Source organism: Amborella trichopoda, chromosome 10 (genome assembly GCF_054954075.1).
Source record: "Amborella trichopoda isolate Santa Cruz 75 chromosome 10, AtrichopodaSantaCruz75HAP2 v2.0, whole genome shotgun sequence".
Classification (NCBI taxonomy): domain Eukaryota; kingdom Viridiplantae; phylum Streptophyta; class Magnoliopsida; order Amborellales; family Amborellaceae; genus Amborella; species Amborella trichopoda.
Window position 1 is genome coordinate 7220085 of NC_142345.1, and position 72089 is coordinate 7292173.

The following is a 72089-nucleotide window of genomic DNA, read 5'->3' on the forward strand; positions in this document are numbered from 1 at the left end:
TCTTATGAGACTTGAAGAGTATCATACTCCTTTAATGGTAGTTAGTCACAGGTAGGTCAGTCACTATTAAAATCAAGTAGACATTTACTATGACACTAGACAAACCAGTTTTAATAGTGTAATTCAGGGCCACACCCCTGTTAGCATGAGTATGTAGAGTGCAAAAAACTGACAAAGACAGTACATACATATCAAATTTTACAAGGGCACGCTTTTATTTAGTGCCCAACCATTGGCCCTTATGTGCACTTTTGTGCACTTATATTTTTAACATATTTTTTGTGCCTTGGCAAGTTGCCTTAGAACTCACCCCAACTTGGCCCATGAGAAACAAGACACATGGAAGAATAGTAGCAGTGGTTTAAAAAATGGATCAGTACCCCGGATCAAGCACCCCAAAAACTCATATGGATCGGAGAATCGGCATTTCCGATCTGGAATCAGACGAATCGGTCGGATTTTGCCTTAAAAATTCTCACAAAAAAATTCTAAAAAATCATTATAAATATTATTTTTTAGGAATCCAATAAGAAATGGGGGTACTACACTAAGAACGTTCTTTTTTTTATAAGATTAAAATTAATATTATCCTATATAAAGTGAAATTAGTATCAAATCAAACATTTATTAATTCTCTTTACTCATCCACAATTATTACAACCTAACTAACAATAATATTATACATTAAGATTGAATTACAGGTTTGTACTTTATAATAATTTTACTATTCAAATGATAATAAATTTGAAATTTGTCTTGTAATACCATCTAATTTTAAAATCTAATTTACAACTATAACAAAAGATATTAAATTATATAATTTATAACAAAAATATAATAATAAATAACATATAAGATTTGGTTATCAATGTAATTAGTATAATTATTAATTATAATATTAAACTAAATGTGATTCAAAAAACAAGCTGGCTCTTGTATGTATATTTTGAATTGCTTGTATATTTTTTTTATAATAAATGTAATTTATTATAAAAGGCTCGCTCTATTAAATAAAAAAATTTTATAATAAACGTAATTATTAAAATATTTATTTTATTAATTTAATAAAAAAAAAATTATAATAAACTGAATTCCATAAGAGCTAATAGTTATAAGCAATGGTTTAAAAACCGGATCGGTGACCCGGATCGGGCTTTTCAAAAACCGATCCGGATCGGCGAATCGGCGATCCAGATCGGAATCGGGTGAATCGGTCAGAATAAAGCTTCAAACAAATCCGAAAAAATTATTAAAATTCATTATAAATATTGGTTTTTAGGAATTCAATAAAAAATGAGGGTACTCCATTAAGAATTTTCATGTTTTTGAATGAATATGCGAATATTGATATGTTCTTTCCCTGCATGAACCGCCATTCAGCATTTAATTTACAGTATTTCGTGCTCATCCCTACACTGTTGCTGTTGGGACTCGATATGTGAATAATATGGCGAGGATAGGGTGGCCTCAGAATCATCATCTCTCTCGTTTTCTCTTTGAATAATATGGATTAAAAAAAAAAAAAAAAAAACAAATTTTCAAAAAAATCGATCATGGATTAAAAAAAAATCACAAATTTTCAAAAAATTCTATCATGGATTACAAAAAAAAATTCGATCATGGATTAAACAAAAAAAATCACAAATTTTCAAAAATTCAATCATGGATTACATAAAATTCGATCATGGATTACATAAAATTCGATCATGGATTACATAAAATTCGATCATGGATTACATAAAATTCGATCATGGATTACAAAAAAAAACAAACAAAAAAAACAAAAAATTCAATCGTGGATTACAAAAAAAGAAAAAAATAGTTCGATCATGGATTACAAAAAATTCAATCATGGATTACAAAAAACTCTATCATGGGTTACAAAAAAAGCAAAAAAACAAAAAATTCAATCATGGATTAAAAAAAAACAAACAAACATTTCGATCATGGATTACAAAAAAAAAACAAACATTTCGATCATATATTACAAAACATTCGATCATGGATTACAAAAAATTCTATCATGGGTTACAAAAAAAAAAAAAAAAACAAAAAAATCGATCATGGATTACAAGAAAAGAAAACAAACATTTCGATCATGGATTACAAAAAATTCTATTATGGGTTACAAAAAACCAAAAAATTCGATCATGGATTACAAAAAAATCTATCATGGATTACCAAAAAAAAAATAAAAATAAATAAAAATAAAAATAAAAAAATTCCGTACGGAATCGCCGATTCACTGTTCGGACTCGCCGATTCGGTACAGTGAATCGGCGATTCACTGTACAGAATCGTCCGGTTCTCTCTAGAACCGGACGATTTCCGATTTTTGGGCGATCCGGTTCCTTTTTCACTATTTCCGAGTCGAACCGGGCGAGTCCGGTTCGACTCGGCGTTTTTTAAAACGCTGGTTATAAGCGTATGCTTTTATTGCTAGTAACAGTTTGCACGCTAATAGGTTTGTTCTCAAACTGTTACAGTAGGAATTGTCTCACATTCGAAAACTTCACGGGGATTTTACATCTATAAAAGACCTGAGGACCAACATATTACTTGATGACAAATGAATGGGACATGGGGCCGCGTGATTGTATGTGTGGTGACATCAGCTCAGTATGGTAAAAGTTCCCTTATTTTTTTAAAAAAATCCCAATTACCCTTGCAAAAAATTGAAAGCAAATGTACTATTCAGACACAGTGACGTGTCCAGTTTTCATATTGGGTAGAAATGTCGAGTCATGATGTCATGCTGAGTCATTATGTACATTAACTCGGGCAGTTCACTGTAGAGAATCGCTGGTTCTTCTTTAGAATCAGGCGATACAATATTATTTACTGGAATGTACACGGGATGACCGATTCCCATGTCGACTCGCTCGAGTCCATGCTGACTCGGCGATTTTAAAATCACTGAATAGTAGTAGTAGATAAGGAAGTATATTTTAACATGAAAGGTTATCTATGAAAACACTACATATGAAAAGATAGTAATAGTGGAAAGAGAGACAGAGAGATCTTAATATTGCTTAAAGTGAGAATTGCATGTAATATTTCGACCATATACCACCATATGTGTTGAAAATTCTAAAGGCCGTGAGACATGAACAATTAAAATAGACCTGTTGATAAGAAATAGGAGAGAATGGCATGATGGCTTTAGCATTTTAAATAATATGCTTATAGATCCTCAACCATAGATTATACACCTGAAGCAACCATGCTTGACATCAGAGGGTTAAGGGTCTACAAGCAATTTGTTTGAAATTGAACCGTTACCAAAGTATACAAACCAATAAGAAAATTCTAATGAGCTGGGACTGCATAATATTAATGTTTATTATTTTTTAAAGGGGTACAATAAATTAAAAAAATATGGAAATAAAAAATGGAGTCCAGTGCTCCATATTTACTCATTTACTCAGATTGATTCCAGTGACATGTTACATATCTTCATACAAAGTACACAACACATGTGTATGTCAAGATAGCATTACCTCAACGTATTTTAATTTACCCAAAAAGGATAAACTCATTATATTTCAAATGGGCCGCCTCAAAGAGTACTAACCACTTTACAATAAAAAGAAGAGCAATGGAAGAATAATACAAGGTGTCATGTATATCATAGCCAACACATTCTGATTTTCTAAACCAAGAAATGCGACTTTCTAACCAAATTCTTTTATTTGCAAAGCTTGACCCACATATAAAAAATTTAGCAAACTAATATCAATGAACAATTGAAGAAGATAGTTTATAAATAACTCATTGATAATTGATGAATAGGGATTACAAATTACACAATTGTGGATTAGTGGCTAAAATTCAACCACATTTTGGGACGTTATTATAAGATTATTTTGCCTTTAACTGCTACTATGTTTCACTGCCACTTCCTTCTGCATAGATGATATCATTTCCCGAATGATTTCTGACTGGCCTTCTAGGCTGTCTGAGGAACTTTCACTGCTTGACATGTGCTGGGTAACCTGCTCGCCACCCTCGAAACTGTAACTGGTAGAATCTAAGCCACCCTCAGAACTGTCCCTGGTAGAATCTAAGCCACCCTCGAAACTTTCACTGGTAGAATCAGACACCACTATTGCTAGTTTCTTTGGAGGTCCTCCAATAGGTATAGATGATCGGATACATCTAGGCATTCTCCTCTTCACTAGCACTACAGTAACAATGATGACAATAAGAACCAAAGAGATGCTTCCTCCCAAGCTGAACCCAACCACCATGCTTGGAGATGGCTTGTGCTCTTCCTTTGTTCTAATACATGCTTGGCGAATGATGCTGATCGTTTGTTGTGAAGGCGGGAGGGGAGGAGTAAGACGAAGTAGGGGGGGAAAAGGAGGACCAGGGGTGAGGGGGACAAGGTGGGGGAAGAATACGACGGGGAGGAAGGGGTGGGGAAAGGAACGCGGGGATCGAAAGTAGAAAAGCGCCATCGATTGATTACATGAAGGGTTATGGGACCACCAAAAAATTCGGGAGAATTATTCTACCAAAAAATCCCTTTACTTCTTCATTCTCTCTGTTAAGCCAAAATAGAAGAGTTAGAATGCGAACAGTGGGGATGAATAAAATCGGTTTAAGTAAAGGAAAAACATATTTTTGAAACAAAGAGAAATAAAACAAATGTCAAAAAAATAAAGAAGAATAGAGCCCATCTCTTTCTCTTAGTATAAGATATTGTACGGTTTTAAAAAAATCTCAACATTTAAATTCCGGAGAAATATTCTACCAAAAAATCCCTTTTTATCTAGGAGAATTCTTGTAAAATGAAAGAAACAATGAAAAAAAATATTCATATTATTTCAAGAACGATCACTTTCTTTTCAATAACAAATAGAAGTTAGCTAAGGAATCAGCATGATTACTTGATGAAGAAACTTAGGAAAAAAAGAAAAAGAGAAAAAAATTATTGAGTCAATAAAGCAACCACTAGTTGTTAAAGAAATTATAAAATAAATACAATGCCATGAAAGAAAATGAAAAGCATATGAGTTCAAGAAAAAAATTAATACCACCCAATTTGGACAAATTTCTCTCTCTATTGATAAAATAACATTTATAAATGAGAACCCAAATCTACCTTCACTCTTTAATATTTTCTCTCTTTCCCTTGCTCTTTAATATTTCTCTCAAATATTTGATTTTGAACCCCACAACCAGATTCAGTCTCTCTTCAGTATTTCTCTCTATACTGCTATATAACATTCCCAAATCTAATCCCACCTCAACATTCTCTTCCCCTTCTTATGATCAACCCAAATCTTTCTTTCTCTCTCAAGACTAAATCATATCAACAAATTAAAACCCACTTTCTCTCTAACATCTCCCTCACTATTAGATGGAGGGCTTATAATGGATCAAATACTTAGTCAGTTGTTACAATCGAAGATCCAACTCAAGAAATGAATCAAAACCTGCTTCCTAGATCACCATGCATGAAATATCCCTCAAACTTATCACAAAAACAAATTTAACTTTGAACAAGAAGAATCACTGTCACCCATTAACAAATAGAAGTTAACTAAAGAATCAGAATGTCTAGTTGATGCAGAAACTTAGCAACAACAAAAAAAAAAAAAGAAAAAAATACAAGAAAATCAATATGAGTGAATGTACCTTCAAGTAATGGATAGCTAGATAGAAGGGCTTTGCAGGTAAGAAAATTGGGAATTCAAATCTTGGTTTTAGAAGGAGAGAGAGGAATAATCAAATCAATTGGGTAAGGTTTGATGCCCATGTATTTATATATAAAGTTCGGTAGTTCTATGAGGACTAGGAATCATTGATGAAAGATAAAATCCAGATAAATCGTTGGAAGATAATCACTTTCTTGGAATACGTAAATATAGAATAAGCATAATCGTATATTATCACATAACCCGCCATTATAGAATAATTTGCATGAAAACCGGTTAACTAAATGAATAAGTAATATTCATTTTACGCGCAAGTAGGAATATAAATTTCACGGCAATATATTCTCTCATATCAACTCAACGAAGTTTTAGCAAATTGAAAGCTCTAGAGAGAGAAAAGGAGAAGAAAGGTGAAGCTCCTGGAGAGAGAAAAGGAAGAGAGTTGTGAGAGAGAAAAGTGCTGTGAGGAAAGCAATGGAGATATAGAGAGAGAAAGGCTGTGTGTGTTAATACTGGCAACAAAATTCAGAGATGGTAAAATTCTAAAACTTGGTTTTAGAGAGAGAGAGGAATCATCACCAAGAAGATAATGAATTGGGTAAGATGTAATGCCCTTACATTTATTTTTAAATGTCCGTAGATCCTTTATGTAGTAAGTCATAACTAAAAATGAGTGTTGACTTTTGAATTCTAATAATCTCTCCATAATATTCACATTTTATAGAGATTATCTTGATGTAAGGTACCCTTTCTTGGTATCTTTTATTATCTTTTACCCGGGATACTGATCTTCGATTACGGGCCCATATTTCCTGTTTGGAGGCTTCGGAAATGGAAATGATAATCTTTTGAATGATAAACTTTTATACATAGTTGTTATGATTTTGTGTTATCTATTAGATAGTAAGTTCACATACAGGGAAATAGATTACTAGGAAATATGATATTTACACTGGGTACATTTATTATTGAGGAAATGAAAATAGATTACAAAATATTTCCCCAAATATCGTCAAATCTATCAATGCAGGGAGGTCTGGAAAATCTTTCACAGGCTGACCGGTAATCTACTGCATGCTTCTAGAAAACCACTTTCCCTTTCTCCTATATAGATGTTCTTCTCCTCACAAGCTCCCCTTTTCCCTCTCAACGTGGTAAGCCTACCACATTCTTTAGCTTCATTTTTTCATATTTAATGTCATTTCTAAATCATGGTATCAATTTCTCTCTTTCCATCATTTTTCTTGAATCCACTCTCTCTCCTCTTCCTTGCTTCGTCAATCTTTCTCTCTTCATCAAGCACTGCGTTCATGGAAACCAAATGTTTTATATTTGTCTTTCTGATATAGTCAGTCGTCTTTACTAAGCCTCTTTTATCTGTCCCTCTTTGAGCCTCCGTTCACTGTGCGCTCTCTTTACAAGCGAGCCGTGCGGGTAAATTGTAAATATTTTATTTTATATTTTTTTTAAAAAAAGAGATTTTTTTGGGATTAGGGTTTAGATCGAGACAAAAAATTGATAAATTATATTTTATTTAAATTATGATGATTATTTTTTGGGAAAAAAAAAACGATTTTTTTGAATTAAGATTTAGATACAGATAAAGTAGTGACAAATTAGTTACACATTGGCCTCTTCCAATACCTCGATTTAATTTTTAAAATACTTTACCATCTCAAAATAATTTTTTTAAAAAATACATGACCATTTACTATTTTAAGTATAAATTAACGATATGTAAAGGATGTGATTAAAATAGTTCACTCAATGTTTATGGCCATTATCAATTCACACTATTAAGTTTTTATTCTTTGAGGCATGACACGCATGGTATAGTCATGCTATCTATACACATGAATTTCAATATTTAATACGAATGTCCACAAAGTAACCATTTATCTTTTGTGAATGGAGGTCACAATCATTCTCAAATATTAGATGTCAAATTGGATGGCTTGAGGTGAGTCATGGAGTGAATTTTTTAAAACAATTTGTATTTATTCAATGACAATAGTACAACTGCACATTTTGAAATTTAAAGGACAAGAATGATTGTGCGTACAAAACTCTTTGTAGACAATTCCATATGAAATCGCTATGTCGAATAAGAGCAAATTTAAAGTGCAATATAGATAATTCCATATTAAATTGTGTCAGGTAAGACCAATATATTTCCCAGGTTGCATCTAAATACTACCCAAACAGTATAAAATCCATTTGCATGTAATGTATTACGTAGTAATGTATGCATCTAAATACTACCCAAACAGTAACCATCTGTTTGCATATAATGTATTACGCAGTAATGTATTATGCTAGTAATATATTTCACAGACAATATATTTCCAGGTATCAAAACGACCCATTAAGGTTATTATATTTCAATCGAAAAATAGATATATAATTTTCACAAAATATTTAAAGAAGCAAAAAGTTTATATAAGGTTACAACCTTAAAATGTAGGTTTACATATGTACCTTAAAAATACGTTGGAAAATATTTTCTTAATGTTGAAAAACACTCTAATTGATCATCTCGACAACGAGATGTATGAATATGAGGAAAACAAGATTTTAAATCCCCGGAAAAGTGCATCTTGCAACACATTGTCTAGACCGTCTATTTTCAAGATATTTCATATGTTTATAAATATACTTTATTTTAACCATTTTTAGATTTTAAAATTTTATAATTAGATATGAAAATAGATTTTGAGATAATCATAAGAATTTCTTACACCAAAATTACATGTTTTGATAAAATTTAGAGGTGCGCCTTAATTGGATTGTTTAAAGTTGCAACCTTATAGAAACGACACCCTTTAAAGAAAGACAATCGAGTAATTGAGTACCTAAGAATAATATTGGAAGAAGTTTCTATAGGGCCTAGGCTTTACGAAAACGAAATATAGCCTCACCTCAATTCCTCATTCCGATAAGCTTTTATGGCATAAAAAGTCTTTATGATGTATCTAAAATAAATGTCTAACACCAACAATAAATTTTGAAATTAAAAAAATGCTATAGATCTTGCGGATCTGTGAACAGTTATTTTTAAAGAAAATTAGATGGTTTCGATAATTTGTTGCAATATATCTTGTTTTGGAATTTCAAAACTCAATTTTTTTCCTAACCACGATGTTCAGGCCGAGATGATCGATTGGAAGGTTTTCCAAGGCTTGAATTACAATTTTTGATGAATTTTGTTTATTTTGATAGGGCTGCATTCTTACCGAACCAAGACTACCGTGATGAAATTGATCCAAGCTGATTCCCAGTATGGATCAGCGGGTCTAAATTTAATTGTTAAGATAGGACCATTCTACAAAGGAAAAAGTTTATATCGAGCCAAGGCTCTAAGCAATCAAATTGGAGCGCACCTCAAAAATTTCACTAGAAGAGGTTGTTTTGATGCCCAAATGCCCTCAAATTGATCATCTCGGCATCAAGACACATGGACATGAGAAAAAAATGGATTTAAAATTTTTGAAATAGGGCATCTTGTTACAAATATTCGGACCGTCAATTTTCATGATTTTCAAGTTTTCGTAGATCTACTCGATCTACACTATTTCTAAAGCTTTAAATTTTACAATTAAAGATTAAAATATATCTTAAGGCTTTCACAAAAAATTTCAGTATTGAAACCACATTTCTCGTTACTATTTGAAGGTGCTTTACTTTGATTGTTTGGGGCCTTGGCTCTATACAAACCACAACCTTCTATGAATGCCCTAGAAAAACTTTTCTTCAAAGATACATTTTGATTAATAGATGGGATAAGTTAGGTCTGGGTCCAATCGACCAACACACGACTAGGTTCTAGTTGTGTAGTCATGTCTAGTTCTACCTTTTTTTGGGTGTGGTTTGTAAAAGGTTGCAACCTTAAACAATCCAATTAAGGCACACTTATAAATTTTATCATAATGTAATTTTAGTATCAAAAGTTCTTAGGATGACCCTCGAATCTATTTTTATCTCTAATTATAAACTTTTGAACTCTAAAAATAGTTCAAATCAAGTAGATCCATAAACACATAAAAATATTAAAAATGAACGGTCCCAATAATGTGTTGTAAGATACATTATTTGGCAGACTCAAAATCTCTTTTTCTTTTCATATTCATACATCTCGATGTCGAGATGATCAGTTAGAGCAACACCCAAACAAGCCTTTATGATGGATTTTTTTTATGTATAACTTTAATTCTACATTTTAAAGTTGAAACCTTATATAAACTTTTTCCATCAAATAAATCTACTAAATTTCTTTATTAAAAGTTCAATATTCCAGCTCGACCTGATGAGAACCTTAGGGAGTCACTGCTTTCAACATTTCATTGAGTAACCCAAAAACTAAAAAAAAGAGAAAACAATCATAAACACCAAGGATATAAAAATTTAGTCTCAAATTTCGCCCCCACCCCAGAAGAAAAAGAAAAAAGAAAAAAAGCACAATAAAGAGTGGTAGATAAAACTATCTATACTTTCAAGTATAAATTGTAAAAATACTTTTTTTTTTGGAATTACTCACTATGCTTAGATAGTTAGTTCAAATTGACCCTCTTTTTCATTTCTAAACAGATCCAAGATTTCAAAATATATCTCACCGCATAGAGATCCCATATATTATATCTTCTAACTCTATAGACCAACTTTATCCATCCTAACCCAAACAAAAGTTCGCAAGGCATACTTTTTTATATTCCTTTCTAAACCCACTTCCCTCTCTTCCCATGTTTCTCTAGAAACCTCTCTCATTTTTATTTTTTTTAATGTTGAGAAAAATTTTATGAAAAAAGATATATTTTTTTAATATTTAAAGACAGGAAAAAAGTATAGGGAGAAACACGGGAAGAGAGAGAGAGAGAAGGGGCTTACAAAAGAATAAGAAAACAAGGTCTTTTGAATTTTTATGTGAGCTAAAAATATGGGGTAAAGTTGGCCCAAGGTTTAGGTGATATAAGACAAGAGATTTATATGTCGCCAGATATGTTTTGAAACCTTGGGTCTGAAAAGATGTTATATGGATATATTTTCCCTTTATTTTTTTATAGAATTCATTTCATTTGAACTTCCGAACACATTTTTTTTATTTTGAGGTTTTATGATTAGAAATTTTAAAATATAAAATTAAATCAGAAAAGCAAGGTATTTTATAATAAGGATGGTATACTATGAGACTATTTATTGTTTGAAAAATTACGTAAATACCTATTTAAGGTTATGTCATTACTAAAATACCTAATACTTTTTGTTTATAAATCCATTCAACGTAATAATTTGGCCATTTGTCAATCAAAACTAGGGCACCGAATAAAATATTTCAAAAACAAAATATCCCAAAAAAAAAAGTTTAAAATAACCTGCAATTTGGTTGTCTAAAGGTCAGTATTTAACTTAGCCGCCCTCTTGTTCGCAAATATTTTGTGTAAGAGAGATTTTCACATACACATAGTACTTCTAAAATGGGATATTATACTATGTGGTTTTTATCTTTCTTATAAAGTCATCATAATTATTCCTAGTTATTAGATGTCAAATTGCATGGCTTGTTGCGGTGTATCACAAAGTTTGAGAAATTTGTTTTTGAACTTTGAGTCTTCTCAATGACATGCTTACAATCACCCGATTGGAAATATAAAGGATAACGATAATTAGACCTCGTTGCGCTAAAAAGTAAATAGTCACTTTTCATACTTTTTCCCAAATATCCTCAAATTGATCATCTCAACATCAAGATGCATGGACATGAGAAAAAAAAAATGGATTTCAAGTTTTGGAAACAGTGCATCTTCTAACGCATTTTTGGACCATCAATTTTCAAGTTTTCATAGATCTGCTCGATGCAAATTATTTTTGAAGTATTAAACTTCATAATTATAGATGAAACTATATTATAAATCTGTCACAAAGATTTTCAATATTGTAACCACATTTATCAATACTATTTGAATGTATGCATTTACTTTGATTGTTTAGAGCCTCGAATCTATACAAACCGCACCCTTTTTTATATACTTTGCTTTTTATTTTTAATTTTTTAAATCCAATCAACATTCTTATAATTTAGCCATTTGTCAAACAAAAAACTAGGGCCTATGTAATAGGATGATTTTAGGGAAATATCTCCTTATCCCCTATTTTTAACTTTCATATCTCATAAGACCCAAGAATTGAAAATATTACTTGTAAGCAAAAGGTCTCCATCTTTTATATCTTACAACCCCCTGGACCCCTTTGATCATAAATTTTTGACCCAAACAAATACTAGAATGACACCCTATTCAAACCCCATCTCTCTCTCTAAAACTCTATCTCTCTCTTCGCTTCTCGGTGAGTTTACCAGCCAAGGGGTTTAGCTTCAGCTCGAACACCAGCACACCTTCTTATGTGTGTGAGAGATATGGAGTTTGGGTTTTAGAAAGATATGGAGTATTACAGAGAGAGATAGATCTAGTCATTTCATACGCTGTCGAGGTCAATAATACATGGTCAAAAAGGTTTTGGGGATTGTTTGGAAGATAGAAAAGATGGAATCCTTTTGCTTATAAATAATATTTTCAATTTTTGGGTGTGATGAGATATAGAAGTTAAAAATAGGGGATAAGAGGATATTTTCTTATGATTTTAACCGTATCTCGTGTTTGGATATCGAATTGTAAATGAGAATAAAAATGATAGAGAGCGAGAAGAGAGGAAGTTGGATAGTGGTCATAATGAAAAATCAAGAATTTGAATTTAAACAAAAGTCTAGATGGAAGCTACAATTAATATTCACATTCTACAATATTTATGTTGTACTTGGGTACGGTTTCTTGGCCTATTTTATTTATTTTTTGGGAACCTATATAATGAGACCATTACCTTTTGTACAATATGATCATATTTAATCTCGACCATTGGATGTGAAATTGGGTGACTGTATTTATTTCATGGGAAATTTATGTATGGACTGGTTTATAATAACGAAATGACCCAAAAATAGGCGATTATTACTCAAAAGGATGGAATCCCGATTTTGTTTTTTTGCCAAGTTTGCCTCAGTCAGATTTTTAAAACCTCGGATCATTTTGTAGCCCTGACAATTTTGTTTTTTTATCCAAGTTTACCCCCGGTCTGAGTTTTCAAAGCTCGAAACGCTTGGTAACCCCAACATTTTTCAACCTCTGCTAAATTTGCCCTGCATTATTTGCTAAAAAAATTCAACAGAAGGCAATTCAAAAATCAGACCGCCTTTTGTTCTATTTTTTTTAAGTAGAACAAGCAGTCCGATGGTTCAAACATCATACCATATTATGCTCAATGTTTTCTACTAAACAATATGGTCCGAAGTTCGAACCATGAGACCACGTGGTTGCTTCAATGATATATTTGTGGAGTAAAAAAAAAAAAGAAGAGTAGAGCCTATCTCTTTCCCTTATAATTTTAGAACTTCCTTATTCCCTTATGCTTAAGAAAAAAAAGTTCCATCCAAAATGATGGAACTTAAAATAGGAACTTGGTTCCTCAAACCCTATTATGCGTCCCTCCTTATATTTATATTTATATTGTTAATTTATATTTGGATTTGAATTATACTATATTATATTATATATTATATAATATAATAAAATAATTTGTTATATTATATATAATATAAATATATATTAATAAAATAAATATAAAATACACTCTATATGTTGTGTTTTATATATATATATATATTCATATCATAGATGTTTTATATCTTAGTGTATAATATATATTTTACATTTTATTGTATAATATATAAGATATGTTATATTATAGGATATTATATATATAATAAATATAGATTAATAGAATAAATATAAAATATAATATGTTATATTCTATATTATATATTTGCATTTAAATTATTAATATATTTGTATTGTATATATATTATATAATAAAATTCACTACGCTATATATTATATCATATTTTATATAATATATATTATATTACATCAATTTTTTATATTATACATTGATGTAATATAATATACTTTATTACATATAATATATACATTTATGTAATGTAATATATTTTATTGCATATTATATATTATAGTGTAAAATAAATATGAAATACACTATTGTATATATTATATTAGGTTAAGTATTATATATAAATATATATTTATACATTGTTTTTTGTTATAGTTGTCAATTATATATTAAAATTAGATGATATTATACAAAAAAATTAAAATTTATTTTTATTTGTATAGTAAAATGATGATAAAATAATCAAATACAAATCAGTAATTCTAATTTCAATGTATAATATTGTATTTAGTTAGATTTTAATAAATGTTTGATGATAACCTTAATATAGTACTCTTATTTCTTAGTGGATTCCTAAACAAGAACATATATAATGATTTTTAATAATTTTTTTGAATCTTTTTAAAGGCCGAATCCGACCGATTCGGCTGATTCTTTATCCAAAATGCTCATTCACTGATCCGGATGGGTTTTTTGGGTGCCTCATCTGGGGCACCGGTCTGTTTTTTAAACTACTGAAAACCAATGTGTGAAAAGAGAGGTATGGAGGTGAGAACCATATGGAGGATGTTATAAAGTTATTTTCCTAGATATTTAATGATGAAAAAAACGGGAGTTGTTTTAATGTCATTTGAAGATGGACGTGGTTAGCATGCGGTGCACATGTAGAAATGTAGGCCCTTTAATAAATTTATTATTGAAATATACTTTGATCCTAATTTTTAGAGAACATACACTCTTTAACATGGAGATCCTGAATGTGGAAAAATAAATAAATTTTAAAAATTTGAAATAACAATTATAGTAAGGAACATTTGGACTGATAGTTTCAATTGTTTTTAGATGAACCACCTATATACCTTTGGACCGCATATTATACAAATGCGGTCCAGCCCACACGAAACAATTGTTCTTTGAAGATCTAACCATTGTTATATCTTTGACCGTTAAAATTTTATGACAACTTCCTTTATGTAGGATAAATTATTAAGGGTATTTTCTACATCTTTGTACAATAGATATTGCGGTCACAATCATCTCCACTCATTAGATGTCAAATTGGATGGCTTGGAGTGAGTCACAAAGTCCGAGAATATATTTTTTTTTTGGAACTTTTTGTCTATTCAATATAGAGGTGGCAATGGACCGGGATCTGAAGTAGGTCCGGGTATGAGTCAAAATATTGGACCCGAAGGGTTGGGTACAGGTCCATGTGGACTTGACCCAGACCCGCCCCAAATAGTGTTATTATTTAAATGATATTAAATTTAAAATAGTTTAATAATATTTAATAAAATTTAAGTAATATTTAAATAAATATAAGTATATAAATTTGAAGTTATAATTAAATAATGAAAAAGTATAGAATGAGACCATTTATCTTTAGTACAATAATGAAAAGGTATATAATGAGATCATTTATTTTTTGTACAAGGTGGTCACAATTAATCTTGACCATCAGATGTGAAATTACATGGTTGTATTTCATCCATTGACCAAACTCAAACTTTAAAAGAATTTTTCTCGAACTTTGTAACACACCCAAGCTATTAAATTTCGCATATGATGGTTGTAAATAATTGCAACTTCCTTGTATCAAATGTAAATGGTTTTTTTGTATACGATCCCTTAAATAATACATGCATATATTTAACATATTATTTGATTTTTTTATTTTTTATTTCTTTTTGGGGTCGGGTCCAATCGAGTCTGAGTTCAAGTCCCATAAAAGTTTTTGAGTTCGGACCCAGACTGGACGTGACCCGTTCACCACCCCTAATTCAATGACACTCTTACAATCACCCATTTTGAAATTGAAGGAACACAAATGATTGTGACCTTCTTGTACAAAAGATAAATGATCTCCTTATAGACAATCCCGTAATTAAACTGCTCTCTCTCTCTCACCGTTTTTCTCTTTTTGAAATGATTGTCTGTTGCTAGAATTTGTGGAAATTGCTTGGATGAATTATTTACGAACAGTTAAAATGAAATTGCTATAGAACTTGTAAATTATATCGATTTAAAGAGGGTTGTGCAAAACAAATTCTTGGAGTGCCTAGTTTCAAAAGAAAAACATGAAGAGAAACATCAAATAAAACATTCATCTATGATCACAGCTGAAATGTAATATCTAGAGTCAGTGATGGGCTTCTAAGATTTCACCCTGACTCATGTCCATGGCACAATATTTTTAATATTGTAACCACATTTATCGACACTATTTGAATGTATGCATTTACTTTGATTGTTTAGAGCCTCGAATCTATACAAACCGCACCCTTTTTTATGTACTTAGCTTTTTATTTTTAATTTTTTAAATCCAATCAACATTCTTATAATTTACCCATTTGTCAATCATAAAACTAGGGCACTCAATAAAAATATTTTGTTTTTTATTTTTTGTTTGTTTATAAATCCAATCAACATCCATTTATCAAAACTAGGACTTTCAATAAAAATATTAAAAAAAAAAAAAGACAAAACTAATCATTTTCTATTTTTAAAAAACTAAAATCAGGCTGATTTCTGTTTTTGAAAAATCAAAAAAAATTAAATTTTCGATTTAAAAAATTTAAAATTTTAGATTCTTAAAAACCGAAAAAAGAACAAGGAACGACCACTATAGGCGGATGTGGGCCCTGTTTTGGAGGCGGCACCGGCCGTGCCATTTGGCCCAAATTATCAGTTCTTTGGCTTCTAAAATTGCAGGCATCTGAAAGCTACTTTCAAGAGAGAGAAAGAAAGGAAGGCGTATCTCTTTACCCATTCATGATTACATGGCTTCAAGGCATCTTCTCTCTCCTCTCTTTCTTTCTCCACTAACACATGGGGATTGTGGATTCCATTTGAAAATATAAAAAGAAAGAATGGAGACCATTCAAAAGTTAAATGGCGAACCCCAATTAAAAATAATAATAAAACCAAGAGCTGAATAAAGGGGTAGTTTTTGCGCAAAACTTTTTTGTTTTTTAAAAACCGGAAAATAAAAATTTGGTTTTTGAAAAATCGAAAATTGAAATTTTCTGTTCTTGAAATTCCCATAGTTCAAAATTTTCAGTCTTTCAAAAACTGCAATTGGCCCGATTTCGGTTTTTTAAAAACCAAAAATAGATAATTTCATCTTTTTTAAAAATAAAATTGTTATGAATTCCAAGAAACGGACATATCAGTAATAACATTTAAGTATTTGGTATCTTAGTAATAACGGAAACGAAAACAGATATTTAAGTAATTTTTCCTTTATTTTTTCTACAAGAAAGTCACAATTTGAATTTTTAAACTAAGTCAAAACACAAGTTAAATGTCTCTCTCTAAAATGGGAAAGCTTTCCATGTAACCCCCCTCACACATATATAGTATATGTGACTCCTAATCCCAGCCTTTAGATCTGACTAGATGGCTGAGATGGCTTGAGTTACAATGTCACAAGTTGGCTCTTAACCGTCAAATCTTCATCGGACGGCTCATAGTTTTTTGTTTTTGTTTTTATTCCATATATCATTTGGAAGCAAAATCTGGGGAATGCATAAATCTAACATAGGTGTATATAATAAAAATAATAAACAAATATATTTAGTGGTAAACAATTACTCGAATTCCCGACTCAGGGGCATTTTGGTCATTTATACTTATGAGAAATATTTTTTTTTAATTTTTTCTAGGTTCACTGTAAATTTATGATTCAAATATTATCGAGAAATGTGGTTTCAATAATAAAATCTTTACAATAGCCTTAAAATATATTTTCATCTTTAATTATAAAATTTAATGCTTCAAAAATAGTGTAGATCGAGCAGATCTATGAAAACTTGAAAATTTTGAAAATTGACGGTCAAAAAATGAAATCCATTTTTTTCTCTTGTCCATGCATCTTGATGTCGAGATGATCAATTTGGAAATATTTGGGCATCAAGGCAACCTCTTCTAGTGAAATTTTTAGGGTTTAGGGTGTCAGAGCAAGTAAGATTCAAAAATAGAGTTTTTTTTTTGGGAAAATATCTTCATTCCCCCATTTTTTAAGTTTTATATCTCAATAGACCTAAAGATTCAAAACATTTCTTGAGTGATAAAAAATTTAAGTTTTATATCTTTTAACCCCGTAAGCTAACTTTATCTCTTTTAAACCTAGTTTTTTGCCCTAAACAAATATAAAAAAGACATCATTTCTGAACACCATCCTTTCTCTCTCTCTCTTCAAGTGATTTTCCCCTAAATCTCCCTTTCTACATATTTTCCATTCTCTCCCCCCATGTCTCTCACTATTTCTCTCCCCCGTTAGAGAAACAAAGAGGGTGAATGTTAGTGAGAGAAATATGAGAGGAATTTATTACGTAAAGAGATGAAGGGTTTAAAAAGAGCATGTCTTTTTTATATTTGTTAGAGTTAAAAAAATAGTTTAAAGTTAGTCAGGGGGTTAGGAGATAAATTTTGAATATTTGAGTCTATTCAGATATAAACACCAAAAATAAGGGGTACGAAGATATTTCCTTCTTCTTTTTTTGTAATGCCACAAAAAAAACTAATCAAGCTGATCATTCTCCTTCTATGGATGATCGCTGGGAACAAGCTATAGAATATTTGACCAAAATCATGGAGGATATTCTTGTTGGTTTTATGTGGCCTTTAAAGGCCTTGTGAGTGTGTAATGAAAAATATTTATTATAGTGGAACATAAACTCAGTGGGAATGTGGTCCCTTGAAGACCATACTAAGCAAATGATATTTGCAGATACTGGACTGTGCTTGACGATCTAGGCCAGTCGGTTGGAAAACCCAAGGTACTTGGGCATGGGCATAAAAAATAAACCGAGATAAATGAGCCGAGGGACTGTGTGACCCTTGTGTGTGATGGTAGCCTACAGAGACGGGGGCTAAAACCTCATCTATGTTCCATCACACGGCATGCATATAGATAGATAGTTCGGAAAAGCTAGGTATCCACCTTTGGGTGAAGCATATGCATGTGCGAAAGATACCCTTATGCGCCATAGAGCTGTGGTCGCATCAGGTCGTGGTGACCTTGACTTGTCTCTAGGGGAGGACCTGTAATCCACGTACTGGGATTGTGACTTCTTGGCTCATCGATCAGATTTTGGTGACCCGCTAATGAGCCCCTACTTGGACTGTGGGTCATGGGAAACACTGGGCCGGTTCGATAAAGCAAGTGTGGTCTGTAGTCCACAGTTGAAGGTGGAGTACCCCATGATCGTTGATTGAATTCCTGAACCATATGGATCCACTTCCCATTATATTAATTTAATTGTGTTCATTTTATTATTAAATTATTTTAGATTTATTATTTGAATTTTTATAAGTTATTTGATATTTTATTTCTTGTTTTTGGACTTATAAAAATGACGTTATTAATTTACAAAGTTATAATATTTTAAAATTTATTTTATTTAAATTTAAAATATTTATTAAAAAAAATACATGGGGGCTCATAGTGCATATAGGAACACCATGTGTGTATTAGGTGAGGCCCCACATACCATACATGGGTGGCACGCCCCACCCTTGGATAACTTCTCTTGTTGCTTTGTCTTCAAGGTTTTTTTAAATATGGTAACTATATCTTGTAGCATACGGTCAAATATTGATTAGGAAATATTGACCATATCTTATCTTGAAGGAATATCTTGACTTGATATTATTGAAATACTCTTATGGAAAATATGAGATGGAATATGTATGCAATTTATGGATTTAATTTATTTAAATATATTGATGGGAAAGTGGTTTAAGGAAAGGGGGATAATGGTTCATGCACCTTCCATAATATTGATGGCCCATTTATGGAATGGATGGCTCAGATCTCTCACCCCACAAGTCACCTTGACCAACGGTCCATATTCAATCTCAAAAAAGAGACAAACTATGGGAAACCCTAAAGAAACCCTAGACCTAAATTTCACTATAAATAGGGGTGCTCTCCCTCATCTCTACACACCTCTCTCTCTCCCTCCCATAAAATTTCTCTCTCTTCCCTAGGGGCCACGCCCCTCTCTCTTAACTCTCTGAGTTTCTCTCTACTCTCTCTCTCCTAAAAAGACCCTAGGGGGTACACCCCAACATAGAGACTCTCTCTCTCATGATCTAATCTAAAGATTGGGAAAATTAGGGTTTGAGCCCAATTATTTTGGAGTTAGGGTTTTGCAGAGATTTAAGGGTAGTTACCTAATTTGGCCGAAATTAGTTTTCTCGGTTCGAGATTGAAGCTAGACCGCTGATCCCGCGCTATTGGATGTAGTGACTCAGTGTGGGGTCTAAAAAGCCCGGTTGAGGTAATCTCCGGCATCTTTTCTTTTAATTGTTTGTTCTTTTATTTTATATTCTCAAGCACATTATTAGGTTGTATGAATGACATCAAGTAGTTGAGATTTATTCTATTGATGTGTTATTTATTTTTGGAATTTCAATTGTTTGTAATTAGACCATCTGTGAGTGATCTTGTTGTCAAAATTATAAGGGGTACTTATTATTAAAAAAAAAAAAAAATTGTATTTCGCGGCAAAATATTAAATAGTTCTTTCTTTCAATTTGTGACACTTTGACTAATGTTCAAACATAATTTCATGAAATGAATCAACGGTTGGAGAACAATGTTCATCGCGAAAATGGTGATGCCAACTATGAAGATCCTATTCCAAATCTCAAAAAAGATGATGCCAACTATGAAGATCTGATTCCACATCTCACTGTAGAGACGAATCGAGCTCCTAGGCCAACTCAGACTGCTGATCTAGAGAAAACACCATGACCAATATTACTTATGATGGTCGACCACCCCATAATCCGAATTCCAGTCAAATATGGAAGAAATAGTAGCCCCCAATCCTTGCTGAAGTTCCAAATTCCAGAGAGGAATGAGCTTTAGAGAGAGAAACATGAAATTTGGAGAAACAACCATCAAAATTTAGGCCTAGTTCTATCTAATATGCTTGAAAAAATATATAAAATCTATATAAATAAGAAAATAGAGATGAAAAACTCTTCACCATGTATAAAAAGCAATGCTATATCTTATTTAGATTCAATATTCTTGAAATTTGCAGAAAAAACCATCAAAATGTACGCCTAGTTCTATCTAATATGCTTGAAAAAATATATAAAATCTATAACCATGTATGAAAAGCAATACTTTATTTTATTTAGATTCAGTATTCTTTCACTCTTCACCATTTCTTCCTCTTGAGGTTTCTCTGGATTCATACAATACTGACATTAGCCGGGACAACATCATCTCTCTCTCTCAACATAGAGAAGATAGAAAGTTGTGTTTATTTTTGTGACCAGAGAAAGATTGAAGGGGTAGGTATACTCTCTCTCTCTCTTGGAAAAGAAAGAAAATGTCTGCTTCTGTCTCCTGGACAAGAAAGAAAGGCCTGCTTCTCTCTCTTCTTTGATAAGTAAGAAAGGTGCCCCGGTTTTCAGTTGACTTCTCTGTGACAAATCATCGCCGTTCAAAATAATGGATGGAAAAAAGGGTTGCATTTTTAGTTAGTTTCAATGGGCTGCAGGCTTATCAAATCATTTTCCTAACTTATAAATATTTTATAGTGGTAACGGATCCGGGTCGAGTGTGGGGTAGGTCCACCTATACCCATACCCGTACCCGAAAATTTTCGGGTACACCTTGTAGGACCTGGACCCTACCCACGGGTCGAAATATTGAACCCATACCCGGACCTGTGAAGGGTGTGGGTTGGGTCCGAGTCCATTGCCACCCCTACTCATTAGTGAATTTTTATAGTAATTCGTTAATGGTTCATTACCATCTAAAATCCATTATATAGTCAAAGTTGTGTGACAGTATTTGATTATTAATATTTTTTCTACAAATTAGATTCATCTAAAAACTGGAGCATATGTACATACAACCAATTCACATATAAGTAAAATATTAAAAATAATTTTCAAAAAATAAAATAATGAAAATATCTCTGAAATATTTATAGGGGTAATTTGGTCATTTTATTATTTCGATTTTTTATATTTTATTTCGGTGTGCCGAACTAAGATGGTAACACCCACAAAATTCTAGGTTAATTTGATTTAATTCTAGGTTAATTTGATTTGTAGAAAAGTTATTAAAATAAAAAACTTATCAGACAATCGTGACCATTCGATGGATTTAGATGGTGATAAGCTATGAGCGAAATATAGTAGAAATTCGCTCATGAGTAGTTTTAAGTATTTTCCAATATACAGTGTAAAATACATAGTATATATGATAAAGAAAAGTAGACAATGAGACCATTTATCTTGGGTACAAAGTGGTCACAATTAATCCTGACCATTGGATGTGAAATTAGTTGGATTTATTCCTTTGACGAAGCTCAAACTTCAAAAGAAATTTTCCTGAACTTTGTGATACATCTAGGCTATCAAGTTTCACATCCAATGGAAGGAAGTAATTGTGACCTCATTGTATGAATGATAAATGGTCTCATTGTACACAATCCCATAAAATAATCTATTTTTTATTTTTTAATTATCGACTTGTTCTAGATAGGACACACTAGGTCGGGTCGGGGTCCAATTGTCTTAAACATGATCCAGGCTTGAGTTGGTTATTTAACTACTTGGATCCGACTCAACCTATCCCCACCCATGTCTGTATGAATCGTTAAAGAAATTTAAAATTGAAAAAGGAAAGAAAATGATATACAAATAAGATAAAGAAATGTGTTTCATACCAGCTGGACCGCATGACTACATATAAGGTTCAAAAAGTGTAAAGCATCGATCTTAAATATTGATGCAAGGAGGTGTTCCATCTAAAATCAATGGAAACTAACTGTCCAAATATTTTCTTACTAGAATTATTATTTCTAGTTTTTAAAATTTATTTATTTTTTTATATTTATGGTCTCCATGTTAGATAGTACATATCCTTAAACATTAAGTCTAAAAATCCATCTCAGAAATGGATTTATTAATAGCCACGCATTTCTACAGCTTGACCGCATGAAAACGGGTATATAAGTTTTTCCGGACTGTTTTTTTCTCTACCGGACACGTTTTTTATTGGACTAGTCTCACACAAGGTCATTACTCTCTGTGTGCATGATTAAGGATCCAAATCGAACGGCCAATTCTCTCACTCATCTATTGAAAAATATGCATATCACAAAGGTATAACTTTTCAAATGAGAGAGCAAGATATTACATTCAGAGATGGAAAGCTCTATTACTAGTGTGCTTTGAGCAGAGCTATATTCGGTATCATGTCCATTAAGCCTATTTGGTCAAAAGTAAGTAAAACCTCATCTTATGGTGTAATTGAGGAATAAATTATTATAGTTGGACAGTTGTAACACTTCTCCATTACTTATACAACGGCTCTGTAATATGTTTTAAAATCCGGATCAGTGAGGCAGATTGTCCAACCCTCATATCCGTAAATGATTGCTAGATTGGTAATTTGGATCGATCCGAATCTATAGTCTAGAAAACTAATAAAATAAAATATTTAAATTAGAATAAATTTTGATGGGTAGGAATTTAGGTGGACCTATGAAAATACTAGATAAGCTTAAAAACGAAAACAAAACAAAACAAAAAAAGAAAAAATGGATTCCTTTTTTTTTTTTTGGTGGTTGGGGGGGGGGGGGGGGGGGGGGGGGTGGTCTGCTTTTTGGAACCAGTTTGATCAATGTTACTCCTAGTATGGATCAATGGGTTTTAAATTTAATAGTTAAGAGGACCATTCTAAAAAGGGTGCAGTTAGCATACGGATACATCCGTAGCTATAGAGGTAAGGTGAAACCTCAAATTTTATCATGGTATATAATTTTGATGTAAAATATTCTTAGGATCATCTCAAAAATCTATTTCTACATCTAATTATAAAATTTTAAATTTCAAAAATGGTTAAAATCAAGTAGATCTATAAACATATGAAAATCTTGAAAATGGACGGTGTAGAAAATATATTATAAAATGCACTATTTCTTAGACTTAAAATCTTTTCATTTTTCATGGTCATACATCTCGATGTCGAGATGATCAATCAAAGGGTTTTTCAACATTAAAACTATCTTTTCTGATGGATTTTTTAGTTACATCCGTAACTATAGAAGTAAAGTTGCATCCTTATATAAACTTTTTCCTTCTAAAAATGCCCTACAACACTTACCTTTAAAGTTAGCCATTGGTTAAAGGATGGTTATATGGTCATGTCTAGTTCTACCCTTTTAAATAAATCATTTAAATTTCTTTATTAAAAGTTCCATCGTGCAACTCGACCCGATGACCCCAAATTAGGGCCCTATGGAGTCACTGCTTTCAACATTTCATTGCATAACCCCTAAAAAAAAATTAAATTAAATAAATAAGTAAATAATAATAATAATAAAAAGAGAAATAAGCAATCGAATTGGTAGGCAAAAAAAGAAAAAAAAATCACATCGAAAAGAGTAAACATATATGGTAGGAAAAAATCAGATCCAATATACAATGAACTTCAAATGACGGTCCTTCATGATCATGGGGTTCGCTATCCTGAGCTTTAGAGCTATATTCCGACCGTGGGGTGTGCATCCTGGTCTTTAGAGTTCTGATGGGCCGACCAGAGAGGTCAGGTCTTGGTGCTCTCCGGGTCTGAGCCAAGCAAGCCCACACTTGGATAAGGATTTCTTCACCCCTAGCCAATGGATTCCAGCTACTGTAAACCCAATAGTTTTCAAATCAAGAGTCCTATGCCATTTCTTTTCTAGAAAGTGGCCTTTATTTTAAGGAACTGGCCTTTGTTTTTAGGAACTGGCCATTATCACCTCCACTCTGAGGAAATCACTGCTCTATAGCTTGGAACCATAGGAACTGGCAAATACATTCCATGGTCTGGTTTAATAACTAGAGTGATTTACGTACGGATCCTAAAATTTTTTCTAAAATATGAAATGTTATAGTTATAGGCCAAAATTACAAAGAAAATCGGTCGACCCGTGTTTTTTTTAATTTTTTTAATTTTTCAAAATTATCCAAAAAAAAAAAAAAAGAAATTAGGAGCATTTCATATTTTAGAAAATATTTTAAGACTAATACGTAAATCACTCTAATAACTAAACTAACTTTTTGATAGAAGGCAAAAACACCTCCCCCCTCCCAGAGGGTTTCATCAGAGGGTTTTCTTCAAAAATGTGAAGAAGCGACTGCTTCTTAGTTCTTACTAAAAGCAAGCTCTATGCTGAGTAGTAGAAATGACCCAATGCGTAAACCATTTTCGATTCAACACATTCAAGAGAAGTAAATGGCAAAATAGTCTCATAAGAAACATTTTCTCAATGTTATAGCTACCTATAAAGCAATAATATATGATTGTTTTCGACAGAACATAGAGTAACCAGGGGATTAGCCAGCCCTTGTTGGGGTAACATAAGTCATTTTTTAAAAACACTCAATAGAAAGTTTTCTTTCTGATGTGGATAAGCTCCATGCCGGGCAACCAAAGTTTTTATGACATATTAGTGATTAAGGGCATATTTTTATTTCCTCTTATTTTCTTCCTAAGAAGATATAGGTTGAAGTTGCAATAAACGAAATAGAGTAGAGGAGAGAGAAAATAGATATATGTGGTTCGGCCATGGTGCCTACCTCCATGAACGGTAAACTAGTATTTCATAGAGATTACTCTGGTTTACCAAATATTTATAGAGTTGTAATTCTTGTCTTCTAAGAAAAAAATCTCACTATAATAGTAATCCCACAATATTGGAAACCCAATATCTTGTAATATACAAGATAGGAAACTCAATATATAGTTTCTATAATTATCAACACTCCTCCTCAAGTTGGTGCGTAAATATCAATAGAGCCCAACTTAGACAGTAGCTGATGGAACTTTGTCTTTACAATAGTTTTGGTAAACATGTCTATAAGTTGGTCTTCTCTTCGAACATAAAGAGTACTAATAATTTTTTACTAAATATTTTCTATCATAAAGTGACAATAAACTTTTATGTGCTTGGTTCTTTCATAAAAAACTGGATTGGAGGCTATATGCATAGCTGCTTGATTATCACAGAACACCTCCATTGGATTGACTGATGGAAACCCCATATCTTGAATTAGGTATTTTAGTCCCATCTCGAAGAATGAAACTATCACTATATTTCCTCTTTTTTCTATTTCTTCTTCCAAGCGCGGGATAAACCCAAGAGTTTGTGGGTTTTTGGGTTTTTGGGTTTTTTTTTACCAATTGTGGCCCTCCCTTCTAGATTCGGCATCTGCACTGGATCGAGCAACTACATTTTGTTTCTTGCTTTTCCAAGTAATTAACTTTCTTTCGACTAATATACAATAGTAAGTAGTGGACATCCTGTCAATTGGACTACATGTCTAGTCAACATCAGAATAACCAATGATATTAATGTGACCATTCGGTTTCAACCTAACACCTCTGCTGGGTGACAACTTACGATATCTGAAAATTCTGTCGACAGCCTCCATATGACATGATCTAGGAGCATGCATAAATTGGCTCACAAGACTAACCACATACATTATATATGGTCATGGCATATTCAAATAAATCAATTTTACCCACAAGTCTCTAAAAGGGCCCCACATCTTCAAGAGGTTTTCCATTTGTTAAATTAAGTTTGTAATTAATATCAACAGGAGTATCAACGGGTTTAACTCCTAGTTTCCTAATTTCTTTCAATAGATCTAATACATATTTTCTTTGAGAAATGAAAAGTGTCATTTTTTAATGTGCTACTTCAATGTCGAAAAAATACTTTAGTTGACCAAAATCCTTGATGTCAAATTTCTTATGAAAAAATTTTAAAATTTTTATAATGTTTTCTTTATCATTACTTGTAATGCTAACATCGTCAACATAAATTAGTACAACTGTTGTACTTGAAGTTCCCCTTTTTGTGAACATAAAAAAATCAACTGAACTTCTAAGAAACCCAACACTTATCAAAGTTGTGCTGAGTTTGACATATTATGCACAATGTGCTTGTTTTGGTCCATACAAAGTCTTCTTTAATTTGCATACATTTCTCCTTTTTTTTGTTAGAATGGCCTGAAGGACGACTCATATAGACTTCTTCTTTAAGGTCACCAATTAAGAAGACATTTTTAATACATATTTAATGCAGAGACCACCCACAATTAACTATGATAGACAAAAGAACACGAACAATATTCATCTTGGCAACTGGTGCAGAAATCTCTTTATAATCGACTCCATAAGTTTGAGTAAATCATTTAGCCAACAACCTGGCCTTATGTCTCTCAATAGACCCATCACATTTGCTTTTATAAACCCATCTACATCCAATTGCTTTCTTTCCTTTAAGTAGCTTGACAATTCCCAAGTATGACTCTTGTCATATGTTTGAAGTTCTTTTTTCATGGCCTTCCTCCACACAGGTTGAGAAATACATTTTGAAAATTGGTTGGTTCAGAATTATTAGAAATAGAACTCCAAAAAGTAAAATAACCATAAGAAATACTTTCATATAAAATATGATTTTGAACATGATAATAAACTACATGGAAAGTATAAAAAACCTAAAGTCTAAAAGAAGGTTAAGAGATACGAGAATGCCTATGAAAGGGAGGATCACGTAGGGCCATAGTCACGGTGAAGTCTTCTTCTTCTAAACTAGTTTGGTGAGTTTCAAATGTATGTTCAGCTTTGGTTTGATCATCATAACTCGTTCTGGGCATGTTAGACACATCACTAATACTAATATTAGGCAAAGGCAAACGACATCTTGAACACTCCCCATGAGTCCTATTTTCTAAACCACTCTCCAATGTTTCATGAAAATAAAACTTTGTTTCAACAAATTGAACATCTCTGAAAATATACATTTTTATGGTTACGGGATCATAATATTTGTATCCTTTTTGAGTAGGTATATTGTCGATCTTCTTCGGGTTTGTTTTTATTCTTCGTTACAAAGACCCAAGTTTCTCAAACCTGCAAGTTACGTCAAGCTTTTGCCATCAATCTCTTTGCAAGTTGTTCGTTGCAAACTTGGGAGTTCCATTAATCTATTTGCAACAAGTTCCATCAAGCTTTTGCCGTCAAACCCTTTGCAATAAGTTCTATCAACCTTCTGGGTCATACTCTTTGTAAATTGTTTGTTGCAAACTTGGGAGTCCATCAATTTCTTTGCAATATATTTTTTAACCCATTACAACTTTTTTGCTGCAAAAGAAAGTTGCCCGATTTTTCCAAGGGATTTTTGGCTCGTTGCATTGCATTAGCATAACTATTATGTGATAACAAATGGATCGATGCACATCGGCAATTTTTAGAGAGAGAAATTGTACTTATCATTGGAATCTTCAGTCGGTTCTTATTGAGGCGTCTTTTGTTCTTTAATCGTCGTTGCTAACAATCTGCCTCTCTTTATCTTTTAGTAATGGCAGATTCAGAACGTAACTCTGGTATGAAATTTATTATTGTTCTTTTAAATGGACTTAATTATCCTGTTTGGTCGAAAGTTGTTTCTCGCTTTCTCTTTGAATGATCTAAACTTGGACACATACCTAGGAAGAAAATCAAGAATATTGATTTCAAAATCTCTAAAAAAAGTGTTGAAAAATCTTTTTTTGTTACTAATAATGAGAAATATGAAACAAAACTACTTCAAAATAGCGGTAATAAGACAATAGATAGATCTACCACTCAGACCGCAACCACTCAAATCCATCACTACAAGTGTTATCATTATCAGTAATCAAGTAACAACAATGGTTCTTCTGCAACACAGGATCCTTCGTCTTTATTCCCGAACACAGGTAACCCTTATACTCTCACATCTTCTTGTGACACTTTTTCTTGAATAATAGATAGTTTCAGTGGCCACAGATCATATGACTCGGAACTTGCAGTGCCTATTTAACCTCAAAAATAATAAAAATATGAACCGTATGTCTATTGCTAATAGTTCCTTGATTTCAGTCCATGATGTTGGTAAGACCAATTTTTTCTCCAAGTCTCATAGCTCTGATAACATGTTGAAGTTGTAATAAATGAAATAGAGAAGAGGAGAGAGAAAATAGATCAACACACATATACGTGGTTCGGCAATAGTGCCTACATCCACGAACGGTAAACTAGTATTTCATTCATAGGGATTACTCTGGTTTCCTAAAGATTTATAGAGTTATAGTTCTTGTCTTCTAGGAAATAAATCTCATTGCAATAGTAATCCCACAAAATGAGAAACTCAATATCTTGTAATATATAAGATAAGAAACTCAATATCTGGTTTCTATAACCGTTAACAATATATGACGTGGATAATCTTTCTAATATAGAAATATTGAAAGGTTTCTATACTTTTCCTACACCATAGAATTTCTATCCTCCCCCTACCATCCGGCCGTCCAATTTTGATCAAGAGAGTCACTCACCGTTTGATCTTAAATCTGACGTCTCAAAGTATTTTATTTTTATTTTTTTATACAAATTGTATGAATATAAAATTTGGTATCTGTCATCTTCTCATTGGGTTGCACTTATAAAATATTAGAAATAATTTTTCAATAAAATATAATGACCAAAATGCCCTTTGAAACTTTCAAGGGTATTTTGGTCATTTTATTTTATTAAAAATATTTTTTTATATAATTTTTGTTAGTGTGAGTTTAATAGAGGAATGGACATCCAAAATTTGGTGTCAAAATAGTTCATAGAAAAAATTAAAACTAAAACGGCCTAGTGACGTGACATTGTGATTGGGGAATCTTAGCCCTCCAATCAAAATGGACAATTAGATAAGGGGGAGTATATATGTTTTATGTTGTAGGAGAAGCATAGAAAGCTTGCCCTATTGATAATATGATGCTACTGTTCGCAAAATCGAACCTGAACGGTTAACCGAACATGGGCCCTGAAGCAGTTTAAACGACCTAATAGGTAAACCGGCCAATTTAACCGCTCTAACCGGCAAGTCCCGAGTGGTCAAAAAAGTGTTAAAAAATGAAAAAATTACAAAAAAAAAATCTACTAAAATATGAAAGCATATAAAGAATGATTAAAACAAAACAAATTCAAATGAAGTTGAAAATTAATGAAACATAGAATTTAACGAATCAATTTTTGAATTAAGGTGAGTATTAATGACGAAAACAATTTTTAACATTTACCATAATGTGAAGAATATTAAAAAATACATTACAAACCAAAATCTTTATTTTTGAGAATTTATGTATTTGTTTTTTAATTTTTTTTAAAAAATACCGGTCGATCACCAAAACCGCCCAAAACGGAACTGGCCGGTTCCGATCTAACCGAACGGTTAACTGTTAAATCACCAGTTTTTCTAACAATGATGAATACTTCAATTTTGAAGCACTCAGTTTTCAAAAAATACATAAATTAACGTTCTTGTGGATAATTGAACATGAGATTCAGGATAGAAAAGGCCTTCTGGCCCTTCACTGTTTTGATTGAGAGGAATGTCAAGGGGAACTACTTTTGTATTTGCACTTGTATCCAAGGCCCTTATGTGATTAATGGGGCAACCTTGTCACATGAACGCCATGATATCAGTGAAGATACCGTGATATCTAATTTTCTCTCTTGCTCTTTTTCAAAAGTCAAAGAGATGAAAATTATCCCTTGAAATTTGCAATAGAATAACGCTTTTATATTTTAAAACTAATCCACATTGCATAATTAGTATAAGACTTTTTACATTCTTTGTAACATCTTCTCTCAAAATGAGCACCTACAAAACAGTGAAATACTGTGTATCTCATCATCGTCCAAAATTCATCACACGGTTACATTTGTCCAATAGTATTTGAATTTTGATAATTATTTTACTTATCAAATTTATCTAAAATTTGGGGCATGTGAACATATAACCAAGTTGCATCAAAATAAAAAAAAAATATAATAGTCATAAAATAAAATGATGAATTTACCCCTAAAACATTATAGGAGTATTTTACATAATTTTTATCATTCAAATTATTTGTTTTATATTTTATTCATGTACATCTCAATAAGGAGCACACACCTACAAATTTTCATATCATTATGATTTATTAAAAAAATTTTAAAATTTAAACACTATCAGACATCTGTGACAAGGTGATCAACTTTGAACGGTGATAAAGTCATAGGTGAAGTACCGGAGAACTTCACCTATATGAATTTTGTAGTGTTTTCCTATATATATGGAAGCATCTACAAAATGCCTATAGATGGAGTTCTATTGTACTTCCCCTACACATCATCACCGTCTAAAGTTCATCGCACAGTCACGATTGTCCGGTAGTGTTTCATTTTTTAATTTTTTTTTTTAAAAATCAAAATGATCTAAAATTTGGAGCATATATACATCTTAGTGAGGCGTACCTAATAAAAATAAAAAAAAATAATTCGTGAAAAATAAAATGACCAAAATACCCCTGAAACATTTCAAGGGTATTTTGGTCGATTTATTTCATGTAAAATATGTTTTTGATACTTTTTTTAGATTTGCCTATTTTTCATGAACACAAGCTTCAAATTTCAGATCATTCTGATTTGTATAAAAAAAATGAAAATGAAACACCACCGAACAATCGTGATCGTGCGTTGAACTTTGGACGGTGATGAGGGTAGACGATATCACTGTAGATTTTCACCTACAGGAAAAAAGGAGGCCAACGGCCTAGATTGAATCTGAGCCGATTTGACATTCACGAATGTCCGGTAGTGTTTGAATTTTAATTTTTTTTCTATAAATCCAAATCGCTTAAAATTTCCAGCGCGTGTACATAAAAAATAGGTGAATCTTCTACAATATATCAAAAATAGGTGAATCTTTGAAAAATATCAAAAAAATATTTTTATATAAAATAAATTGACCAAAATACCCCTAAAAAGTTTTGGGGATATTTTGGTCATTTGTTTTACAAATTATTATTTTTTATAGTTTTATTAAGTGTGGCTTGATGAGAAGAACACACGTCTAAAATTTCAAGTGATTTGGATTTGTAAAAAAAAAGATTAAAATTCAAAAACTATCAGACATTTGTGTTCGTCAGATTGTAGAAAAAAAATTAAAAATTCAAAAACTACCAGACATTTGTGCTCGGCCCAGATTCAATCTGGGCCGTTGGGCTTATACTATCCATGAACTAGTGGGCTCACCCAAGCTTTTTCCATATATATATATATATATATATATATATATATATATATATATATCAATCAAGATTATTGAAGTCCTTGCTAATCAAGACGACCAAAAAGGAAAAATGATTTTATACTATGAAACCATTCACTTTAGGTACAAGGAAGTCACAATTACCTATAACCATCCAATATGAAATCTAATAACTTGAGTGTCATAAAAATTGAAAATTTTCTTTTTAACTTTCGGCATGGTCAATGGAGTGAATACAACCACCCAATTTTACATCCACTAGTCAAGATCAATTACAACCTTCATATACCAAAAAAAAATGTATTATATTTGATACAAGGATATCATAATGTTCTTTATATGTTAGAAGAGAAATTTAATGACTTCAGTGTATTACAAAGTTCCTTTTTTTTTTTTTTTTTTTTTTCTTTGCTTTTGAAGACTTTATGCTCAGTCAATAATTCACCTTCAAGTTGCACAACATCACATCTAATGGTAAAAGGTGATTGTGACGTGCGATATCTTCGTATCAAAAGTAAAATAGTTGTCAATTATCCAAAATATCAAATGCCATGGTTCCTCCCTTCCAATTGAAGATTTGGGTACACATTCATATCTAATCATAAAGTACTTGAATTATTATAAAAATATTGATTGATCAAGAGTAACTACGTGTGAGTTTCCTCGAAACTTTCTTGAACCCAAAAAAAAAAAAACATTTGTTGGATAAATAACAATAATATATTCCTTATCATATCTAGTCAATCAAAATGCTTGTGATTAACGGCCCCACATTCGTTTCTTTCTCAATAAGCATCCACATAATATCATGTAGAGAGTGTATTATAAGTAGTTGAGATGTCTATCCATGCAGATGGGAATGAAGGAAAGAGAGATTTTTATGGCACCTCACTTTCCCTCTCCTTCAAGGGCTTCGGATCCTTGCCTTCAAAGGAGGATTAGAAGCCTTTGGGGAGCATGGATGAAAGTTGTTTTGCCTTCTATTTACTAGTTAGCTAGTTAAACATTACAGTCTTTTGCCTATCCTTGGAAGAGTGTGCTGTTAGAGGAGTATCGGGTTCACTCTAGCCGAAGACTCAAAATTTAAAAGACAGATTTTTTTTTTTTTTTTTTTTTTTTTTTTCAATTTTTTTAATTTTGTTTAACTGTCTTTCTAGGAGTGCAAGTTCTCCAGGGTTCTTTGCCTCAAGTGTTTCCGAAAGTGCTGTGCGAAAAAGAAGACTTTAGGGAGCCTTTGTCAGATGAATCTCCAAAACCACCCGAACAAGGGTGAAAACAACCCACAAGCACTACAACTGACATGCTCTCAATCCACATGTGTCTTTTGATTGGCCCATGTTGGGTCATTTAGAATAAGGCAGGAATGGGCCAGGCCAGGCGGCCCGGCCTAGCCCTAAAATGGTAGGACCTGGGTGACAAAGCCGGGCCAATGCCGGCCAGCCCACATTTTTTCTTGTTTTTCCCTTTATTTTTTTCCATTTGTTTTTGGCCCGGTCGGTTGCCACCCTTATTTTAGAGAGAACATTTAATAATGGAGAAAACGCTATTAAAACCTCCTCAAGATGGGGCCAAGTCCATTAGAAAAGATCTCTCTAGAAAACCACTTTATAATGTAAAAAGAAAACACTAGCAATCCCTCACCCTTAACACCCTATGAACTCCAATCTTAAAACACTAATAACATTCTAATGATTGGGTGCTTAACATGGACCCACAAGTGGACTGGATAAATAGTGGAGGCCCCAACATGTGGCTGTCTATGCTTTGTGAATTTAAGAGGCAAGGTGAGGTAGATGATTTTAGGTGAACAAGAAAAGCGAGCAAGAAGATCGGCCAAGGGATCAACAAAAAGACGTGAGGTTTGGAGTTTTGAGAACTGCAATTGGAGCCGGAATCGGTAAGATCTGATAGTATTTTTGGATTTGAAAAACACTGTGCTGTATTTCAAAATAGGAAAATTGTTTCATGCGTCGGGTCCCACATTTCTATATATGCTCCCTCCATTATAAAGCATCCATCTTAAAGATGGAAGCAAATGGGAGGTCCATTTAACTGTCCAACTATTTTTTATAAATAATATTTTTAAAAAATTATTTAAGATATTCATGATCTCCATGTTAAAAATTACATGTCTTTAAAAGTTGGGTCTGAAAATTCATCTCAAAAATCGATTTTTTATGAGGGAACTCATTCTACATGGAAAAATTGGGTCTGAAAATCCATCTCAAAAATAGATTTTTAAGAGTGGACTCATAGAACCCATGTCCATCAAAATATTATAATTTTATATATTGCTTTTCTATGTTTTCAATAAAATAGAGAGAATGTGTGTGTGTGTGGTAGGTTTAGTCCTATATTGAATAATAGAGTTGAGTACGAGTGGCATTTATATACAAATGCTTGAGTTTATGGTAGAAAGGAAAAAGCGTGGATGCTTGTGCTGAGGATGTACATATGGCGTTTAGGGTCTAAGGTTTCTCTTAAGAGCACTCTTTGTAAATTATTTAGTGTTTTAAAACCCGATTATTTCCAATCAAGGTTGTCGATTCGGATGCAGAATGCGTCTCGGTGGATCCTGGCACAGTTCCCTCCTAAAACCCCCTCTTATTTCTTTTTTTCTCTTTTCTTTAAGCTTTTCTAATGTTGTCTAAAGCACTCTAAATCCCCATCCCATAAACCATTATTTTTATTTTTATCTAATTTTATTTATTTTAAACTTTTTTGGATCATTGATCCAGACGATCGAGAACAATCCCGATCGGTGATCCATACCAGGATTGGGGGTGGACGATATGCCTCATTGACCTGATTGTTTAAATACTTATATTATTCATGATAATCTCTAGAACATACAACCTCAAAATATCTATGCCTTTGACACTATGTTAGTCTTAGGTTGATAATCTCTAGAGCATACAACCTCAAAAGATCTAAAACATACAACCACAAAAGATTTATGACTTTGATACCATGTCAGAATCTTAGGTTTCTCTTAAAGATTTATGACTCTCACATGTTATAGAGCCTTAGGTTTAAATATTTATAACTTTGACATGGTACAGAGTCTTAGGTTGCAATTAAGAGAATTCTTTGTATATTATTCATTGATAATCTTTCTGCTAAAGATTTATGACTCTCACATGGTATAGAGCCTTAGGTTTAAATATTTATAACTTTGACATGGTACAGAGTCTTAGGTTTCAATTAAGAGAATTCTTTGTATATTATTCATTGATAATCCCTGGAACATACGACTTCAAAAGATCTATGACTCTGATACCATGTTAGAGTCTTGGGTTTGATCATCTTTACAACCTACAACCTCAAAAGATCTAGAACATACAACCTTAAAAGGTTTATGATACCATGTTAGAGTCTTAGGTTCTCTTAAGAGAACTCTCTATATATTATTCATTGAGAATCTCTAGAACATACGACCTTAAAAGATCTATGACTCTAATGCCATGTTAGAGTCTTAGGTTTGATAATCTCTAGAACATGTAACCTCAAAATATTTATGACACTTGTACCATGTTATAGTCTTAGGTTTCTCTTAAAAGAACTCTCTATACATTATTCATTGACAATCCCCTTAACATATATATTTTAGGAGGTCTAGAATGAGAGTTCTTAAATTGAAGGAGGCTCATCCCCTATCATAGGGACGTGAGATAATGGAAAATTTATAGCAAGGCATCGTCTTAGTTATGGAAAGGAAAAGTTCCACTTTCTTTATAAAATGGCGTGTGGTACAAGTTGGGCCATAGTGTTTTGTTTTTTATCTTTCTTTAGTAATTATTTTTAGGGGTGTGAATGTAAACTCCTATAAAAGGAGCACGTGAATTGTAATTGAGGGAGATTGAATTTTATGAATGAAAAACAGTGATCTTTGAGATCGTGTAGAGTGAGAGAGAGAGCCCTTTGTGGGTGTTTTTTTTTTTTCTCCTTTACTAATGGGCTCATGTCAGAATACTTGTATCCATGTATTTTGTTATTTCTTCTTGTGATTCTCTTCTAGATTTTTTTTTCTCCCTTAAGCATGGTTAACTTTTTCGGTGTCGTTTGCCGATAAATTTTATATTGCGCCAATTATTTCTTTTGTTACAAACTCTACAAAATTAATGCTAACCAATGTCACAAAAATGTGTGAAACCGGAGCCACTTGAGTCACCCGATTGGTTCAACAAGATCCTAATTAAGGGAAATTGGGACCTTAGACTTGACCCATCCAGTTCATTGTTATGAACAAGTTGGCTTTACATAAGACGTGGTTGTTTATATAGACAAACCCATATAGGGATTATATATGTGTCTATACATACAGGTATGAGAGAGAGATGCTTTAAAAAAAAGGGAAGCTTTACATGTGGCTTCACTCACATAAAAAGTTTATTGCAATTACACTTCCCGCCCTTCTGATATGAATAGATGGTTGGGATTACCACTGTTTAATTTTTAATGTTTTTATATACATTTTTTTAGTGTAATTTGGGTCATCTCCGCATCTTATTGTGGCACGACTAGAAAAAAAAAAATTGGTTGCAACATTTTGACTATAAGATTTTAGTTTTGTTATATTATGTTGACTGTTTTTTATTTTTGTTGTTTCTTTCGTTGTATTAAATGCTTCTGTTTTTTTTTTTCCTGTTGGTTTTATGTTGCCATTTCCTCTATTTTAAATGATATTTCTTTGATTCGCTCTCTCTTATATGTAGTATGTAATGTACTTTGAATTCTTTTTTTTTACTTATTGTTGTATCTATGATTATGTAATATCTAGTATATGGTTTCTATATTAGCTTGCTTTTGATATGTTTTTTCATAGAGAATGGTACTCTATTAAAAATCTTGTAATACATATTACTAAACAAAGTGGGTGATTTTATAATTTCCTCCTATGTTCATGATAAATATGTTTTTATTTGTATTTTTTTCGGGGGGATTGTTGTTTGGTTATTAGGTTATGTTTTCATTGTTGCTGTGTCACCATTTTTTTTTTTTTCCTTTTGCTTATGTTATTAATTTGGAAAATTATTGTGGTTATCCCTTAACTTTTGTCTAGGAAGGGTGAGGACCTTAAACTGTCTCTTATCTCGTCCCAAGCCCAAATAAAGGTAGCGGGTTGTGTTAGGTAGGCAGTCAACATAAAACTTTGCCAAAACTTTTTATAAATCTTGATTCTATATTATTTGCTTGTGTTATGGCATGGTCTCACAGAGAGTATATCCCTTGATAGAGCAGAATGACAGATCATAATTTGTGTAGTCAGTCCCAAATAGTTAGAAAAAGGCTTTGATAATGATGACCTATTTCTTCGGCATTTATTGATTTCACTCATCTTCCATCTCTTTGTAAAAAATATCCAAAACTAGGAGCTTATGTTGCATAGTCAAACTATCTCTTGGGACAACTATACAGTCTTTACATGATGGTCGATCTGTCTTCTTAACTAAAAATAAGTGTACTCGACTTTTATATTATCCACTTTTATAAGTTATTGAATATTCATTTCAATTTTTAAAGCAGGTATTTGTGATTGTGGTCATAAGCCATAGCAAAATCAAGAATAACATTACCCATATCATGTTTTTCCTAAATTTATATCCTCCATGCACCCTTTCATATTATTTACCATCTTCTCCTACATGACCATTTAAGTCCCCTCCTAGAAAAGTCCTCTCTCCATTTAGTATTCCTTGGACTAATCGATCCATGTCTTTCTAGAATTATCTTTTAATTCTGCTGTTTAGTCCAACCTCTGGCACATAAGCACTAATTGCATTAATTACTTATTCCCCAAGCACAAGTTCAATTAATAGAAGCCCATTACCTACTCTCTTAACATCTACTACTTTATCATTGAAATCTATGTCTTTATTATGCCTTCGTTATTTCTATTATTATTCTTTCCAATATACCAATATTTATATCCTTCAATTTCCTTATTTTTACCCATTGCCATTAAGATTCATGTAGGAAAGTCATGTTATCTCTCCTTCATCTCATAGTATCCATTAACTATCTATAGTTGCCTGTTAGAGTTCATATATTCAATGTTCAAGGGGACTTATTTTAACCACATCTATGATGCAAATTCAAATTTTTAAAAAAAAAAATTGACTATTTGGACGAAGAGAGGGTATGTGCAATTTTTAGGGTGATACAAATGCTACAAATATGGTTTTTTACAAGTGTGGTTGCATTATAGTACTATACAACCATTGTATGAAATCATTCCCCTTTGTAGATATATTCCCTAATATCTATTCACATGTGTGAAGTTGCTTAGGATCAAGGGTGGCAATGAATCTGGACCAGTCCCGGGTTGGGGTATGGGTTCAAAAATTAGACCCCACATTTCGCGTCTGGGTCCAAACCTTGGACCCGAATACTATTCAGGTCCGGGTCCGGTTGGGTTTGGGTCCCACATTTTCCAATTATGAAAATATATTTAAATATATAGATATTTTTATTTTTGGGCCAGGTCTAGGTCTGAGTATGGATCCAGGTAACACATTATTTTTTTGGGTTCGGGTCTGTCTGGGTCTGGTTTCGATGACTTCGGATCCACTCGGGTCCAATTCTGGGTCTAAATTTGGGTCCAGGTTCGGGTCCTATAATAGCTTTTGGGGTCAAGGTCCCTTTACCCGTTGCACCTTACTTAGCATGCACGACTCGTTCAAGTTTGTTTAAGTTTGGAGGCACATCCACTCACAAAATCAAAAGAATAGGATTCTAGGCAGAGAGAGATGGGGAGAAGGTTCATAAAAATAACACCCCAAGTTCCACCATTCCACTCATTTTATAATTTTAGTCAGTTGCTAGATTTGACCAAACTGCCCCTTCTTCAATAGGGATTGAGCAGCCCAGCTTTCGACGTCTGACGAAAATGCCTTTGCCATGGTGTTTTGAGTGGTGAGGAGAGGGCAACGTGCAATCAACCAACGCTCTCACATGCCTCCCACTTCGCAAGTCCATTGAATATACCACACAATTCTAATAATAAATAATAAATAAATTTCAGTTAAATAAATAAAAGGAAAAAATCCAAAAAAACATGAATCTATTCCCAGCAAATAATAATTGAAAAAAAAAAAAAAGGTGGGGTTTGTATAGAGCCTAGGCTCTAAACAATCAAAATAGAGCCTACTTTTAAATAGTGTCTAGAAATGTGGTTTCAATATTGGAAATTTTTGTGATTGTCTTAAAATATATTTTTATATTTACTTATAAAGTTTAAAGTTTCAAAAATAGTGTAGATCCACATATCTATGAAAACTTGAAAATTTGGAAAATTTATAGTGCAAAAATTTGTTACAAAATATACTATTTCTAAAACTTAAAATCCATTTTTTTTTTCATATCCATGCATCTTGATGTCGAGATGATCAATTTGAAGATATTTGGGCATCAAAACAACCTCTTCTAGTGAAATTTTTTGGTTAGGCTCAAATTTGATTGTTTAGAGTCTCAGCTCTATATAAAATTTTTCCAAAAAAAGAAGCTAAATAAATGCGTGGAGATGCGTTTGAAACTAAAATTTTTCCAAAAAAAGAAGCTAAATAAATGCGTGGAGATGCGCTTGAAACTAGCCAGTTCGACCCATGTGAGGCCATCTTCTAACATCAGGGTTCCATTGATGGCTTTCTTCCTTCATTTTACCCTCAATTTTTCGCCAAAGGATATTAACATCTCCACTCTCATAGTTTTGCCGTTCTAGATACCCAAAGTACGGCTGCATATGCACAAAGAAAGAGAGAGGACGTGGTGTCCTTGGCTGCAACCCTTGAGCTTTAGGTTTTACAGAGAGAGAGATTTTAATATGATTCCCGGGCAGTCATACAATGAGAGAGAGATGCTTTCACTTCTTTAGATTTTAGAGAGAGAGAGATTTTAGTATGGCAATTATATAATGAGAGAGAGATGCCTTCACTTCTTTAGGTTTTAAAGAGAGAGAGATTTTAATATGATACCCTGGTAGAGAGAGATTCTTTCACTTTTAAAAAATGAGTTGGGATAAAAGCAACACCACAAACATAGGATATTCTTTCACTAAATGAGCAAGGATAGGATTCCAGCGTGGTTTGATTGGATGTTAATCTTGAGTTTCAACAGCCAAAAGAAAAAGAAGTTAGGAGAGAGAGAGAGTTATTGTCAAAAAAAACAAAAAAAGAGTGAGAGAGGGTTTGATTTGATGTTAATTCTAAATTTAAACAATCAATCGAAAGAAGGGAAAAGTTTATATAGAGTCGAAGCTCTAAACAATCAAATTTGAGCCTACCTAAAAAATTTAACTAATAGATGTTGATTGGATACTCAAATATCTTCAAATCGATCATCTCGACATCAAAATGCATGGACATGATAAAAAAATAGATTTCAAGTTTTGAAAATAGTGTATTTTGTAACACATTTTTGGACCGTCAATTTTCAAGATTAACAAGTTTTCATAGATTTGCTCAATTTATACTATTTTTTAAGCTTTAAACTTTATAAATAAGTATGAAAATATATTTTAAAGCATGTGAAAATATATTTTAAGGCTATCACAAAGATTTCCAATATGGAAACAACATTTCTCGATACTATTTTAAGGTAGGCTCTAATTTTATTGTTTAGAGCCTAAGCTCTATACAAACTGCCTCCCGAAAAAGAAAGGGAAAAGTTTATATAGAGGCGAGGCTCTAAACAATCAAATTCGAGCCTACATCAAAAACTTCACTAGAAGAGGTTGTTTTGATGCCCAAATATCCTCAAATTAATCATCCCGACATCAAGATGCATGGACATGAAAAAAACATCGATTTTAACTTTTGAAATAGTGTATTTTATAACGCATTTTTTTACTGTCAGTTTTCAAGATTTTCAAGTTCTTATAGATCTCTTGATCTATACTATTTTTTAAGTTTTAAATTTTATAAATAAAGATAAAAATATATTTTAAGGCTATCAAAAAGATTTTCAATATTAAAACCATTTTTTTCGACAGTATTTAAAGGTAGGCTCTAATTTGATTGTTTAGAGCCCATGCTCTATACAACGTCACCCTAAAAGAAATTAGGAGAGAGAAAGAGAGAGGAGTGAAATGCTTTGGCAAAAGAATTGAGATAAAGTCAGCACCACATGAGAGAAGGGAGGAGAGAGATGCTTTCACTATAAATGAGAGATGAGCTACAGCCCCATGAATAAAACAATGTGAGGTGAGATAAAGTCCCTACGCAAGAGAGAGAGGGTGAGGTTTGTCTAAGGTCCCCATCTTATACAGTAAGGCACATTTTTTATTTTGTCGGAATATGTGGTTTTATTGTTGATACGACCTCTTGAAAATCTATGTGTAACCCTAATTATGAAATTTAAATGTTTAAAAATAGTGTAGATGGAGCAAATCTATAAGTTTTAAAAAAATTTAAAAATAAACGGTCTGAATAACTTGTTACAAGATATACAATTTTTAAGGCTTGAGATTCTTGTTTTTCTTTATATCCATATGCCTCAAGGTCGAGATGATCAATTTGAAGGTTTTTCAACTCTAAAATAGTTTTTTCTACAAGATTTTTGAGGTGCACCTTACTTTAATAAAATAAGGTTCAACCTTATATAAACTTTTTCCCTATTAAGAAGAGATAAATGCATTTTAAATTAGGGGGACAGATGAATAGAGGGATGCATCTCAATAGAGAGAGATCAATTAGTGAGAAAAAACATAAGAGAGAGATGGGTATCAAATTGAGAGAGATGCATCGTAATTAGGGAGACAGAAAAGGAGAGAGAGACGCACCACAATAGAGTAGGGAGAAAAAAAATGTATATAATGAGATCATTGTTAGAAAAATCGGGCGATCTAACCGCCAACTGCCCGGTTTCGATTTAGGGCAGTTTTGGTACTCTACCAGTATTTTAAAAATTTAAAAAAAAATGTATATAAATTCTTAAAAATAAAGAATTTGGTTTATAATATACTTTTTAATATTCTTTACATTATGATAAAGATTAAATTTGTTTTCGTTATTAATACTCACTTTACTTCAAAAATCGATTCGTTGCAATTTATTTTTTTCATTAATTTTTAACTTCATTTGAATGTATTTTAATAATTCTTTATATGCTTTTCATATTTTAGTGGATTTTTCTTTTTAATCTTTTGTATTTTTTCTACACTTTTTTGACTGCCTTAGACTTGTTCGATTAAAATGATCGAATCGGCTGGTTTACTGGTTAGGTCGGTTAAACGGTTTCCGGGCTCATGTCCGATTAACCATTCCGGTTCGATTTTATGAATATTGTTGTTGATATATGGAGGTCACAATCATCGTTGACAGTTAGATTCGAAAATCAAATGGTCGAGGATATATTATTATTTTAGCTCAAAATTCAAAATAAAAGTTCTCGTACTTTCATAGAGTTCATGGGCCAAAAATAATTGTGATTCTTTGTAAAACAAATAAATAATCTCGTTGTACACAATCGCGGATAAAAGTAGATATACAAACGCCTCAAATCACCGACCAGGGGCAAAATAATCATCTTAAAATTATGGGTACGCATGTCAATATATAAAGTTTTAGGGCCTTTTATCGTCAAATTTCAAATTATTTAGCCATATATAAGTGTCGGTCTCACCTATCATTTTCTCATTTTAAGCCCCCATGTCTCTCTTTCTCTATCTTCAATTCAAAGAGTAACAGGAGGAACAGGAAAAGCTCTTCTCATCTTCTTCATCTCTCAGATCCGGCATAACAGATCGAGGTAAGCGGTCACTGATCTCATTTTTTCTTCAAATTCTCATTTTCTCTTTAAATTCTCATTTTCACGTCATTTATAGGTAAAAATCCCTTGAAACTAGGTGAAATTGGCCTACGATGTCATTTTTTGCTTCATTTTGGCTCACTTTACTTAATTTCCATGTGATTTGGCTCTCCATTTCTTTTTTCTGAGAATCTGTGCGAAAATAAGTAAAAGATGAAGTACTCTATAGTTTAGGGCTTTAGGGCTTTTCTGATGGCCTGTTTGTTAATCAGCCGATAAATATATTGGAGAATAACTCTAAAATGGTGTTTAACTCTAAAATGGTGTTTTGTTCTCTGTGAGAGTTTGGATTTTGGTTGTGAAAAAAAATTGTTGTTTGGCATTTATGCATCAAATCTCATGAAAGCCAGGGCTAAAATGCTTGGATTTTTGCTCTGCTTGATGCTACTGCTGCTCTTTCACTGCATTATTTCTTTTGTGAAGAACTATTAAATCTAGGTTTGAAATGGCATCTTATGAGGTCTATGACACCTTCTCACCTTTGACTGTTCACATGTCATTCAGCAGTTTAGCATCGCAGGCTCTTGAAAACTATAGGTCTAAAATAGTGATTTGTTCTCTCTAGGAACTCAATTTTGGATCCTTTTCTATACGAAATCTTTCATAAATGAGCTCTACAGTTGGTGTCCTGTTCTTCTTAGGGTTGGGAATTCCTTTGAAATTGTGGCTATTTTTTTATGAATCGGACTTTTCCTGCAAAATATCTCTATGACAAAGTCAAAATGGTGGTCTATGTTCCCTAAGGCTTAAATAATTGACTTGAAATTCGTGTAATTTTGTCAATGCATGCAGCTGCAAAGTATCTTGGAAAAAGAGTTCTTAAATGGGTTTCATTGCTTCTATGACTTACATTATCGATCTCTTGAGTGATGATATTTGTTCTGATTGCCTGATCTGAGAAATATCCTCATTTCTTAAATGGATTTGGTCTGAAATAGAAGGATGTCATGGCTAATATTTGGGTTTTTATGTATTTTTATCGTTGAAACATGAGATTTCAACGACTATTTTTTACTGTAACTTGAATCTTTATGTATGTTGATGCATATTGGTAAATTAAGATGAATATTCTTGTCCTATAGTTTTCCTTGAAGATTGTGTGAAAAAATCCATTTTGATAAGTATTTCGATACATTAGACATGGATAACTGGATAATCTTGTTGAAGATCGTAAATGCTCTTTATCTTTTGGAGTGTTAAAGAGATATGTACTTTGTAAATTTACTGAAACTAATGTTTTGGTCGATCTGGGTGTTCATGCGTATTTGTGCTTGAAATATATGGCACAATATTGGTGCTGGTATGATGGAATTTTCTGAATATTGGTTGTATTTGTTTCTTACACATGGTGTGGCATTAATAACTTATGCATTTGTATAACTAGTGAATGTGGCTTTGTCATCTTTTTGAAGTCTTTTGTTACATATATTGATGCATCATGCATTTAAATTGGTCATGATTTTCTCTACTTTCATGACTAGTCTTTGATTTCTTGTTACTGATTTGATGAGTTACTTCTCCATTTTGAAGGGATCTATTATTTGATATCTGCTGTGGATAGAATAACATAGCATTTTAAGTGAATTTTAGTCATGCGCCTCTATAATTGTGAATATGTGTAAAATCCTTTTTAAAACTTGTACATCCTTATGTGATTAATTCCATTTAGGCATGGTACTTTACATTCAAGCAAGCCGACCCTAATTAGTTGGGAAAAGGCTTTGATGATAATGTTAACTTTACATTCAAGCAGATTATGAATGATTGTTGTGAGTGTAGGGTGTGTTGGATTGATAGAACTTTTTGGGAGTGGGAGACCCGAGTTCCACCAAAATCTGCCTCCTGTGTTTGATCACACCCCATTGGAAGCCGCAAAGTAGAGCTTGCAGTTTCCAGCAGTGCATGAAAGAACATATTTTGATGTTGTTTCATAGAAGCCACCCCTTCCATGCTAATAAAAGCATGGAAGGGGCGGCTTTGGCAGCCCCCTCTTCCACCAATCAAACACACGTTTAGTGATACACATGTGCGTTGAATAAGTGGGCTAGAAGAAAGGGAAATGACTGATATGATTGATTGTTCTGGCATATCCTATCTTTCTAGTTTTTAAAGCTTGATGAAACCCACTCTCCCACCACAACCCACCTGGAAAAAACAAATAACCATACCAAAGACCATTCTTTCAAAAAAAATTTTTTTTTTTTCCTTTTTTGCATTTTTCTAAAAAGTAGAAAGAGAGCAGTATAATTTAATCTTGCTTCTTTTCTACCAACCAGTGCACATAAGGGCTAATGGTTGGACACTAACTTTTCTATTTATTTATTTTTGTTAATTTCCTTTAAATAAAAGCGTGCCCTTGTAAAATTTGATATGTATGTACTGTCTTTGTCAGTTTTTTGCACTCTACATACTCATGCTAACAGGGGTGTGGCCCTGAATTACACTATTAAAACTGGTTTGTCTAGTGTCATAGTAAATGTCTACTTGATTTTAATAGTGACTGACCTACCTGTGACTAACTACCATTAAAGGAGTATGATACCCTTCAAGTCTCATAAGACTACTATTATGATCTTGATGTGAATGTCATAACAATCAATGGCTCGAATGACTATTGTAACCTTGATAATAATGCCATGTAAACTAACAACGGGAATTACTATTCTCTGGATTTGAGCTTAGATCTCAATTCAAAGGAACTTGTTGCTACCTGGAAGTTGTTAGTTGATACCTTGAAGCTCATTTTTCCCTATGTCCAACGCTAACTCATCCTCTACTTTTTCTTTTCTTTTTCCTTTTTGAAGAATGAAGGACTGAACCTCTACTCTTTGAACATAACCTTTAACCGAACTTGCCAATGAAGAGGAAAAAATACTATTATACCCAGATTAATATAAAAAAACTACTGCACGCTGCCAAAAGGAACAAGACTGTGATATCAAACTACACCTAACCAGACTGTTCTACCTGTAATAAAGGAAACAAAAGACAACCGTACCCATCAGACCGAACAAGAGACAATTAGCTGCTGATAAGGAATGGAAAATTTCATGCAGATCCAACAAGGGGCTTCTAGAGAGAGAATGGGTCGTGGGGTGAGTAGTGGAGGGGGCCAGAGCTCATTGGGCTACCTCTTTGGGAGCAATGGCGAGTCCCCAAAGCCTGCAGCTCCAGTCAGTCACACGCCACCACCTCAGCCCAACGGTGCTGGCAATGGTGGGCTGGCCCAGAAGCCAACCTCAGGCCCCCCACCAACTGTTGATAGCTCGAAGCAGGTTCCTGCAGGCATCCATGGCAACACTGCCAACAACTACTTCCGTGCTGAGGGCCAAAACAGTGGCAACTTCATTACGGTATTTGGAACCTCTCTCTCTCTCTCTCTCTCTCATTATACAAAGTAAACATATGCTTATAATTCATACGGAACTGTTGGTGACTTTCATAACTTTCTAATGAGTATTTGACAAGAGTTGCGGTCTACCAAAGTAAACATACATGCTTATAATTTATACGGAACTGTTGGTGACTTTCATAACTTTCTAATGAGTATTTGACAAGAGCGGCATACTATAACAGAATGGATTATGAAAAAACCATAACTTTTGGAAGTTACCATAACTTTTGGAAGTTTGGGTCACTATCACTAACGGAATGATGGAAAAACTTTTGATGATTCACATGAAACTTTAGCACACTTTCGGAACATTCTAGTCAAGTATAATAATATGATGGACTATGGAAGAATCATAATCAATAGCATCATCATCACCATCCATGGAAATGGAGTAGAGTACTGGGATACCCACCAATTTCGGAGATAACAGTAATGGTGGGTCCGCCCTCTCAGTCACCACTCATTATTTCAAGGTCCAACAGTGATTTATCTGTACTCTTAAACTTTCCCTGTAGTTTGGGGGGGATTATGGACCATGGAGAAACCATACTCTACGGGGTCATCTCCATTTAATGAAATTATTGATAATGAAATGATGGATGGCGATGGAGAAAGCTGGCTGACTAGTGGGATGTATTCTGTTCTGGTGGGTCTCTCTCTCTCTCTCTCTCTGTTACTGTCCATTGTTTCAAGCGAAGCAGGTTGGTTTCTGCAACGAGTGGAGCCAACAAGTGGAGTTTACGAAACAAGCTTAGTATGAGCCAACGAGAATAAATGGATGGTGCTGACCAAGTTAACATGGTTTTCCATTGTCAATTTGATTATTCTTTACCAGTACTGGGATAATTATACCAAATTTTTAAAATTAATGTGTTTAATTATTGCAGGACTGAACAAAAAAGGGAAAGAATATTTTCTTAATACGGGTCTTTTAATTTTTCATTGTTTTTTTTTTCTGAAAGAATGTATTAATTCTTGAACAATAATTAATGCTTAAATATGACAATTAAGATTACTTGGTCTTATTCATTTTCATATTCATATTGAACATGCCCCCAGATTTTCTATAGCCAAGAGAAAAGGTAATGGTTTTTTTGTGCACAAATAAGTTGGGTTCGACTGAAAGCGCCATTTTTCGTGCCTATGATGCAACTTTGAATGTGAAACAGATGAAATTTGTTCTCTTCATTGTTATATAGTTATTATCATTTATTTGGACACATTCAGTGATTTACTATCTATTCCTTTCCTTTAACTGTGTGTCTCGAGATCGAGATCAAGATCGCGATTGCGATCGTGAGAGAGAGAGAGAGAGAGAGAGAGAGAATTAAACTGAATTGTATTTTTGTGCAGAGAGAGAGAGAATTAAACTGAATTGTATATTTGTGCAGGATCGGCCTTCTACCAAGGTGCACTCAGCCCCTGGTGGAGGCTCCTCTCTTGGTTATCTCTTTGGTAATGGTGGCAGCAACTGAAGAGTTGCTGTCTCGCAATCTGCAAGTGTTTTCCGTTGTCTCGACAGTAGACAAGAACATTTGCAGTTTTATTATGTTTCTCTAAAAATCTTGTGGGTGTTTATTTGATGTAATATATGGCAACAATGCTTGAAATTATATATCATTAGCTCTAGACCCATTTGGGAGGCCCTTGAAAAAGCCTAAGTTGGTTCTTTATTTGATGAAAATCGAATTAGGTTCTCTGACTGATATTATCAAGTAGTATCACCATCTGTGTTTTTTTTTTTTTTCTTTTTGTTAGAGTGAGATAAAGTTTGGTTAAGTTTCAGATCAAAGTGCGAGTGGTTATGGTGCGAGGTGTTTTCAACTCCTCCCTTTTGGCGCCCAATTGCAGGAAGCATATGTTAGAGAGAGACACAGGCTCTTGGAGAAAACTTGTTGCATAGTTTCATTAGTAAGGAACTTCAAGTTAAAACAAATTTAGACAGAGAACTCGTGTCGTTGAAATTATTCAAATGACTTGGAAATTGGAAGGTAGCTGACTGATTGGAGAATGGGGAAGTTTGACAGCTAAAACCTGGAATCAAAATTGGAAATTTGTAATTCTGAAACTTTGAAAATAGAGAATTTGACTACCTAGCAATATAAAAATAGTGTTTGGTTTACGTGTATGGACTCTAGAATTATGTGGTTTTTAGAAAATGGGTGTGGTTTGCAGGATACTGCGACTTTAAACAATCAAAGGTGTACCAACTAATTTTATCATAAGATGAAATTTTGATGTAAAAAATTCTTAGCCTGGGAAATCCATTTTCATCTCTAATTATAAAATTTTAAACCTAAAAAATGGTTTAAATCAAGTAAATCTATAAACATATGAAAATCTTACTTTTTCAACAAAAAAAAAAAGAATTTTGAAATTAGGTGATCTAGATAATATGTTGCAAGGTGCACTATTTTTTTGGGATTGGAAATCTTTTTTTTTTATATATTATTTTGGGACTGAAATCTTTTCTTTTTATATATTATTAGAGGGTTTTCCAATTTCAAAACAGCCTATTATGATGGATTCTGCATTTTAAGATTGCAATCTTATACAAACTTTTCCCTTGGAAAAGAATGTTTGATTGGTTTAAACTGAAATTTCCAATTGGAACCGTCCCTTGAAGTTTTTGTTACTGAGATGGTAATATTTTACCTTCAAATGGTGTCGAGCAATATGGTTGCAATATTGGAAATCTTTGTGATAACCTTAGAATATATTTTTATATTTATTTATAAAGTTTAAAACTTCAAAAATAGTGTATATTGATATATCTATAAAAACTTGAAAATCTTGAAATTTGATGGTCTAAAAATGCGTTACAAAATACATTATTTCAAAAACTTGAAATCCATTTTGTTTTATATCTATGCATCTTGATGTCAAGATGATCAATTTGAAGATATTTGGGCATCAAAACAACTATCTTTTAATGAAATTTTTGAAGTAAGCTCAAATTTGATTGTTACCTCTTCTAATGTAGTTTTTAAGGTAGGCTCAAATTTGATTTTTTAGAGCCAAGTCTCTATATAAACTTTTTCCTTACTGAAATGGATGCTCTTTATTACATAAAAAAAATCAATTTTGGATTAGGTGAGAGCATGACCAAATATTTCAATTTTATTTTTTTTATACATCAAAGTGAGCTAAAATTTTGGGCTTCTTTATGTTTCACTTTCATGTACCTATCAAAAATATTGAAAAATAATTTGGACAATATAATAACCTCATCGACGGTAGAATACATATTTAATTATTTCAATTTTACTGCAGTTTCTATGCATTGGATTAAGCTAAAATCTGGGGCGTCCATGCTTCTTCCCTTCATGCACTTGTGACAAACATAAAATATGCTTTTAGAAAACATAAAATGATCGAAACACCCTTGAAACTCACCTTAACACTACTGCACTAACATTAGATCTTTGAGTGGATGGTTTGGAGTATTTTAATTTTAATTTTTTGTATATATTGGACGGATATAAAATTTGAGGCATCTGTACGTCCAAATAACTCTTACCTATAAAAAATATAAAACAAAATTTGTGAAAACAAAATTCCATTTATTTTTATATACATTTTTCCTCGTGAGAATTAATTGATTTTCTTTAAAGAAAATTTACCACAGTACTTATAAAGGATGTATTATTTAGCATTCTTCCCTTTTACAATTATTCTTTTGATCATATGTTTTTTTATGGGTATTTTAAATTAAATTAACTAATATAGAAACATTGTTAAATTGTCTATATCTCATCAGTAATTTGTTATGATCATATGTTCTTTTATGGGTATTTTAAATTAAATCAAATAAATAGAAACAGTGTTAAATTGTTTATATCTCATCAGTAATTTGATAAATTTGCCATCTCTAAAATCAAGCAACCCATCCAAAAATAAGTGTTTTTTATCTAATTTTTTTTTACCCCAACAACCATCCTCCTTTTTTATCAGTTTTTTCTCCCTCCTTTTCCCTGCTCTAAAAGATCTATACTATTAGTTTTGCATTAGAACCTCAATTCCAGTTCTTCCTCCCTCGTTTTCACTGCCCTAAAAGATCTATACCATTACTTTTGCATTAGAACCTCAATTCGACAAAATAATGTGCTTGAAAGTTTGGGGTTTGTCTTTTTCCAATTTCACGAGTTGTGGAGATCAAAGTCAAGATATTGGCGGTTTTGAGCCAGAATTGTACAACAGCATCATTCAGTGGATCTTTTGGAAAGGAAACGGATTATGGTGATCACAGGTTTGTATTTTAGACTTATTATGTTTATCCTCCGATGGGACCTTCAAGAGATCTTAGTTTTTCAATTGATTTTGAGAAAATGGGAGTTTTTTTGCCTTTTCTTTCATTAATTTGAGGCCTTGGGTCAAGACCGTAGAGACGGTATGGGTTTTCGTAGCACAATGTCTCTAGTTCCATTCTTATTAAAAAAAAAAAAAAAACCCTCGGAGGTGATCCTACTTGCTTTAACAGATCATGAGTTCCAGCTTTTAAAAACATTTATTCTAAAGCTGCACATCACCAAAAAGAAAGCAGTAGTAATCAAAAGGAAACCATAAAAGGAAAATTGGAAATTTGTATATCACTAGGTTTAACAGATCATGAGTTCCTGCTTTTAAAAACATTTATTCTAAAGCTGCACATCACCAAAAAGCAACCAGTAGTAATCAACAGGAAACCATAAAACAAAAGGAAAAGTCGAAATTTGTATATCACTAACTACCACAAGTTCATAAAAGAGAAATCATATACAAACATTCAGAAGCTTAAGAACAGCCAAAAACTAGCCCTCACAAAACACCCCCCCCCCCAAAACAGGCCCTGTCACAGCCTACATCACCTTCTCGGTGGAATGCTTGGATTTTCTGGAGAAGAAACCCATACAGGTTCGAATCTTTAAATTTGGAAAACCACCATTTTCTCTCTTTCTTTTTGGTTTTTCCCTTCGACTTCCCCTTTATAAATTCTAAAGACGTGCTTTTTAGGGCAAGGAAGGCTGGCTGGATTTCTCTTCTCCGTGGGCTTCTATGACTGGATGTTGGTCACTGATTTTTGCTGCAAAATCTCAAATTATAAGTATCATGAAACCATGAATGTCATCACAAATGCAATTAATTACATTCGATTTCTAGAAAATTTTCAGAATAAATTGCGAGGTTAGAACTTAAAAAGGTAAAACTGTTAACCAACATGGCAAAATTTCCCCTCCCCTTCTTGTTTGTCTTCCTGAACCAAAATATCCCATCCTCATTATTACATTTCCATACAATTTCTAGAACAAAGAAAATTTATGGAAATAAATTAGTAGATAGAAAAAAAATAAAAAATTTTGCCTGCTTCTGTGGAAGCAAGTTGTATATTGCTCCCTCGGGCAAAAACCCATATTCAGTTAAATCATCCCAAGTGGGTGTTTTCCTGAGGGAATTTGCTACACCAGTAATTGACTATTGAAACCAAATTTAATCCTAAGAAATATATGTATAAGAAATTTCTTGAAGTGAACAAGGGTAATAAAATTTTCCATTTTTTTTTTCCCCTTCTATTAACATTATTCATGTGTGTGTTTGCACGGCAGCTAATCAACACAGGAGGGTGTGTGTGTGTCTGCATTTTTTTTCATTGATCATGCACATACATTTAGATGTTAGCATAAATTTAATTTAGAACAAATATACGAAAAGTGAGAGAAAAGATAAGGGGATTGAATTTGTACTCTGGTCTGATGGAGGAGGAAGAGTCTCCGCTTGGGTTGCATTATGCTCCGACTCCTTTTGTGGTGCTGGGGTGGGTCCAGCTGTCTCTGGCGTCTGCTGCAAAAGAGAGCACACTTAAAGACTAACCATGTATCTCTCTCTCTGACAATTGTGATCAACACCTCTTCAAAAAATTTGAGAGGAATGGGTTCATTCTCATCATCTGTTGCTGACCATGGAGGGTTGGGGATGCATAGAGCACACTGAATGTAATCTATGTGTATCATAGCATGATGCCTAGACAAACATTCAGAGAGAGAGAGAGACGCACACACATGCACACACACACACACAAACACATGCACACATAAAAGATAACACTAACTGTATGTCGTTGAGGAGGCTCATTCGAGGGAGCAGAAGTGTGAGGGTGAGAAGCAAGAGCAACCCCAGGTGATTCTTGAGTAGGGGTTCTTGAAACAGGAGAGGCATCTGCTGCTTTCTTTTGATCTGATTGCTTCATTGCCTGTTTGGCAGCTCTAGAAATCTTCAATTTTGGCTTGTGGACATCATTTAACTTGGCACCAGCCTCTCCAGCTATCTTTTTCCTGGTATATATATATGAAACAATAATTAAATAACATGAAAGAACACATTTTTTTCTTCTAGGTGGGCAAGCTAGGGTTTGAAACTTGGCTTGTGTTCTAGAGCACCAGAAAATCAACTGTGGTTTATTTATTTTTAACTTGGTGGGATTAAAAATCCAGCTTAGTCTCCCCTCAAAAAGAAACAGACGACAAACGAACAAAATTGTTGCTATTAGGACTCCAAGGATAGAGAAGAATACTCCTTGGGCAAGACCATGGCTAAATGATCATAAGCATGGCAGCGGCTCATTTACACTCACCGACTAAGGTAGGCATGGGCAGCATGACTAAAGTTCGGCTCATAAGAAAATAATATGCCCCGCAAAGGCTTGCCGTCAATATTAGTCTCAATATTGTAGCCATAACGGAATATGTCTGTTATCTTGGCTTCAAATATCTTTTCTTCTGGTGGTTTTACTTCAAATAAGGAGGCTTTCCCCATAGCTGCATCATAACATAGTACATTCAACAAAATAAGACATTCATAACAACCACCAAACGAACAATAGACAGTGTAAGGCATTTAAGTTCCTTAAAGAAAGCAATTTGGAAGCTTGATATTCTCCATTAAGTCAATACTTGCATGAGAAATCATCTAATGGTACTTGTAAACTTATTTTTAAGATCCCCGTTGCAATATAATGAGACTAAGCACATATTATACAACACATTAAGCATGAACTGCCACTATACAGAAGCAAAACACAGGTATTGCATTAAAGAAATAGTGTCTTATTACCAGCTTGGGAAAACATAGGCGGAGACATCAATGGGTAAGAATCAGGGGTCAGCTCAACCTTTCGCACGTCCTTATCTTTCTCAGACCCGCTTGAAGGAAGATATTGCTGTTGCCGCTTTCTCTTCAATTCCTTGCGAAGAGAGAACTTTTCTGGCCTTTGGTCACCTCGTCCATTTTCCGAAGACATATCTGTGTAAGCTATAGTCAGTATGGTTTTTCAGAATTGCTTTTTCTCTCTGATCAAATAATTAATCAGCAATTACACCATAGCATAAATTTATAAATTCAGAAAATCCAGAGAATACCACCAAAAGCTTGATCCAAGAGTTGACAAAAAGATGAGGGAAGAAACACAGGAAAAACCTATCAAGTTCAGAAAACCTTTAGCACTTTAGACGAAAAAATGGCAAGTTGTGGATTGTTTACAAGATCTCAGGAAAAATTGAAGATAATTCATTTCATATTTTATGTGTTCTTTTTAGTTTTTGTTTCATTTGGCCTTCAAGTAAGGACGGTGTTTAGAAACTCGTCTAATATTTGTCTGACATACTTGTACTTCTATACTTGATCAATGAAGAAAGCAAGATTCCCAAAAAGAAAAACTGTCATTTCTTGCGACTGTAATTTGTGTTTTCAAACTTGCACCCAAAACTACGAAAAATTACACCAAATACTACATGGAAAGAAGGAAAACAAAATAAAAGTCAAAGGAGCAGCCTAACCAAATTATCAAATGTAAAGTTCATAATATAGTTTAGAAGTTCCAAAACAATTAAAAAAAAAGTTCTAAAACTAGCATGACAGATTATTATTCCTACAACCCATATAAGAGGGCAATCCTTTTTTTATTGGAAATCCACATTAAGAAGATACAAGAAATGGCCATACCGGTGTATAAGTAAAACATGTCATCAAGGGCCTCGAGGTTTTCATTGCAACCTCCTATGAACACAAGAACCCCCTTCCGTGGATCCAAACAATCTCCAGCAACTGAAAACCTGGATGAAGGCCCTTGGCCCACATTAGAGATTTTATTCCAAACACCGGTTTCTGCAAACACAAATTGAATGAAGTGAGATTATCAGCAAAACCAAAATTCGGAAGGGTACCTGATCCCTCAACAATTACGTAGTACATAAACACTCATTTAAACATAATGATGCAGAGCGATAATAAATGGAGCCTTTGAGAACTGCAAGAGTCAATAATAGAAAAAGAAAATGATAAATGAAGGCACGTAGAATAGCTCATTGATTTCGTCTAGTGAAAGAGTAAGAAGATTACATACTTGGTATTTCTTTCACCATTAATATCAAGACGATGGATTCTGTACGTAGACTCTATATAACATACAGTGCACAGCTGGGGCATCAACCATCCATTCTCATCAACAGATGGCATAGACTAACTATGAATCTGGATGAGAAACACTAACTCAGGTTACGCCCAATCTCCATCATTGTTGAGCAAAGATGGTGAATACCCTGGCTGGGTACAAAATAGTTTCCCCATCACCAAAATGAGATGCAAAATCAATCTACAACTATGGATTCAGACATAAATTGAAATTAGAAAAATTTATTTTAACCCCAAAACAAGGGAATGAAGGACCCATGTACCAGAATAAGGTTTGGAAAACCCTAGCCATAAAAGGATTTCACAAAACAAAACAAAAACTGAAAAATATATGTAATTTCTCCAAATGAATTAACAATATTCTGCACAAAATAATTGATATCTCTTAGATGAAATAAGACACCATGCCCTAATCCCAGGGACTATGGGAGTCATCATCATCCAAGGTAATGATTGACGGTGACAGAGAGTAGAATCCACTGGAAAAGTAGACGACCCCAGAGTAGGTTCCAGTCTCTCTCCATTCCTGCCCACTGTGACACTGCACACTGATGAAACCAATGTACTATTTCTTTGATAAGCCACTGGATTATAGCATGCTTTCCCTAAATATATACCCGCATCCAGCACGTGGAGATCATCATATAGGTTGCGGTCATCAGTAAAGCCACCGAAAACAAACAATTTCTTCCCAAGAGCAACAGTTGCATGACCAGCACGAGGAGCTAGCATCTGCCCTGATGTGTTAAGCTCCCTCCAAACAAGAGTGTCTGCAAAAATCAGTTAATCTAAATTGTTAAACACAAATTTTAATTCCTGATAATTAAACAAAGAACCACAAGCACAACCTTCCTGAAGGTTGCAAAAAGTAGTAACATATCAAATATGTTCGCAATAGCAATAGAAAAGGAAACACGGGAAGATATGGTAACCCAAACAAGATCCCGTCACCAAATAATTCCTAAGTATTTTTAACCAAGGGGAGACATGATCATCAAGCAACACATAAGAGTTTAATTTTAAGGCAATAATGCATAAGGTTTTTAATTTGTACCATTATCAAAATCAAATATTAGGAGAACGGGAATAACCTGCATCTAGTATATGAACATCAGAAAGGTAATAGTCAGATGCATCTTCACCACCAAGCACAATAATTTTGTTCCTCCAAGATGAACAAGTATGGCTATCCCGTGCAGAGGGAGGGATGCCACTTGTTACAGCTCGCTTCCAAGTAAAACTCTCTGCAAGTAAATACTTAACCATGTTAGAAATTAAATATGGAAGGAAAAAGGGGGGGGAGGGGGGAAATTAAGCATGCCAAACCCTGTCAAATATAGAGTATCACACTAGCAAGTAGACAAGAACAAAGGCTATAAAAGGTATTTTATTGTCCAATGGGTTGGGGAATATCATAGTGCCTTGGGGTCATATCCTGTTTTAGTTGATCTCTTTCTCCATTACCACCCATCATTTCAGCGGACAATCATGACCCAATGAACTGTGAAGTCCGTAGTCCATCAGATTAAGTATTCATTCCCAATACAGTAACCATAATTTGTTTAGCTAAGCACTTCAATATGATATCCACACAACACCAGATGGGGCATAAATTGGGAATGCTACCTGTGTCCAATATGTATAGATCATTATAATATACTTCTTCTGGTTCATTGCGAGACTTCCCACACCCTCCAAATATGAAAAGACGCTTGTCAATGAGTGCTGCACTGTGTCCTTCTCGTGCATCAGGACCATCACCAACCAAATTTGGTTGCATCCATGTGTTGGTAACTATAAAATGCAGTACAGTTAGTGGGTAGTTAATATGTCAAAGTAACAAAAAATTGGCATGAATATTAAAATATATCCACTAGCCAACCATTACTAATCACATATTATTAACATGGCCTTTAACTTCTTACAGTTAGAAGAAAATAGACCCATTTCTTTTTTTTTTGTAAAAATGAACCAGTGGTAGTAGGAAACCTCAGGGCTCTGTTCCAATCTCAGCCTATACAAACACCTTGTCAAATTTAGCTTTATCAACCCAAAGAAGCACGAGAATAGACTCATGCCCCTTTTTTTACCTCTGTTATTCGGAAAAGGGGGAAGAATTCCAAATTTATCTTCTTTTTCATTTTTCAAGAATTTCATTATTTGATGAATAAGAACCAAGGACATTAAGAATGGACATTAAGACCTAATGAAGCAATCAAACTTAGTAAAAATGGATTTTGCCATAGAACATGCACCAATGAAAATAGAATCATCCATTCCCAATTCCCCACTATCATAGTGGAAAACTACAAGAGTTACCTAGAACGAATAGAAACAAAAAATGGTGATTTATGTACCCAAACTAGATGGAAAAACCGAAAACAATATGGAAATCCTCAGCTTCATGTTTCTCCACTGGCCTCCGACAAGGACTGATAATATGAGAAGATGGTACATCATGTTATATATAGTAACAAAAGGCTAATTGGTAAAGATGTTATTAAAACACATATAGTTTTCCCATAGCATAAGATGTTCAGCTGAAATAGCATTTGCAGTTTCACTCGCAAAGACTGTAGAATTTCCCATCACAACTGGATAATTATGAGAACAACCTTTTCTTTAATTTTGGGGTTAACAATGAGAATAACTTCTCAAGCTCAGTGAGCAGAATTTCATTCACGAGGTCCATAGAACTTCCCATAGAATTTCCCATCATGGCAGGATAAGAATTAGCTTCTCATATCTGTACTTATAAGAATATGTCCATTACCCCCAAACAATATTCAAGCAGCCCATACAATGAAATTCGCGCAACATTGACACGTTTTTGTACATATTCATGCTGGCCAATGATTAACTTAATGGGCATTTGGTTGCATGTCAAGAACTTATCCATTCTACGTAATGTTTATCTAGTTCGACATAGAAGTTGAAATATGAAAGAAAACAGAGTTTTTCTTTCCTTTTTTTTTTTTTAGTTGGGATAGAAAGAAATGCAAGTTAAATACTTCAATTGTATAATAGAATAGGATATAACTGGACCAAGCAAACCGATGATATAAGCTTAACAAAACCATTATAACTCAAATCATCAATGACCATTTCCAATGATATCGTGGAGGGAAAATTAAGGAGTAAAAATTAAAATAAGCAGAGGATACAGATAAAAAAAAAACTTACTTGTATCGAGAATATGCAAATCCTTGAGTGGGTTCTTCCCATCTGTACCACCAAACACAAATAAATTGTTCCCAACAGTGGTGCAGCTATGACTGTCTCTTGGGGAAGGCGGTATGCCTTTCACCATCGGCTTGCTCCATGTTTGCTTCACTGTAAAGCCCAAGAAAATAGCACCCCAGTACCCAGCAAAATAAACAACACATGCAAGAATGACCAAACTCAAAATATATAAAAAAGAAGAACCAACAAAAGAAACCAAGGAACAAATCATGGAAATCATTCCACCACATAAATTTTATAAATAATACAATAATATGAATATAAACAGAGAGACATTACCCACATGTGTCAAATACATGAACATCATTGGTTTGACAGTTGTCTTTGCCATAACCTCCAAAAACATAGAGAAACCTCCCTCCTTTGATGGAATTGCAGGTATGACCCCATCTCTTTCCTGGCCCCAGAATACCACCTTTCCTACCGGGAGATTTCCTCCCCTCCAGTGGTTGGATTTCCTTCAATTTCATCTTTAATTTCACTCTTTCCCATCTCATTTTTGCCGAAATTCACTAAGAAAAAAGCTAAACAAAATTAATTATAATTCTCAGAAATCTAGCAACTCATGCACATTCAATGCAGTAATCATGGGAAAATGAAGTTATTACAGGGTTTGAACAGTAATCTCAAAGTATAAGAAATGGGTCCAAAACTAAGATCAGTGTAATAGAAAAACACACAAAACCGAGCACCACATTTAAAAAGAAACAAAACAAGGCTTATTCCATTTATATAGATGGTTCATTTTATGGCCATCGAGATGATTCAGGTTTCATTGAGTTTTCATTAGAGAAAATAAAATATTATGGGAAATGGACAAACATAACGAACCGTGAAAACAACAGAAAAAGCCCCAACAAAGCCAAACAAAATTAATTATAATTCTCAGAAATCCAGCAACTCGTGAACATTCAATGCAGTATCATGGGAAAGTGAAGTTATTACAGGGTTTGAAGAGTAATCTCAAAATATAAGAAACGGGTCCAAAACTAAGATCAGTGTAATAGAAAAACGCACAAAACCGAACCCCACATTTAAAAAGAAACAAAATAAGGCTTATTCCATTCATATAGACGGTTTTTTTTTATGGCCATGGAGATGATTCAGGTTTCATTGAGTTTTATTAGAGAAAAGAATACGTTTCATTGAGTTTTATTAGAGAAAAAAAAATATTACGGGAAATGGACAAACATATCGAATGGTGAAAACAACAGCAAAAACCCCAACTCGTAATATCCTGCCTGAAACACATTTCACACCATAATCATGGAAAACCTATATTTTTAACAGCATATAAAGAAAAATTGAAAATGGGGAAATGGGTATTGCTATTTAGGTTAAACCAATAAACAATCAACTCACCAACTTGTAAGAGCCCGAAGTTATTAAGATTACGGGCAATGGAAAATCTGGATTTCAGCAGATTTATTAAGATTAAGAAAATTGGTGGATAATGAAGCTAGACTAATAAAATAGCAACAGGATATTACTTTTTGTAAGCAGTATAAAGAGAAAGGTAAATGGGGTACCTGAACCAAGGTGGTGGGGGTAAAAAGCAAGAGTTTGTCTAGAGAGAGAGGGGAAGTTTCTTGTTGTATAAAAAGTAGGGGTTTGTCTATAGAGTAGAGAGAGAGAGAGAGAGAGAGAGAGAGGCGTTTTGTATTATTTGTGAGTGTACAGTCCTATGCCAAACCTCACCATTAAATACCATAAATGGACCTTACTTTTTTGGGTGTCTCCCATTAAAACCCTTGACCTGTTCAATTTTGTTTTTTTTCCGACGTTCATTAGACCTAAGTTTTTTTAATATTCTTTTTGGACCTAATTTTGTGGTTTAAGATATCGAACAAAAAGTTAATATAGGTTAACACCTTAAAATGCATAATTAAGGTGCATCTCAAAAAGGGTACGATTTGTATAGAGCCGAGGCTTTAAACATTCAAAGTAAAGCGCACCGTTAAATACTATCGAAAATAGTATTCGCAAAATCGAATCAGAACAGTTAACAGGACATAGGAGTGAAAGCGATTTAACCGGCCTAACTGGTAAACTGACCGATTCAACCGTTCTAACTGAGCAACTCTCGGGGCAATCAATAAATTGTTGCAAAAATAAAAAAGATACAAAAAAATCTACTAAAATATGAAAAACATATAAAAAATGCTTAAAACAAAACACATTCAAATGAAGTTGAAAATTAGTGAAAAAAGTGAATTTTAAAAGTGCTTAAGGGTATTTTTAAAATTTTCCAAAAAATATGAAAGTGAGAATTAATGACCAAAATAATTTATGATCTTTACCATAATATAAAGAATATTAAAAAATACATTACAAATCACATTCTTTATTTTTGGGATTTTATATACTTTTTTAATTATTTTTTTAAAAAATACTGGTCAATCACAAAAACCGTCCTAAAACGGAACCGACAATGCCCGGTTCCTAACTAAGCACACGGTTACCGATTAGATCGCCCTGTTTTTCCAACATGGATCGAGAAATATGGTTTCAATACTGGAAATCTTTCTGATAGCCTTAAAATACATTTTCATCTTTAATTATAAAATTTAAAGCTTCAACAATAGTGTAGATCGAATAGATATGTGAAAAATTGAAGATCTTGAAAATTAATAGTCCAAAAATGCATTACAAGATGCACTATTTCAAAACCTTAAAATTCATTATTTTCTCGTGCCCATGCATATTGATGTCGAGATGATCAGTTTGACGATATTTGGGCATCAAAACAACATCTTCTAGTGAAATTTTTGAAGTGGGCTCTAATTTGATTGTTTAGAGCCTCGGCTCAATATGAACTTTTCCCATCTCATAAAACCCTTAAACAAATGTTGTTTTGATACTAGATAAGTATCTAATTAATTATATTTAGAAAACAAACATCAAATTGATTATATTGATTTCAAGATGTATAGATATGGAGAAAATATTGCAACATATTATCAAGACCTTCCATTTTAAGTATTTGCATACTTTTATAGATGTGCTTGATGTGTACTATTTTTGGAGTTGAAAATTTTATAGTTAGATATAAAAATAGACTCCCACGCTAAGAACTTTCGACACCAAAACTATATCTTATGACAATGTTTGGAGGTGTACCTTACTGTGATTGTTTAAGGTTGCAAACCACACCTATATATGAAGGACATGGTTTCTATGATTCTATGTAGAAATAAGTCATCTCTTAAAAATCTATTTATGAGATGGATATTTGGACTTAATTTTTAAGGACATGTAATCTCTAACATGGAGAACATGAATATGAATAAATAAATAAATTTTGAAAATTAAACATAATAATTCTATTAAAAAAGCATTTGGACCATTAGTTTCAATTGTTTTTAGATTGACTACCTATTTGCATCCCTCTTTAAGATGAATGCTTTATTCTTTAGAATTGCATAAATTAGAAATGTGGCCCAGCCCGTATGAAACAATTTTCCATATGTGAAATCTAAAACACTATTTATTAGTAAGAATAGCCAATAGAATAACCATTTTAGAAAATACAAGAATAGGGATATTAAGAAATATATGATTAATAAGTAGCGATGATATCTAGGGTGATTTTCCAAGTAAGTTATTCGTGGGACAAGTATAAAAAGGTAGGCTAATTTGGTTATTTATATTAGGGTGGTATACAATGAGTCCATTTACTTTATATCTAAAAAAGACCATTTATCTTTAATATAAGGTAGTCACAATTATTTATAGGAAATAATTGCTAAAAACCCCCAAATATGGACTTTCTAGACACTTTATCCCCAACTTTTTCCTTACATATTTTTCCCCAAAAGTAACTTTTTTAGCTAATAACTCCAATACAAAAAGGTTACTTTTTTTTTTTTTTTTGATGAAAATACCCTTCCCTTACATAACAATAGTTTTCACTGGAAAAGGGCAGTCCGGCATTTAGAAGAGGCGGTCTGGCAATTTGAAATAACAGTCCGACATCTTAAAATAGCAGTCCTGCATTTCATTGGGACGGTCCGGGGATTATGCTATCGGAGAAATAGGCAGTTCATCATTTTAAAATAGCGGTCTAGCATTTTGAAGGGGCAGTTCGGCATTTTGAAGTGCTAATACGACATTTTGAAGGGCAATCTGGCGTTTTAAAGTGGCGGTCAGGCGTTTTGAAATGAGCAATCCGACATTGTACAAGTGCAGTCTGGCGTTTCGTTTTATTGGGATCCGAAAATAATTTGTTATGTAAGGGAAGAGTATTTTGTATTAGCTAGATTGGGGGGTATTAGCTAGAAAAGTTGGTATTAGCTAGAAAAGTTGGTTACTAGCGTTTAGAAGAGGCGGTCCGGCAATTTGAAATAGTAGTTCGGCATCTTAAAACAGCGGTCCGGCATTTCATTGTGACGGTCCGAGGATTATGCTATTGGAGAAATACGCAGTTCGGCGTTTTAAATAGCGTTCTGGCATTTTGAAGGGGCAGTCCGGCATTTTGAAGTGGCACTACGGCATTTTGAAGGGCAGTCCGGCGTTTTAACGTGGAGGTTCGATGTTTTGAAATGAGCAGTCCGACATTGTACAAGTGCAGTCTAGCGTTTCGTTTTATTGGGATCCGAAAATGATTTGTTATGTAAAGGAAGAGTATTTTCGTCAAAAAAATGAACTTTTTGTATTGAGGGGGTATTAGCTAGAAAAGTTGGTTTTGGGGAAAATATGTTAGAAAAAATTAGGTTGGCGCTAAAGTGTCTAGAAAGTCCATATTTGGGAGCTTTTAGCAAATTTCCTTTATTTATAACTATATGATGTGATATTTAATGGTTTGGCTATATCACAAAGTTTGAAAATTTTTCTTTTGAAGTTTGAGCTTGGTAGAGTGCAGCCACCCAATTTAACATTTAATCGTCAAGATTAATTATGACCACCTTGTACTAAATATAAATGATCTCATTCTATAATTTTTCCATTTAAATATTAGTAAAATGAGGAAAATAATTACTCACATTTAGCACCCAAATTTGGGCGATGAGTTATTTATCTTGTCGATCTTTTTTACTTGGTGAATTGCATGCCATTTGCAAACTTTTGGTATTGGGTCCAACATGAAAGAGCCACTTAGCTTAGACTTTCAAAAAACAAATTTGGTTATGGGAAAATAGAGAAGCCTACATTTTTTTATTGTGAAAAAAAAAAAAAAAAAGTTACCAAAAAGAGATTGTAAACTTCGAAAGCATTAAGCATTTTGTTTACCATTCATTATATGTCAAATACGACAACTTGAGGCGTATTAAAAAGTCAGGAAGATTTTTATTTGAACTATAAGTCAATGGCATATACTCGCAGCCACCCAATTTTGAATCTAATGGTCATGGGTAGATGACTAGACGAGACCTCATTGTACCAATGATCTTGTTGTGGACCTTTTTTTTGGAAAAATAAGGAGTTGTATTTTCATAATTTTCATCTTACGAATGATGTGTATGAGAAGGATAAGAGGAAAATTATTAAGTTCAAAGTGGTCCTTCACAAGGTGCTAATATTTTGAAATTGTAATATTAACAATAATTTCATTAGCATGAAATGTCATCTCAATCTCCACGTCGATCTACAATACTATGAGCTATTCCAACATTTCCATTTATTAAGCATCATTGTCTTTTTATTTATTAATAAAAAGCTCTACGTAACGTCTATTGGCAAAAATGAACAGTAATTTTGCTTATATGTTCGCTACCGTCCAATTGTTTTTAGACAGTAGGGAAAAATCTACCACTACAGACCTATTATGTCAATTGCGTTACCGCCACGGGCAGCATGAATCCATGGGGGTCGACTTTTCACGTTAAATCACAATGGACTTGTCCATTGCGAGGGGGTGAAAATACTATTCATACACTCAGCTGAATAGTATTTGATTTTCATGTAATGTAAGCCTATTTCAATAAACATTGTCACATAACTTACTATGTAAATGTGGGTCACAAAAGCGTTACTTCTAACGTTCCCAAGTCATACGTACCTCGGAAGCAATATCTTGCGCTTTTTAACTCTCTCTCTTGATTTTCTTGACCAAAATAAACACCCCCCTTCCTCTCTCCTCTCTCTCTCACTCTTTGTTTTCTTGACTAAAACGAACCTCTCTCTGTCTCGTATGATCCAAATGGTCAAAAATAAAAGAGGTAAATGAAGTATTGTATCACTTGATATTATGGGTTTTATGTGATCGTTACATATCAATGAAGTTGAAGGACAAAATTTATGGGACAATTATGACTTATAAGACCCGTTTTGTTTTATGGGGCGAAATGTTAGGCTGTCAAAAAACAATATACCCATTGAATGAGTGTAATGGAGATGATGTTGAGATGGATGAGTGGCTAGACAAGAAGGGACATAATTTGACAAGAATATATTTAAGAAATTTTAGGTGTGGCTAATAAGATGAGAGATAGTAGACTTAGGTGGGCTGGCTATGTGCAGCGCAAACGAAATACAACACATGTTGGGAGGGGTGAAATAGTTCAAGTGGAAAGCTCAAAAAGTGCATGGGGTAAGCCCAAATAGATATGGCTGGAATAGTAACAAAATTTATGGGGACTTATGACCTCAGTGAGGGTATGACGCTTAATAAAGCAGAATGACAAACCAATATCTGTGTAGCCAACCCCAATTAGTTGATAAAGGACTTTGATGATGAGAATGGTGTCCTACATGATTGAAAAGAAAAAACGAGTGGGTGAATTTTGTTTTAAAATAAAACAACGTAATACTCATATAGCCGATTCCAAATAATTGAGAAAAGAATCAAATGGATGATGATTAGGATACTCATTTTTATTTTTGAAAAAAAACAACACGATACCTATAATTACCTTTCAAAAATTGATATAATGTGTGCTAATTGTCAACACTGTCTAAACATATAAAACATGGATAGACGTGTCTAGGGTATGACTCAGTGTTGAAAAAATGAGTGAGTATTTAGAAAATGAGAAACTTATCACAAATTGGAAACTTTTTCAGATGAACATTTTACTCATAACTTTAGTATAGAGAAAGAAATAAACTTTTTAACATTGAGCAATGATCCAATGCAACGGGTGTATCATAGTATAATGCAATGACACTTCTAGGAAACCATGTTTGTGGTATTTGTATGACCCCAAATTTTACACACACACTCTCTTCATCTCAATAATCAATCCCCAAAAAAAAAAAAAAAAGTTCAATTTGAACTCTAGATATGGTCAAAATGAGTCCTCTCCAAAAACGAATCTAGACCATTCATTTTGTGAATTTCAAGATCTTAGCCTTTATAAACTCAAAATCTTTATTTTATTTTTTAACATTGTTCATCTAATGATAATAAAGCCATAAAAAAAATGGAAATGAAAAAATCCTTCTAAGACCTAAATTTAAGCATCTCTCCAAAATGAACGGCCTATGTTAATTGGGCTAAAAAAATACTTTATAAGTTGTGTTTTCAATTTTTTCTTTTTTTTGTGATTGTTCATTAGAATGAAAAGAGTGTGTATTTCAAAATTTGGATCAAACAAATAGCCATAAGACGATTTTTTAAAGTTGTTACATCATATTACTATACAACGGTAATCATTGTCCTTTAACATTTAATCCTAATAGTTGAATATAAAAAAAGTATCAATTATTTAATATTTTACCCATAAAGTCATTATGAGATGGACTAGTTGAACATTATAACAAAATAAAATTTTATATAGGGTCCAATTGGGTCCAGGTCCGATAACTTTGACCCAACCCAATAATCACAATTTCTTTGAAGTCGGGATTTTCCAGTTCTTTGAACTCACCCTGGAGGAACCCTATGTAAGAGCAATTTTAAGACTTCAAATTTTGGAAATGTAACCTCTTCTCACTTCAAAGACAGAGAAAATTACTTCTTTTTTTTGGGTAAATCAGTGGGGGAGAAGGCCCCTACTCAATTTTCATTAATAAGATAAAATAAAAGAGATTACAACTCATTAATTTACATCAAAGAACTAGAAAATCACATGCACACTATGTGAAAAAGAAAGAAAGAAATTGTGATTATTGATAATATTCAACTGCTTAACTCACCCTGGGTGATATGTAAGAGCAATTTTAGGACTTCAAATTTTAGAAATGTAACCTCTTCTGACTTCAAAGACAAGGAAAATTACTTCTTTATTTTTTGGTAAATCAATGGGGGAGAAGGTCCCTACTTGATTTTCATTAATAAGATAAAATAAAAGAGATTACAGCTCATTAATTTACAACTCACCCTGGTTGAAGCAATTTTAGGATCTTAAATTTTGGGGACATAACCTCTTGCAACTTCAAAGAACTGGAAAATCATATGCGCTCTGTGTGAAAAAGAAAGAAATTGTGATTATTGATAATATTCAACTGCTTAACTCACGCTGGATGAACCCTATGTAAGAGCAATTTTAGGACTTCAAATTTTGGAAATATAACCTCTTTTGACTTCAAAGACAGTGAAAATTACTTCTTTTTTTTTGGGTAAGTCAGTGGGGGAGAAAGCCCCTACTCGATTTTCATTAATAAGGTAAAATAAAAGATATTACAGCTCATTATTTTACAACCTTAGATTAAGGCACTTGCACCAAATCACATACCACTAAATATGTGAAAAACAAAAAAAATGATTGTTGATAATATTCAACCGTTGGATTCGATATAACCAAATTTTAAATAACTATAACGTAAAGTGAATTTGAATTAGATCGCTTGTTATGGTGTCACATGCTTTTCAATACATTTTATCTGGTGCGTACAAATATCTTTATATGATTCACAATCCAAAAGGAAAGGAAAATTTTGTTTGAAATTTCTTTATATAGCACCTTACTTTGATCATCCTCTGATAATGTCATTCATCTTTTTTTTTTAATGTTAATATAGGACTTGATAATAATGAAACTCGAGATATTACATTGTCGCACCTCACCAGCTTGATGGTCTATGCCCTTTTCTCCTAGGGCTAACAATCAGATCGGGTTGACTGGTGCACCCAGTAAGTCGACCCAACCGGGACCAGGTATGAGCCCAGGAGTTGGACCTAGCAAGTCGGCTCTGGGTCCAATATCTTGGACCCCGATAGGGTAGGGTCCAGGTCCATTTGGACCCGACCCAAATATATTAATCAGATAATCATTTTATTTTTATATTTTAAAGTATTAAAAATAATTAAATGTCAATTAATTTAATGAAACAGTAGATGATATCAATGGCAATCAGACATTAATTGAATCTTAACTGATTTAAAGGAAATAAGTATAATCTTGTTGATCAAACCTTAATCATCTCATTCGCTGAAAAAAAAACCTGGCTCTTTATTCAGTCGATCAAGCTCTCTGCCTCTCTCCACTCTTAGTCGATTTCCTAACAAAACTCGAGCCCTTTCAATATTCTCTCTCTCTCCCAGCAAAACCATTTTCTTTCAGGCTCCAAGCTCTCATTCTGTCAAAGGCTCAAGCTCTCTCTTTTCCAACGGGCAACAGTCACATACTCACACGGTGATGCAAATAAAAATTAAGAAAAAAATTCAAAATTATAATTTGCTCTCTCTTTTCCAATGGGCAACAGTCACATACTCACACAATGATGCAAATAAAAATTACAAAAAAAATCAAAATTATAATTTTATTATTTTTTGAATTTATCTTTTTGGTGCGTGAGTTTTTGTAGGGCCTGAGTTTTCACCCAATAAGGCATGTCTTTTGATTTAACAAATAGATATTTTAAAATAAGTAGATATTATCTTTTAAAAAGAGAAGATATAACATGAGATTTAACGAGATATATAGATATAGTAGAAGGATTTTAGGTAGGATAAATATGAAAGAGAGATAAATAAGGGGGGTTTTAGGCAGGATAAATGTGAAAAAAAGATAAATAAGGGGTTGAAAAGTTGTTAAGAGATTAGAGAGAGGCGTCAGGTAAGAGAGAGAGAGAGTTTTATGGTTTTGTTTATTTCTTATTTTGTACTTAAAGGGGAAAGTCTCTCATTGTAAAGATTAGAGAATGATAATTGAGTAAATTTGGCATTGTAAATTGATTTATGGCTGGATTCCCGTCTAGACCTTGAGAGATGGTATATTATCTCAACAATTGTCTCCCTTCATCAGTTGGTATCAATAAGATCCAGAAATCCTTTTTTTTTTTTGCAATGCCACTAAAAGCTAATCAAGCTGATTATTCTCTTACTATGGATGATCGTTGGGGACAAGCTACAAAAAATTTGACCAAAGTTATGGACGATATTCATGACACTTTGACTGATGTTCAAACCAAATTTTGTAAAATGAATCAACAGTTACAACGGTGAGAGAACAATGTTCATCACGAAAAGGTTGCTTATAACCATGAAGATCCAATGCCAAATCTCACTGTAGAGACTAATCGAGCTCCTCGGCCGACCCGGACTGTTGAAACATTAAGAACAAATTTACAAACAAGATCCAAGTCTTATAGAGTATCCACGAGATTTTAGTATTAAAGTGGATCTCTTATAATTTCATGGTCCAGTGTGTTCACCGATTGCATATGGTGCTTCTTTGGAGCTGGGCACATTCCTTATTAAGAATAATCAGTACAATCTCATATTTAATAGCTACTCTTAGAACAAAGTCACGAACTTTTTGTTCCTTGAGACACCAGTTGGCGTAAGCTATTCATGCAACAACAAAAATGAAGAAAAAGTGTCAAGGCGCATGGTACGATTATATCATCGATTAATAGAAGATAATTGGCTTTAAGCTCAAAGTCGAGCTTCTCCCAACCTAGGAGAATGATGCAGATTAAAATTAAGAAAAATTCAAAATTATAATTTTATTAGTTTTGAATTTATCTTTTTAGGAATGAGTATTTTGGTGCGTGAGTTTTAGTAGGGCGTGAGTTTTCACCCAGGAAGGCCTATCTTTTGGTTTAGGAAATAGATTTTTTTAAGATAAGTAGAGATATTATGTTATAGATAAACATGGGGGAAGAGAGAAAAAGGGAGCTTGAGAAAAGATGTGGAAGTTAGAGATAGAGAGAATTTTATGGGTTTTTTAATTTCTTATTTTTGTAGTTAAAGGGAAAAGTCACTCATTATAAATATCAGAGAATGAGAATTGAGTAAATTTGGTTATGTAAAAGATCATTTTTTGTGTGAATTCTCTTACAAACCTTGAGATATGGTATATTTTCTTAACTTATTATTATCATTATTATTATTCCAGTTTTATTTTCTCTGCGCATCACACAGTCACATAACCTTAAAGAAAAAAGTCAGTTCTCTCTATTATTGACAAATCTCTCTCTATCTCTCGTAAATCTCTCTCTTTCTCTCTCTCTCTCTCTCTCTCTCTCTCTCTCTCTTGCTCGCTCTCTCACTTTGTTTTTTGTAAAAAATCTTTCTCACATTGTTTGACAAAAATCTCTCTTTCTCTGTATTTTCATCAACTCTCTCTATGTGTGTGTGTGTGCGTGTGTATATATATATATATATATATATATATATATATATATATATATATATATATATATATATATATATATATATATATATGAAAAAGTTTATATGGAGTCGAGGCTCTAAACCATCAAATTAGAGCCTAAATCAAAAATTTCACTCGAAGAGGTTGTTTTGATGCCCAAATATCCTTAAATTTATCATCTCGATATTAAGATCCAGGACATGAGAAAAAATTGGATTTCAAGTTTTGGAAATAGTGTGTTTTATAATGCATTTTTTGACCGTCAATTTTCAAGATTTTCATAGATCTATCGATCTACACTATTTTTGAAGCTTTAAACTTTATAAATAAAGATGAAAATATATTTTAAGACTATCTCAATGATTTTTAGTATTGAAACCACGTTTCTCAACACTATTTGAGAGTAGGCTCTAATTTGATTGTTTAGAGCCTAGGCTCTATACAAACCTCACTCATATATATATATATATATATGGAAGTGATTTCATGCAATATTTTACTATGTAATGTGTATGACCCAAACTTTAAAATATATACTCTTTTCATTCTTATGAACAATCACAACAAAAGAAAATTTTGAAAAGACAAACTAGAAAGTGTTTTTTAGCCAAATTAACAAGGCCATCCATTTTTATGAGATATTTAGATCTAGGCATTAAAAAGATTTTTTTTCTTTCCAAATTTTTTAGATAACTTTATTATCATTAGATAACAGTGTTAAAAAAGAACAATTGATTTTGGATTTATAAAGGTCAAGATCTTGAAATTCATCATATGGACAATCCAGATTTATTGTTGGAGGGGACTCACTTTGACCAAATATGAGCTGCAATTTTTTATTTTTTTTTATGATTGATTATTGAGATGAAGAGTGTGTGTGCAAAATTTTGGATCATAAATGTACGACTGATAGCTACAGTGTCAGTCAATGTCCCAGATTGAGGTGGTGATCACTATTCAAGCATCAAAATGGCACAGTTGCTGAACTCAATTACTGAGAGGTGCAAGGGTTCTGTGTCTTGTCTAAGACATAATTTTTGCATTTTGAGGAAAATCGAATTTCTGCATTTTTTATTATATAGATGACCTTGTTTTACAGTGCAATACTTTGATTCCAGTAAGTTATTTTCTACTTTATTTACTTTTAATTACATAGATGAGAATTGATAATGCAAGTGGTTTTTTTTGTTTACTTTGCAATATGTTATGATGTGCTTGAAGTACATACTTATTTAGTCATTCACAATGTGATTTTGATGCGATTATTGTAGGCCCTAACAATGTCATCTCATTCTACAAATAATCAAGGATATACACATCGATAGTGCCCTAAGTGCAATATAGATCGTGCTACGAAGCATTGACAAGCTCAAATAACCTGAACATGATGTACTATAAGTGTCTATTATGTGGATTCTTCCAATGGTGTGACGAATATGTTATCGCCGTGCAAAATGTCACTTTAAGGCATCGCAATATATAGGAATGGAATCCAATGCATGAATTAGAAGATCGTGTCATGGTCAACCAAGAAATAAGTGTTCGCCATGATACGATACTCGGTGCCATAGGGCGTTTGCAACAATTCTTAATCGGTGCCTTTGGGCGTTTGCAATAATGATTGTATTTTTTGTTTATAATAAATGTGTGCTTTCTAGCGCTCATGTTTTTAATTTTTCTAATCCTTATTCAAAACATGTGATAACTTTTTGGCTTTTTGGTGTTTGCTTTTTACTAATGTAATTATTCCCATTGTGGAATTCAACTCATTCTCCTATTATGGTTCATGTTATAGTTGAAAGTAACAAAAATGTTCATTTTGTAGTTGTCGAATTCAACTCTCTCCCTCTCTCTCTCCTCTCTCTCTCTTCCGTAGAGGGAGTAAGATTGCGATCTCTCTCTCTCTATGTTATTCAATTTTGAAAGTTGTACGTGTGATGATTCCAAAGATCTTAGAGACAGAAAGAGTGAGAGTGCTGAGTCCAAATGTAGCCTTTGTGTGAATGATTTTCTTTTTATATTACTGGTGTGAATGATTTTGAGAGGTTGTCTGTGGGAAGTCTAAGTAGATGAGATGGGGGCTGGCTTGCCTCCACTAAGAAATGGTTGGACCCCAAAGCTTTTATTACTATGATATAAATATGTGCATACAATCCTTATAAATAATTATTCTTTGCATTATGGTTGTAAGAAAGGAAAATGCCACTCATTTAAAGATGTTGAATTTTTATGGAGAGCTTGAAATAACCATCTATCGAGACGGACTGCAGTTTTTTGTCCAAAACATATAGCAAGGGAGGTAAATGCAAAGATAGACAACTCAAGAAATCTATGATTTAACACAGGGTTGCATGCCTTCTTGTAATTGTAAAGCCCTGATTTGCTGCAGTTATAAATTTTTAAGCCATCAAACAATACTAGAGAACTGAAATTCCATATGCTTCATGTCACTATAATGCCTTGACTTGCTTGTTGAAATCAAGAATATCACAATACAAATGGCTACAATGGAAGATGATTTCCCTAGTAGTACACTAGTACACAAGAAACCAGCCTACATGCATTATTCAACTCACATATTGCAGCAAATTCGACACTAAAGCACTTACAAGAATTCTTGCTGAAATCAGGAACATCACATTACAACTTGGCTATAATAGAAGATGAACTCCCTAGTAGTACACAAGTACACAAGAAACCAGCCTACATGCACGTTGAACCTTGAACTTGCAAATATGAACCAAATTAAAGAGAACTAATTTTTAATTATTCAAATGTGAGCCTTGAACTTGCAAATTCATAGAGCTTGTGCAAATTTGAAAAGATCATAAGCTCCACTGATGGAATAGATTAGGGCGTCAATTTCACATTGTTTATGAACACAACACCTACCAAATTTACTAAAGAATAG

At 33.1% G+C, this 72089-nt stretch overlaps 2 protein-coding genes and 1 long non-coding RNA gene across 18 annotated transcripts; 2 read left to right on the plus strand and 1 right to left on the minus strand.

Annotated features, from left to right (window-relative positions):
* Nucleotides 1-32678: 32678 nt before the first annotated feature.
* On the plus strand, nt 32679-35818 carry LOC148780034 (uncharacterized). The gene is made up of 2 exons (XR_016042478.1): nt 32679-33710; nt 35424-35818. It is a non-coding gene; the product is annotated as an uncharacterized LOC148780034 (long non-coding RNA).
* A 6628-nt stretch (nt 35819-42446) lies between these two features.
* SP1L2 (SPIRAL1-like2) lies at nt 42447-47668 on the plus strand. The gene is made up of 3 exons (XM_088848585.1): nt 42447-42559; nt 45676-45972; nt 47405-47668. Exons 2-3 carry the CDS (start codon nt 45703-45705, stop codon nt 47486-47488), a joined length of 354 nt encoding a protein of 117 aa, XP_088704711.1. The 5' UTR covers nt 42447-42559; nt 45676-45702; the 3' UTR covers nt 47489-47668.
* A 3035-nt stretch (nt 47669-50703) lies between these two features.
* On the minus strand, nt 50704-59415 carry LOC18446265 (uncharacterized). Of its 16 annotated transcripts, none has more exons than XM_088848579.1 (13): nt 59228-59376; nt 59061-59107; nt 57982-58210; nt 57639-57788; nt 56082-56249; nt 55547-55699; nt 55073-55225; nt 53988-54149; nt 53100-53288; nt 52621-52804; nt 52099-52321; nt 51734-51827; nt 50704-51075 (listed from the first exon to the last, which is right to left on the minus strand). In XM_088848579.1, the coding sequence occupies exons 3-13, from the start codon at nt 58193-58195 to the stop codon at nt 51002-51004; spliced, it is 1764 nt and encodes a 587-aa protein (XP_088704705.1). In that variant the 5' UTR covers nt 58196-58210; nt 59061-59107; nt 59228-59376; the 3' UTR covers nt 50704-51001. The 16 variants fall into 16 exon arrangements, with proteins under 16 accessions (XP_088704705.1, XP_020530474.1, XP_088704710.1 ...); XM_020674815.2 differs by having other exon boundaries at nt 51734-51830; XM_088848584.1 differs by having other exon boundaries at nt 57982-58222; nt 59228-59374.
* Nucleotides 59416-72089: the final 12674 nt, after the last annotated feature.

Coding starts and splice junctions, on each gene's coding strand:
- SP1L2 (XM_088848585.1), top strand. CDS start 45,703: ATGGGTCGTGGGGTGAGTAGTGGAGGGGGCCAGAGCTCATTGGGCTAC. Junction 45,973..47,404: donor ACAGTGGCAACTTCATTACG/GTATTTGGAACC, acceptor ATATTTGTGCAG/GATCGGCCTTCTACCAAGGT.
- LOC18446265 (XM_020674814.2), bottom strand. CDS start 58,195: ATGAGATGGGAAAGAGTGAAATTAAAGATGAAATTGAAGGAAATCCAA. Junction 53,289..53,987: donor CATGTTTTACTTATACACCG/GTATGGCCATTT, acceptor TAGCTTACACAG/ATATGTCTTCGGAAAATGGA. Junction 51,076..51,733: donor TCCTCCTCCATCAGACCAGA/GTACAAATTCAA, acceptor GAGATTTTGCAG/CAAAAATCAGTGACCAACAT.